This window comes from Gossypium hirsutum, chromosome D03 (genome assembly GCF_007990345.1).
Source record: "Gossypium hirsutum isolate 1008001.06 chromosome D03, Gossypium_hirsutum_v2.1, whole genome shotgun sequence".
Classification (NCBI taxonomy): Eukaryota; Viridiplantae; Streptophyta; class Magnoliopsida; order Malvales; family Malvaceae; genus Gossypium; species Gossypium hirsutum.
The window spans coordinates 12,868,750-12,940,838 of record NC_053439.1 but is presented as its reverse complement, the minus strand read 5'-3'; the positions used below and the strand labels follow the sequence as shown (position 1 = coordinate 12,940,838).

The following is a 72,089-nucleotide window of genomic DNA, read 5'->3' as shown; positions in this document are numbered from 1 at the left end:
TGAGAACAACTTATCAGAAGTGATGTGAACAATTGGATGGAGAAGGAAAGAAACTTAGCTAAAACTTGATTCCATTAACAATGATATGTTCAACTATCTATTTAGCACGTCTTGATTATTTGTATTACCAAATACATATTCTTGTAGGCTGTAGCCTAATTTTGTAGTTAAGTTGTTATTTAAATTTAGTCTTTCATTACTTAATTTTATTCTATTAATTCATTTAAATTATATTTGTATAAATATTGGATTAGATGAAGTTTATTTGGATTAGTTTAAATTATAGTTGGGCTATTTTTTTATTTTTGTTTAATTAAGATTAGAAATAAATTAAAATACTAGTAATTGGATCTTATACTGATGTTTGTTTTTCATTAGTATATTTATATTCATAAGACCCTTTATCCACAGTTCAAAATGTCGCTATAGGTTAAGGATATAATTGAAATTTTACTTAAATGGAAGTGTCGCTATAGCTTTAAGGATATATGGAATTATATTTTACCAATGCAATACCGATACAAATATAGAAAACTTGAGATGCACTATATGATAGTATACTTTAGCCACCTGACGTTGGTATGCTTTTGGACCTATTTCAGGTCTCATTCCGCGACAAAGTTATATCGATGTACATGTACTAATGTATTTTCCATCGAAATAACCTTTTGGCATTGTATAGGTTCAGCTTATCGACTAATTTTTTTTAGTAACAATTTGAATCGTCAAATGAAAATTTTGTAGTGGTTGCATCCAGTATTAAAAAATCAAATATAATCATTGAATGGAGTTACTCTGTAGTGAAATGCAAAAATTAGAGCTTTTGATGAGAAATCTAGTGGTTGATAAGCATTTGTGAAGAGAAGATAATGGAATATGGAAGGCAACTTTGAAATATTCAAAAATGAATTCCATATGCTTTAATAAAAAATGTTCATTGAAATAAAAAAAACAACAATCCAATCATTAGAAAAATATATACACTCAACCTTCTCTATAATTGTAACAACTCGATTTTCAATGATACCGAAAAATACGGTTTCAGAATTAAATTTTCATAAATTGAGTCCATAAATATAAAATATGGATATTTACAGAGTTAAAATAAAAGTATATTGAAGATTGGTCGAATAATTTTGTCAATTAAATAGTTAATTAAGGCTTAGGAATTAAATTATAAAGTCCAATCATTATAGAGTTTTAATTGACAAAATGTTTAAGGACCTAAATAACAATTAACCAACAGTCCAAAATGGTAATTAAGCCATTTCTAAATAGGAGTTGGTGGATGATGATGGTATATTCCATTAGACATGATTAAATGTTAAATTGAGTTAATAAAATCATGATCAAGTTAACTAATCTAGGTTAATTAATAATTAATCAAAGTATAAAAGGTAGAAATAAGTGGATTTGACCATCGTCTTCCTCATTCTTATTGTCACCATAGAAAGAACTGGATGAAAGCTTCCAAAACCTTTGTGACTTTCGGCCTTTGTCTAGGTATGAAATTCAAGTAATTTTCTTACAATTTTTATAGATTCATGACCATGTGAGCTTGATTTAGCTAACACATGTGTCAATTTGGCCAATTGTTGAAATTTTATCAAGTTTCTATTGTTTGATTAATTGATGAAATAGGCTTGGAATTGATAAATATTGAGTTTAGATTATGAAAAGGACTAACTTGTAAAGTTAGTTAAGCTTGTTTATTAGCTTTGTTACATTAGGAACCAAATTAAATAAATGTAAAAATAGTAATGGAATTATGTTATAAATAAAAAGTATAAGATCTTTAATGAGAATATGTGAAATCACATTTTAATCCGAAACTAGAAACCGAAAGTTATGCTTATCCCGACTAAATTTAATAAATGTAAAATATGAGAGAAATCAAAACAGGTTTACATAGGATCATGCATCTTATGACATTGTGTGAAATTTTTGGTATTGATTGATATATAAATATTTGTCTAGATCAAGAATTGGATCAAGTGGAGCTAATAGGAAAGCCAAAATTGTGGATTTGTCACACCCTATTTCATTAAGGACTAGAAGATAAGGAATTGGGATTGAATTAATTAGATATGATTGGCAGACCCTACTGAGAATTTAGAATTTAGTGCTGATGATCAATTAGTTAGATTTCATTTCTGTTTGGTTGAGATTGAATTGGTTGGTTCCATAAGTGGGGACACAATGATTACAATGATAGGCTATAGAGATTGGGAGACCGTTAAGGGAGTTATATTTGGAAGAGATGGATATTCTTGCAAAAGGAATTATTTTTAATTTTATTTATAATTTCTTCTCATCTGCATCATCTTCTTCGGTTGTTCAAAGAAAAGGAGAATTTAAGAGAGTTCTGCATGGAGTAGTAGTCGTAAGAATTGAAGTTTGAAAGAAGAGAAATTGAGAAACTGGTAAGCTTTCTTATCCATCTGTGCTCGTGAATTAGAGAAGAAGGAGGGTAAGGACTCCTAATAAGTTTCTATAAATTGGGTCCTAGATATTAAGTTTGAATACCTTCGATTTAACCGAAAATGTTATCATTCTTAGTTGCCAGGACGAAGGAGGCTCTGACATTTGAACAGCTAAGCTAACTAGGATAAGGGAAGTAAGGTGAGTTTCTATACTCAACTTTTGGGTGATCAATGATGTTTTGTTGCTTGCATGAACCATATTCATGTTTGCTCTAAGTTGTGTCAAGACAATGGTTGTTTATGAACATGGAGGATGAGTAAACTGTATACACATAATATTGTGAATGTATACTATTGCAAGTTTATTTGTTGAATGTTATATGGTTGTGAATTGATGAATAGATGAATGGCGTACTATATGTTATAGTAACTAGCACAATGAATTGTATGAAATACATGTTATATTGAATGCTGAGTACGGAGGAACTTACCTTGACGGGTAGATGAAGATAGGAATAATTGGCGGATGAAGGAATGGACGGATTGAAAGGGGATGCAAAGGGTTTAGCGACATCATGGAATGATATCTACTAGCTTTCTAGAGCGGCATCGTGACGATGATCTATTGATTTTATGGAGTGACACCGCGATGTTGGTTATCAGCGGGTCCTTTAAGATGACAATGTGTAAATGGTATACAAGTCTTTCGAGGTGACACTGTGTAAATGGTATATAGGTCCTTAGGGGAAACACCTCGAAAGGGTCTATAGAGTATCTGAAATCACAAGTCTATGGTTACGCCATGGCATGATCCAATGGTGAATAGGTATACATTATGGAAAACAAGAAAGTCTGCAGAGACATAAATAAGAAAGTTCACCAAGACATTCAGGGGGAAGTCCTTGAATGATTAGCGCGACAAATAGTGTGACAGATTGAACATGAAGTATTTGAGAACAAGGGTAAACAGGATAATAAGAAAAGGCTGGCAGAAGGGTCTAATAATGCAGGTAAACTGTTAATAAGGGACTCACTGGAACGATGGAAATGTGCAAGTGTACACAATTGCAACAAGTAATAAAGTGACAAGTAAATGTCGAGTTATCATACCCACAGGACTGTGTAAGAAAATATTTATAAATGCAATTAAAACACTTTGGTGAAGGAAATCGTTGTTTTGAAAAGGGTTTAATAAAACTAGATTTTAACTAAGAAATTAAAAGGTAAAAAATATTCCAATGCATGATTTCTGAAAAACAAATTAATCAACAGGACATATTTGTGTTAGATCAATTGCATTTCTTAACTTAATATTACTAAAACAATGTTCATGTTGTTATGAATAAATTCATGGCAACTTTTTTAATCTGTTAACTGTAGCACATACAAACCTACATAATTAACTAATCTCTTGAACATATTACTATGTCAATTCAAACACTTAATCAATTTTAATAAACAAGTAAAAGATTAAGTGAAGTAACAATATATTCCTACATTGAAACAGTTTAATCACAATAATCTTGCAAGTTATGCAAGACTAGTGTACCATTTAATATCATCGCTAATTTAACCCTCAACTACCTTAGAAGATTAAATATGCATTGATTAAGTATTGTGTCAATTAATTACAATTCAATACAATTAATAATTAATTCATTAGTTACCTTACAATTGTAATGCAAATATAACATTATCATAGTTTTACTTAATCAAAAAATTTACCAAGACCTATAACAACACACATATGATTTAATAACTTAAGTAGACAAATGCAAATAACCTAACACGAATTAAATTTAAGCCATTTTAATTAAATTTAGACAAAAAAATAAAAATATTCATATACATGTTCATAACAACAACAATAAACGTTAAAAGATAGGAAACTAGAATCAAATCTGGTGTTTCTCCAAAGCTTGACTAGTTTGCTCCGCTTCTCCTTCTCTACTCGTTCTGTTGAACCGAGGCTTCTATAAGCACTTGAATGCTACTACCCAAGGTGGTTGAAAGGCTCTTTTCCAAGAGATAAATCGGCAATGGAAAGTAGAAGGGAAAAATGGGAGACAAGGAGAGAAAGTGAGTGAAAGAGAAAGAGAGATGTATGGGATGAGAGGTGTGTTGAATGAATAGGTGAAATGGGGTATTTATAGGTGGGAGTGGCTACTAAAAATAGAAAATAATTAGCATCCACACTCCATTCATGATCGGGAAATTTTCACGACTCAAATCATCACTAAGGCGAGTTCGTATCACCACTAATGCAGAAGTTGAAGATTTCAACTTGCTATATTTAGCTAGGGGCAAATCTACAAAAGCATAATAAGTGAAGGGGTTTGAATGCGATTTCAAGGGGACTTCAAGGGCTGATTTGCAAGTAAATAAATAAACTAATTTAACCTGATTGGGTCAACATGTTGGACGGGTTTGGGCAGCCCAATTGCTCAGTTGGATTAGTCTTTCGTATTAACACAATTGGTCATCCTTTCCATAATATAATTAATAATAATTATGTAACCCAAATAAATTGGATACAAATTAAAATTAATTATATTATGTATTAATATTCATAATTTGGACCGTCTTAGGTTGAAAATTAATTTGCCTCGGTGCTTCAAAAATCGCTTCACGGTTTTGAGCTTCTAGTAGTGTTTGTCAAGCCAATTTTCACCCTTTATGCAAATCTGTCAAAATAAATAAAAATTTGTGAGAATTTATTATAAAATTAATTAAAATTAAATATGTTAATAATTTGAGTAAAATTTAATTATTCCATAATTATATTATATTTTCAACAAGAATTACTACAAAACTGCATGAATTTGAGTTAAAAAGGGCATAAAAAAGTCTATATATTTTTGTGTTTCCACTCGCCAAATTTTGTCAATGAAGGGACTTGGTATAAACAGTCTTAATGCGACAGTAGTAGTAGAAGGGATATTTCCTTTAAGGTATTTTAAATATCTGCTGGTATGAATCCACTAGTGTTTGGCGAGTAAACCAGTATTGAGGATGATAATAGGATGATCAAGCGAAACCTAAACCTAAGGATCTGCGGGTAAAAAGGCAGCTAGAGACGGGCAAGTCTGCTAAGGCTCACTTTGAAGCCATGATCGTCCAAGCAGTTTGACCGATAAAGTCCACTAGAGATCTACAGAGAAATAGGATTTACGATTAAGACTATGTGATGCGGGATAGTCCATAGGGGCTATTAGACGAGGAAGTTCACCAAGGGCTACCTTGGACGGACAATCCTTTGGGAAGTAGCGGGAGAGATAGTTCGTTGGGAGCTATCTATTAGTTTCAGTTTATTAAAAGGTTAGACTAAGGAGAACAAATATCTTAGGGCTACATTTCTAGGTATGAGTCAGCCAGGAAAAACGAGGGCGTTTATTCAATTAGCTTATTATCATGTTCAAAACCGTGAAATAGGACAAATAGAATCCTTCCTTGATGATGGACCACAATAGGGCTAAGCAAGAAGAAGGTATTCGTTAAGGTAATATGGAAAATCCTAAGTTTAGTCTAGTATTGGATTTACGAATCTAGATAAGGATCTGAAATTGAGGTGAGGATAATTAAAAGGTAACCAGTGGTAGTTAAAGAATTATATATCCAAGGGTATGATTAACTGTGAGAGTTAAGCTTGCTAAAGTTAAAAGGAATCTAGGATGAGACGGAACAAGGCTAAGACTATAGGGAATCATCGTTATTGAATGATGCATATATGTCTAAAATAGTGGATAAGTCCACCAACCGTGAGCATCAGAAAAAGGCAAGGCGTCGACTATATCGAAAAATTTGCGGAATGCCCAAGGACAGACAGATAGTTTGGAATTTATGTCTTTATTCTTATTTCCTGATTTGGTTTCTAAGTTTTCATGATTTTTCATTAGAGGCTATCAACTTATGGCTTTTTTCAATTTAAGCCCTCAATTATTTCTTAATTTTTGAACTTAAAGGGAATCAGATGTGACAATTCTCCCACCCTAAAAGTATTTCTTCCTCAAAATTTCGTTTCACATCAACCTTAGAGGCAGACTTAGAGAAATTCTTCTTTATTCTTACCAATTCTTTAACTTGGTTTCCTTTCCATACATTTATGTGATTCTTGTTCCGCTCAATCAGTGAATCCCTCTATACTTAACTAAATGTTGGTACCGGCTCGTTGGCGAGCATTTAGCCTTTACCTTGTTCGATACGCTCTAGTCCATAGATTCTTCTCACACTTTTAATTTGGCAAACGCTCTGAGGTGAACATCGCTTGACTGATAGCTTATCATTTTTTTAACCCTGGCATATAATTCCTTAAATTCTAGATTTATTCGTGTGCTACTCCGTCCCTTTTTGGAGGCCAATTTCCATCTCGTTCTATATTAGCTAAGTTAACCTATAAAATATTTTTACCACTATATAGGCAAAGTACCAGGGTTACTACTCTAATTCCGGAGTTTTTCTCCAATAGTATCAGCGGCTCATCAACCTTACTCGGAAATGGCTATCATTGAACAGACATATGACTAGTTTTACTTTCATGAGGGTGACACCCTAGTGGGTAACAGTTGACTGGCAATCCAACCTTGGAAATCTTAAAGGATTTTTAGTTCTCCCAATGTCAACAGTTATCCTACCTGTATTGATGGATTTGAACAGTTCCTTACCATCCATTAAATTTTTTCATAACTCCCCTCAATCTCCTATTGTTACAAATAAACCAAAATGTTAAGGGGAAGTTCACAAATTCACATACTGTTTGTTGGATTAATTTTCAAAATATTTCTCACTTCTCTTCTTCCTGTCTTTCTTTTCTCATCTAATTACATTACTAGAGTTCATTTCCCTTACTTCTCCATACGTTAAAGCCTCGAAATAAAATCCTTTATTATTTGCCTTTTCCCCTGTTCACTAGCTAATCCTCCCTAGTAGGCATAGGCAAAGTGAAGATTCCTAATTTTTAGGGGCATACCCACCATATACCATATGGTGGTTTACCTGCTACCCTGGGAAATCTGTTTTCCCTGCCTTACTTTTTTTCTCGGTGTGGGTCGAGGGAAAGGTCGTCTAGGCGATGCTAATGACTACCTCATCTTCCCCTAGAAGAGACTTTTTACTGCTGGAGATTATACATCTCCATTTTTGGTCAATCTAGAACAAGGAAAGGGCCTGCCTCAAGAACATGGGAAGTTCTTTTCCTTAACCTCCCCGTTCTTTCCCATGGCCTGGCTCATTGTGACTCATTCTGTAATATTACAGGGAGACCACATAAGTATCACTCATCTCCCTATCTTCTTCCTGTTAGGGCTTCATCTCTCTTCTTTAACATCCTTGTTGGCTTCCTTTCACTATCGACAGGGTAGAAAAACCCTTGTTTGCTCTTCAAAGTAGAAGTGAAGCTAGGTGGGGTGAACTTAAGAAGGCCATTTATTCTGGTGGACAAAAAAGCGTACAACTCCCTAAATTCATAGAAATCTATTTGCCAAGGTTGGGGGTTTACCTATGCTCTCCCCGCTTAGAGGTCTAAATTCGAACCCTTTGTGGGTTTGCAAAAAGAAAGGGTTGGTGGGAGTTGCACCCTAATGAAAAGGTGCACATGCAAGATGAGGAGCTTTTTTATCCTTGGGGAGTATACAGTGGAGACCAAGTCCAGTATCCAAACATGCATTTCTCCTAATCTTTCCTATCTAGTCCACACCCAAACGTGACATGAGGTCTTCCTTGAGTTCGATATTCTAAAGAATTAAACGGGGTTATTTCTACTCCTTTGGAAAGACTAACCAGAAGGAGGCGTAGACACTTTTAAGGCGGCCATCACACTAGGTAGATTAAAATGCTTAATTTCCTTTGTATATTTTCTTTAACACTTGTACTTTTAACCAAAGTATTTATTTATCCTCCCTTTATGTCTTTTTTCTCATTCGTCTACTTTTACTTTTGTTTCTACACGCTAATGTAGGCCAATATATCTACGCTCAACACATAATAACTTAATTAAAAACAAGGACTCGAGGGACTTAGGCAGATCATCATCATGCACATATAAGGTACTCCTTCTAGTTCTCATGTCCAAAGGATCGACTAAACCTATAGCTAGATACTATTAAATTTGTAACACCCTCACTCGACCTGTTTGTCGAATCTAGGTGTGTTGTGTCACAAATGGGTCGATTTGGACAAAACATCAAAATGTAAGCTTGATAATTCAGGACAGAGTTTATTAAATAGTAACTATTTACTTACAATAGAAAATTTTAAAACAAAATTTCACTATCTTCAAACTCAAACTTTAAAGGATCTATGTAATTATAACATGTTCCACTTCGAGGTGAAACCTCTAAGGGTACCCCTTCCCTATGTGCATGACTCTACTGACAGTGATCCTTGATACAATAAAGTTTGGCTTTGATCTCTCCTCCTCGAGTTCCTTATTCTGCAAATCCTGCAACCATAGGTCAAAATTTTGTGAGTTCTAATGAATTTAATGAGATTATTCACTACCAAACTACATATCTCTCCCATAATTTACCAGGGAAAATTTGAATAGAAAATAAAATACTTTAACTCCTGTTTTACTCAAACTTTGGTGCCTTATCTAGATTGTTGGAATCTTGTACCCCTTCTACCTTTCTTTCATGCCAGTTTGACTGCTAATACCATAAGTTCATGGTCAAGCTTATGTCTCAACCCTAGGGTTTTAATGGTTTCTAGAGGTTTTGTCATCTTGGCAGATTCTTACTTCACCTATATATTATTAGGAATGGACATTATTTCCCATTACCCTGAGGTTGAGTTTTGAAATCTTGAAGCTTATTGAGATGTACCCCTATCGTCCTCATTGGAACGGGGTTCAATTGTACACTATAACATCAATAGAACTCCCAATATGTCGTTCTCCTCTTTACTGAGTCTCTACTCTCATAATAGTTTGGCATACTTATCACTGTTGCTTCAATTAGGCTATTAGTAAGCCCCATTCCATGCTGATTAAGTTATTCTTATCTTACCTTTCTTTATCTTGCCCTACATTCGGGTTGCAATGTTGTTTGTAATACAACTTGGTAATTGTCTCTGCTCACTATACCTTTCTTTGAAGATAAATACATCCATCTACAGAGAGCCGCTCTGGCCGATAACTTCCATCGGATGATCAACTCAATGACCATTCGAGTTTAAAGTGTCTCTTGTGTGGTGGTCTCATTACAGAACTAACTCTATGGCAGTTACCCACTATAGATCATCCTCTAGTAAGATTAGTCTTGATAGACATACCTTTCACTTAATACCCTCTTAATGGTACCTTTCTCGCGCCTTCCAATTTTGATTGAACACCTTCTGGCAGTCCTTGTTGGCAAATTCCCCATCTATGATCCATGGATACTTCTTCTCTCATTTGTCTTGACCTCAGTCATTATTGGCACTTCACTTCCTCTATTTGAGTATTGTTGGGTTACCACCCATATGCCATTTTGGCTTTCATGACTACTATCTTAGTGGTCTATTCCCATTTCTGTTACGTTTTTCCTTCATCAGTCTACTCCGACCTGCTAGTTAACTAAGGCTTGTCCATACTTTCATCTCCTTCTAATACTTTTTCCTAGTTTGTGAGATTTCCCATGATTATTGTCCTGATTATTCACCCGTGTTTATTGTCACGACAGACTCTCTTATGCTGCCATAGTCGTGCCATGGTCTTACGCATTATGATCCCATGTTTAACATCCTATCGGACTATCCCTTGTTTAAAGTCCCTACGGACTACCCCGTGTTTATTGTCTTGGTAAACTATCCCGTGTTTACTCTCCCAGTGGACTAGCCCATGTTTACTGTCCCAACAGACTACCCTGTGTTTACTATTTTGGCAAACTGTACTGGTTGCCATAGCCGAGCTATGATCTTACACATTAGACTTATTTTAAGGTGTCGTCTCGTGGGACCTTACCACTGTCGCGATGTCGCCCTATAGAGCTTGTTGACCGCTGTTGCGGTGTTGCTCTATGGAACCTTATAACTATCGATATCAATCCATCTCATATCTACATTGGTGCTCGAACACCGAAGTGCCCTTGTAAGGCTCGAAGCTTCGCACATCATAGTTTGCACTTAGCAACATCGTTCGGTGGTATCTAACAGGAATTCCTTTTTCTCCTATGCCTCTGCCCATTCCTCCATTCGTTGTCCTAACCTTGATGCTCAAACACCATAGTGTCCCCTCCGTAAGTCCTAGGAGCTTTGCACATCACAATTTACACACAACAACACCATATGACGGTATCTAACAAAAATTCCCATTTCCTAAATCCTAACTTTATCTAACCCGTTTGATATTTCTCGCTGTATTTCACAATTTATAACACACAAGCATAGTCATATGAACACGAAATCATAATGACATGGAATACGCCCAACTTCACTTAATGTTACCTTAACCATCTTATGCATACATGGTATGCTCATTTGACAGAGATCATAGAACTTATTTGAAACTTGAACTAGATTCAAACCAATCATATAACATTTCAGAATTGAAGTTTAGAAACTCACTTGATACTTCTTCTACCTCACAAGCTTAGCTTTTCCTAAATGTCAGAGCTTCCATTCTTTTGGTAGCTAATCATCACAGTCAAGCCATAAATTAAACTCATTATTTTCTAGCTTAAAATTTAATTTTCCAAAAATATGCAGAACCCTTAAAATGGTTTCTGGAAATCCTTATCTTTATTTTTTTAACCTTGCATATACAAAAGGGCTAAGAACCTTACTAGCTTACTGGATTCTCCACTTTTCCAACCCAGACCTCATGATCATTGCTAAATGAAGAGCTTTACAAAACTATCTCTTCTTTAAAATAACCAAGGAAAAAGATGAAGAAGAGAGGAAAATGAATCCGAATAGAGATGAATCGTCCCCGAGAAGTCATTCCCCAACTATTTATAGCCTTACATGTACAGTCTTCCATAGTATAACAACCATCCATTGATAATAATTTTGTCTCCCACTAAGGAACCAATTAATTCCAATCCAACCGAACTAGAACTGGTTCTTAACCCTGTCCAATTTGGTTACTAAGTTTTCCTGATTTTTCAGTAGAGGCTACCAGCTTATGGCTTCTTTCAATTTAACCTTTCAATTATTTCTTAATTTCTGGACTCAAAGGGAACCAGGTGTGACACACCCTTAGAGCCACGCCTTGGGGTTTAAGTCGAGTATATCTATATTTTAGTTTAAAACTAAAATTGTAAATAACTACTAGGTTTAAAAAGATACCAAATGTGTAAGGATTTATTTCTCATATGATAGGAGTTGTAGTAGAAGTTACATTGTGTAATTTTCCATTGTCTAAGTGCTTAAATAAATCGGGTTAAAAATACTGTTAAATTATTTAGGTTTTCACGACACTTGACACCCGAACCCAATGATTGAGTTAGGTAGAGGGTGTTACAAGATTAATCCCTAAAGAATCCACTTGTTTGGTGTTTTGAATAGATAAGTTTATATGAAACTTACTATCTTATCTTATTCTATATGTATGTTTGTGTTTATTTTGATACATATATGTTTGAATATAATTTGAAATACTAATGAATTTTGTATATAAGGCTAGTAAATTGATTGAATTGAAATAAAATGTGATAACGGATTTGTTATGTGATAAGTACAAGGTATAAATGTGAAAACATGAATGGCTATGAGGCATGTAAATGAAATTGTGACTGATATAGGTATGATCTGTAAAAGTGGATTTTACAAAGTATAAACATGCGAAAGTGATCGATTACAGGGAATGGAAATGAATGTGTATAGTTTATGCTTGTGTGAACTTAGTAAAATGTTAGGATACGATTGACATGCCAATAGGGTCTTATGCGTACTTGTACAAGATATGCAATTGTACATAGATTATTATAGGTTATATCGAGATTTAGCACTTGTTGTGGATCATCGAGTATTATACATCTCCACAGAAACTTTAGTGTGGTGGAGGGATGTATTTGAAAATGTGTATACATTTGATGCCTATGGGCTTTGCACTTTGGTTTCTTGGTGTGGTTTAGTTTAAGCTTTTATGAGCTATCTGTTGTGGTATAGTTCATCCATATATCCGATTTCGTTTTACTAGGGTTCCATTGGGCGAAACATCATAATTGAATCTGGAAACTTGAAAATGAATTGAATTGAATTTGGTAAACCAACTTAATATGTGATTCACTTGATATGGTATAAATTATGGATGAAAGATAAAGTATGACATTGAGATGAGTTATGAGTAATTGATATAAAGTTATGGATTGATGATAAAATGTAACATTAAGATGAGGTATGTGAAGTTGGTTCAATTGGTGATACTGTGAATTATGTTTACAATGTTTGATATGTATGAATAAACATGCTTATCTTATTTTTATTTTGAGTTCCATGTTCTAGCCAAAAGTATGCCCAAACTAAGATAGTTAGTATGCTCACATTTTGAGCAAGGTAAGTATGAAATTTTCATTTGAACTTACTAAGCATTGATATGCTTAACCTAGTTATTTTTCATACTTGTAGATCGTCAACTTGTGGAACTTGTCAAGCTGGATCAACGCGAAGCACACACAATCATCAAGATGGTAGAATTATGTTTATTTTGAGTCCAAATATTGTGACATGTATATAACATCTTGTAGTGCTTATGACAATTCAACCAATTCTGGTGACTTCTCACTTGCCCTTGCACATGTCGCCTACTGTCCACCCTCGCTCTGGCGAATAAACTAACATTCTACTCATAAGGCCTACTAGAGAAGGCATACGCTGTTCTGGCAGTCTTAACCTTATTTTATCCTTTCTACTTCTACCTATCATTCGAGTTGAATATTGTTTGGGATTACTTCTTCGTAATCCGCCCTATTTGTAATACCTTGCTTTTAAGACGTAATATGTTCGTCAGCATTGGACCGTTTGGATTTATAGTTTCCAACAAACTACTATCCGTGTTAGAGTATTGTAAACGGAAAAATATATAGGATTTTTCCTATGTAATTTATCACCTTTTTACATAAATACGTTATTAAAACTAAGTAAATGTTTAATAAATTAATGAAATATGTGAAAATATTAAAATAGGACATAGGAATTATTAAAATGTGATTTTATGCTTTATTATATAATTTTCATGCAATAAATGGCTTATTTTATATTAATTTGAATATATTATATTTTTTAAGACATAAAGTGGGTCATGAATGATTAAATTAAATAATAAAATATAAAATTATATTTAATAATTAATTTTAAAATATTTCATTAATAATTTGGGTTTTTAATTATTTAACTAAATTGGATAAATTTTATTCTTTGGTCCTCTAACTTGTTGATTTATTCTGGACAGGTCTGATAGCTTTATTGGATTACAAAACTGTCCAAATTGGAGACCAAGTTGATACGCCCCGGCCTCGGTGATGAGAGTCGAGTCGTTGATGTACCCGATCGTGAATTGGAGTAATATCAAGGTTTGTCGAAGATAGGTTAAGAAAGAAGGGATAAAGGCTCAAATTTAGTTCAAAAGGGGTTATGAAGTGTATTGAGGATGATAGGTGAATGAAAACCAAGTATTCAAGTTGAACCAACACAATATAAGTGTGTTAACCCGGGACTTATACGAATACTTAGGAAAGGTTAAATGTTGTATGGATGGAAAACGAATAAAATGGAACCTTGACCCACTATCAAAGATGATAGGAACCTCGGTATAACTTGAACGCCACACTTTGGATGCAAAGTGATAAGTTCGGATAAGAAGAATGGGTTGACGCCACAAGGGTTACTTGATAAGTCAAACGAGTCTTTGGAGAACAATGAGAGTTGTAAACAATCTCACAAAATGTAAAAACATTAATTCAAGGTTCTTCTCCTTACAATGAAATTTAACACATATTTATAGGCAAAACAAAAGGGTAGCCGAATGGGTAAAATTGGAAGCCAAATTCGACCATGGTGCTTCCTCAATTTGTTCATTAAATTATGCATGATGTTGGCCAAATGCTTCCTTAAATTCTTCCATGAATTATGCATGATGTTGGTCAAATGCTTCCTCAAATTCTTCCATGAATTATGCATGATGTTGGCCAAATGCTTCCTCAAATTCTTCCATGAATTATGCATGATGTTGGTCAAATGCTTCCTCAAATTCTTCCATGAATTATGCATGATGTTGGTCAAATGCTTCCTTAATTTGTTCCACAAATTATGCATGATGTTGTCCACCTCTTCTTTGCCGTCCATGTACATTGTCCTAGCAAATTCAACAAATTTACTTAGCTTAAATCTCACACATTAATTCGGCTGAACCAAGAAATATTTAACTAAGACTCAAATTAAACTTAACAGCAACTAAGACAATTTAATTAATTATTTCAAAAAAAAAAATAAAAAATGAATAAGCTAAAAACGAGCTTGTTAAAAATTAAGCTGGAAGAGCTTGAAGTAAAGTGCACGGTTTGCTCATCTTGCTGGTCCATGAGTTTTCAAGTAGACTGGCCACAGATTCACCCCAAACCCGATCAACCAAAGCTGAAATTGTGTCTTTAAACTTCTTAGCCCTAGCTCTGGTAATAGGTCCTTTAGGCAGCTCGAGGGAAATATCATTCGCATTTGATAACTCATGGGGCCCGATTGCATCACAAGTCAACCCCAAAATTCAGCTACACATGGCTATCCATAAACCACTCTTTGGTTTAATTGCACAAGGTCCTTGAAGAGTTGAAGAAATTAGAGATTTACCTGAAGATTTGCACTTGACCGAGTCTCAATCCTGAGTTGTTGTGGCACTCAAATTAACCAAAAATCAAGGAAAAATTAGCTCAACTTGCTCAATTTATGGCCGGCCACCCATGGAAGATGCTTCAAAAGATGAAAACTCCTATTTTTAGCAAACTATCCCCCTCTCCTCACCTATAAATAAGACCCTCTCATTCCTTCACTCATCATCCCTCAAGTATCATTCTCTCTTTTCTCCAAATTCTCTTAGCCTTTTCCATTCCCACGCCTAGCATCATCTCTTCATAGAGATTTTAGCAATTAAGTCTCTTAAAGAACCCTTGGTCGGCCACTTTGAAGAGCCATCAGAAAAGCAGCAAAGCAAAGGAACGAAAGAGCCTCGTCAATCAGAGTCTTGGGTGACAGCCACTCTGAATTGGGTTTAATCTTCCTTTTCTTTAATTTAATATAAAGATGTTTGTTATGTGTTCTTTGTTCTTTTTTACAACAATGTTAGCTTAATTTTATTTAAGCTAGGATGATTGCTTGGATTTAATAATATTTATTTGATTCATGTTTATAATGTTTGTGCCTCAATCGATCATGTTTTCAATTAAAATCAAGTCTGTATTTTGTTCATACGTGATTGAAATGCACCTAAATTAGCTGAGCAATCCTGAAAAGATGACGACTAATGGAGACAAAATTGAAATGTGCATGCTCAATTCAGATCTAGACCCGATTAAATTGGAGGTTGCATAACTACTCTGACCAAGCTCTGTTATCTGCATAGTTTTTAGATTTGTGTGATTAAATTGTTTCAAACCTGGCACGTCCCTGTTACCTTACACAAATGCTAAGAAACCCTTAGTAAATAAGGATCAGTAAAATGCGTATTTAATAAGTAAAGGATTCTGAAATGACCTAATGTGGTTTCCAAACCCATGAAAGATCGAGTTGCCATAGAATGTTTTTCCGAATGTTATTAAGCATGTTGATAATAAATTGAGTTTAATTAAAGTACTTGTCCTAGTTTATTTATGTTATAATTGTTACAAATTGTGTTTAATTTTACTAAAATCTATTTCATTCATATAGTTGTATACTTAGGATAATTTGCATTAGGGGTCATTGCATTTAGTTTAATATATTTTAATCACCACTTCTCAACTATATTGTGTTTTTATTTACCAAATTGTTAATATAATTTTACAAATTAAGTGACTTAGCACAAATACAATCCCTATGGAGACGATAACTCAATACTTACTTATTACTTGACAACGACTGTGTACACTTGCACAAACCTACGCGTTACAAGTTTTTGGCGCCGTTGCCGGGGATTGTCAACTATTGCCATAGTCATTTTTTTTTGTGAAATTATTTATTTTCAATTTGATTTATTTCTGTAACACCCCAAACCCGGCCTAAACATTAGGGCCGAATCTGGTGATGTCACATTGTAACACCCCTTACCCGTATTCTACGCTGGAATAGGGTACGAGGCATTACCAGAATAAATACATTTATAAACATATTAAACCGAGTTATAAAATTTCATTCAAATTAAAAACTTTCAAATTATTATCTTCGAGTCGTTAATTAGGGTTTACGAGGCCCAATACATACCTATTCATATGCTCAATATATCCGTTAAATCAATCCAATATTGAAGAATCCACTTTAAGTCAGAATTGATATTAATCACAATCATAAATCTCTTCATGTTATTTTCATATATCACTAACTGAACTTTGAATGTCAATTTACGAATATGTAATTCACTAACACATTCTGGTATACACAATGTTTAATTGATGAAATCATTTAATTGAGCTAAATTTCATATTCGCTCCAAATTTTCTTCTATGTCCATAAATGCTTTCACTTACCATTTACCTAACCAATTTCTCGAACCAAGCTATCACACAACAATAATACATCACCCGTGCTTCATGAATTCAATGTTCGAATCTTATCACCATCAAATCCATGTCATTCGAATACTTAAAGTTTATTCAAGCATATATTATTACGTTTCATATACTAAGCATATGTCAAAATTACGAATACGTAATCAATTCATTTGTCATTTATTTGACTAGAAAATTAATCTCAAAATTCATAACATTCCATTACTTAAGATATGCCATAAAACACTCCTTTAACATAAACTAGCACCATGGCCGAATTTTTAGTATGCTATTTATTCCCCTTTTTTCGAATCACATAGCAAAATATTACAAATATGTATATATTTGAATACTATAATTATGCATCAACTTACCAACATGAGTTAATTCATGACCCACTCATGACATCATTTCATGCCAAATATACCACACGCATATGCTATGAAACTTTATTTTCTCTCATGAGCTTACCATGACCAATAATGCACGAATATACGCATCACTCCTCTTTCAACATTTATCAATTATAATCAGACATTTAACCAATTATACACAATTCATTCATATACTTTATTGTCCTCCTCCTCCTCTCCATCCCACATCCTTTATGTATATAACATGCTTAAATAGCATTATACATAATTTCACTATTCACTTATATTTAAATTCAAAGCTGTCTAGTCGAGTTATAGTCACTAAATTATTTTTATCTGGAGCTACAAAGCTCCACATTAAGTTCCATTAATTTTACCCAAAACTAGACTCACATATATTATCACCATAAAATTTTCATAATTTTTTTCTTAGCCAATTACTATAGTTTATTATTTAAAGTCACCCCTGTTTCACTGCTCAACATCTCTGACCTCTCTTCACTAAAAATGAATTATCTCATTGTACATAATTCAGATGATATTTTTGTTTATTTCCTTTGAAAAATAGACTCATTAAGGATTCTAATCATATAAATTATAACTTGTAATTATTTTTTTACAATTTTTAAATATTTTCCAAAGTCAGAACAGGGGATTCCGAAATCAATCCGACCCTACCTCACTAAAATTCAAATATCTCAAAATATATAACTCTTTTTCTCACTCTATTTATTTTATGTAAAAATAGACTCATTAATATTTAATTTCATATCTTATTCACTCTCTAATTCAATATTCACCATTTTTTGTGATATTTCAAAGTCATCCATTTTTATTATTAAAAACCGGTTCATGTACGTTAGTAGGAGGTACACATGGCATGCCATGTGTCACTGTCCAATTATTCTATCAATCACGTCAATTTTTAACAATATAAAAAGATGAAATTTTTAAAAGAAATTACCAATTTACTCCCTAATCTAATGTATAGAAACTAATTTCCTTATTTTTTTAGTAGAGGGGTTACCAATTTAACTCTCATAGAGACTTTCATAATACTTTTACTTTTACTGTCATTAAATGGTAAGAGTAATTTCAACTTTAATCCTTTTTCATTGGTTTATTTCATGGCGTTGCTGTTTTGAACCTTCATTAAACATTTAAGATAACTGGAGAGCAAAATAACAAAAAACATTGAGATATCTGCCATGTCAATACCGTCAATATAAGCTTCCCCCATCGTCCAATTTTTTGTTTTTTTCTTAATTTGTCTGAAATCTTGACCACCCATTTGTTGTGGAAGGCAGTTTGAAGATGACTGTAAGATAATGACAGTGCAACGAAGCAAAGGAAAATTGATTTTTAATGTCTAGTACATATAAAACAAAAAAGATATGCATATATCAACGAGATAAAACAAAAGGTTTCAAATCATGATCCTTAACCTTTTAAAAATGATGAATTAATCGTTGTTAAATCATGTTCATTTCAATTGTTTCATTCGACTGTTCAATGGTTGCCATAAATTGGGACCAACATGTATTTACCTTTACCTCATAACCTTGACCATAAGATCTCAGTTGGGCCGACCAGGTTTGCGCAACTGCTGGTTTCTGGTTGAGGTTTGGGGTCAATAGGCTTGCTTTGTGGTCTGCAGGCATGGAGCCCATCCGCTGCTTCAACTATTAATTCTACCCATTCTTGTTTGTGTTCATCTCGATCCCAAAGGTCCTTCACGATGGACCGAACCATTAAAACTTTGGGGGAAGGGGTGGGGGGAGGGTTAACATGTTATTGTCGGGCTTTGAGCCGATAATTGTTTGAATAAGCCGAAAAGGATTTGAATTTCCTTTACAGGCAGTAACTTGATGATGAACTTCAGATTGTAGCTTAGCCTCAGAATTATTGGATCAATCATCTATTTTGAATCTCAATAAGCAAAAAGAAAGGGTAGAATCCAAAAGAGAAAAAACCAAGCTTTTTATTTGCTTCAAGATTTCCTTGGGAGAAGATGAGCATCAAACTAGGACCCCTGATTTTTGGTTGGATTTCAGGGTTAGTCCAAAGAAAACCCTTAAATCATGCCTTGCATTGTTATGCTTTGAAAAGCGGGACAAGATCGACAACTGTATGAGTTTGTGTGTTAAACAAAAAATGCGGCTGATTTGGAGTTTCAAAGAAACCTCAAATCATCAGAAAATTCATCATTCCATCACTATTTCAGGTCGACTTGCATCCTACATATAATCCAGCTATCCAAGCAAACAACATGGAATCCACTGATTTGGAAGTGATGTATCCACAGAAATTTTCACATAATACTAAACTTTAAGATGGTTCAAGTATCTTCGTACAATATCAACTACTACTACTAATAATAAAGTATCTTCCTACATGCACCCTTACCTCCACCTGAATTAACTGTTTTCAAAAATAACAACAATTATTTCTTATTAAATAAAACATTTATATTATCAAACAACTAGTACAGATCTAACTGATCTAAATTTGTAAAAACCTGAGTCGGATAATTAATCCAACTGGTCTGTTCTTTTTTTAAAAAAAAAAAAAAAGAGGAGACATGTACTATGCTGCATATAGTATAATCCAAGTGGCAAGCTATTAGAAAGTGAAGGGGAAATATTCAATGATGAGCTTAGTTAAGACCTACACACGCATGCCTGGTAATGGGCTTCCATGGACCCTTACCTGCTATGGTTTTAGGTGAGCAGACCCAAGAACTATAACGCTCTAACTCCTTTTGAGGTCCTCAATAGTCTAATTGCCTTAAAATATATACTCATGCACTTTTTTGTGAGAACCAATTCCTTAGTATTACTAGTACATACATATTATATGTACGAGTGTGTACTTTTTGTGAGAGTCAGTTTCCTCGCTAGTTGGGAATATCAATGAGGATCACAACCAAAATTTTATTTTAAACATTAGAATAGGCTAAAAGAGTGGCGACCCCTATGTTTGATACACAAATCCATGGGAAAAATTTAAAATTTTGAAATGCGTGTATCGAGCACATTTGTATTAGAAAATGACACTCAACTCAAGTCCAACGTAGAAAATGAATTGGGGAAAGGTTCACTCGTGAGCAAGTACATGAATGGAAGCAGTCAAGTAAACTAGTAAGGCTTATTATAGCTGAAATTAACTCACTGTCAATCATCTTTATTCTTACAAAATGGAAATAAGATAGTATTCCACACAAGGTAATTCAGATACTACGAGCCTGCAGAGTACAAACGATCTAATGGAAAAAGTAATGCCTCCCGAAGAATACATACCAGTTCAATCATTTGACTCATCAAAGCTTGGTTTCATACCACTCCTCAAGTGTTGGTGTTGCAACTCCAATATTTCTCATGTCATAGATATTGGCTGGTTCAAATAAAGTTGAGCCTTTGTATCAGTAAACTATGATGCCATTTTTGCAAAAAGAAATAATGTCTATTTGGTTCTCTCAAAGTTGCAAGTACAAATAATCAAGGTAAGAAAATTCTTTTCATATGTCAATCATGGTAGACAAATAAGAAACAGAAATGTCTGTTAACAGCAAACCTCCTTCCACATACCACTGTCATAAAAACCAATCCCCGAATTTGATTATGCCTTCGACTCTGAACACACAAAGCATGGAAAGAACTTGTCTTTTTATCACCAGCTTGAAGCCACTGAACCCGAGATTGACATCTCCAGAATTCCTCTTCTCTCTTAAGGTCCTGCTTCAATGATTTCGCCTTTACATGGTCATACACGGGCTGTCTAGCTAGCTTCTCCATTTCAGCAGCTCAACCCGGCAATTTGTCATTTTTTGCTGCACTTTAAACAAGTCTGAACCACGCACATTAAGCTGCCAAGCTCGTTTGACAACCTCAGCACACTCTTCATCTTTATTCCATCGTGAATCATAAGGGAAAAATGGACCTTTCATACTATCCAAAACTTCAGTGTTCAACAAGATGGGGCTATGGTCACTGCCTATAGCAGGAAGGTTAAAGCTCGCTCATAGCAATGACTCCAACTAACATTAACTAAGACTCGATCTAACCTCTCCTTCACATTGAAAGAACCCTGTCGTTTCTGAAACCAAGTGAAAGGATGAACAACAAAACCTACATCCAGCAGTCCACATTTATCTAAAAAATTTCTGAAGTCTGAAAAAGAAGCAGCTGACCGGTGACATCCCCCCTCCTTATCATCTGGTAAAAGATCCTTCAGATCCCCAAGAACTACCCACCCATCTGCTCGACGACCTGCCACTCGCTGTGAGAGACTCCACTGCTCACAACGTCGCTGGTCATCAAAATCTGCATGGATACAGTCAAGCATCCAACGCTTGTTTTTATCATCATCCTTGACCTCAACTTCCATAATGAAACTGTAAACAGTCCGAACTTGAAAATCAACGATCTCCTTCCATAGCAAACAAAGACCACCTGCTAATCCCCGAGGAGGAACACGACATATATAATAAAAATGCAACTCCCTCTTCAATTTCTCCAACCTGTCTGTTCTATTCTTAGTATCCATTAATAAGACTGCATCCGGGTAGTGGAGGTGGAGACTAACTCCTCCACCTTTCAATGAGGAACTTTATTTAAGGGCTCCTCCCAAGCCCTTAAAGTTACAGAGGATTCTCATATCTCCTCAGGAAAGAAGGCCTCTACTATGGCACACCCACCAGAAAACCCAACCCCGACATTCACCGAAGAAGGGAAGTGGGTGACTAGCTGCATTCTTGAGTTCACACCCAATCTGACACCTATATTTGATGTGCCAATGAGAGGTCTCAGCAGGAATGAAAAAGGAAGTCTTGAAGGAGCTCTATCTTATAAAGAAAATTTCTTGATTTGTAGAGAAAAAAAATGAAAAAAGAATGAGAAGGGGCTTAGACAAGACTTAAAAAAAAGCACTAAAGGCCTAGTGAAGCTCCACCTTTCTCTCCAATTCCCCCTTCCCCACAATTCTATAAGCTGGAATTTTTTATCGACAGGATTTGACCTGAACTCTCCTCTCTGTACTGTATCTATCTCTTCTAGCAAGCTAGAAAGAGAGTGAAAAGCTTTTCCTTCTCCCACGTTAAGTGTTGTTCCTGGATCACTAACAAGAACTAGAAAAGTCTTGTATAAAGGAGTGTATCCTAGCTAAAAAGAAAGATGTAAAATTAAGCTACTAACGCTTTCATTAAGATTGGCTAGCTTCCATAAATGGGACTAGAGATGGGGGCGATAGATATGGCTAGCTTCCATAAATGGGACTAGAGATGGGGGCGATAGATATGGAGGAATTTTAGACCTTTCCAATGGTCGAGGGAATCGAAAATAAGCATTTCACGAGCGAACTACATGGTTCATTCGCCCGCTTGGAAAAACACAGCTTCTTTTGGGAACAGCTATTGTATTTTCTTCTTTTGACTTCAATCCCTTTGCTTATATTGGGTGGAGGTAACGAGCCACCACACCATTCTGATTAGCCTTGCATTAGTTATTGGTCTCATTTGGTTCTGCAATCTCACTCAACCCTCTCCTCACACTCACCGCCCTGACCGAAAGTCGAGTATAGTTTGAGATAGGAATCGATGACCAATCGAAAGATTAATTAGCTCGAGTGAGAAGTCCGAATAAAAAGGCATTCCTCCTTTCTTGATTCAATTCCTTAGCGCATCACCCTTAGTGGTCGCAGTAGAAAGGACGGTATTTGTATACTGATTGCACCTACCAGGCAGGAGGGATTCGCTTAAGACAGGAATGTTTGACTTAACCATTCCTTGACTTTCTTTGTCCGATGAGAAATGCGGAACGAAAGAAGGCTGGGAAGTTAGATCCAACTCTTTCTCTCCCGGGAGAAATGAATTGATATATCTTTCTCGGATCATAGGTCGGGACTGACTAGACTTGAACCCGCAACTTCCGCCTTGACAGGGCGGTTCTCTGACAAATTGAACAACAATTCCTAGTCTACAACCTTCAAATTCTTTTCTCCTCACCTACTCCATTTGAAGCCGTTAGAAAAGAATAAAGATGAGCTAGAACAAGGAGCAGCATAGAAAGGAAAGAATTACTAGTTTCGAAAGGAGGTAAGCGCCTTCTCCTAATTGAAACTGCTTAGGACGATACTGACATCCTTTATCGTTCGAGCTTGCTTGTGCGCCTAACACTCCTAGTTAAAGAGCCTTTTTCTGATGAACTTTTAATAGAAGTAGGGATTTATAGCTAATTCTTAAGCTATCCCTTCGAGTATGTAGCATAGTTCCCCTAGTCCGAAATCGAATCTATACTCTATCTTTAACCTTCGTTCGAGCGATGGAAAGAGTCTTTACGCAGAATTGGTATTATAAGTTTTCTTCCTTCTCTGATATCTTACTATAGAAGGCTCGAAGAGCTATGGTTGATAAGAAGAGTTAGCAGGCGAGACATCATCTCGTGTTACCAATAACTCGTAAAGACTACTTTCATAAGGTAGCTTTGAATAAGAGAAACCGTAGCGTAGAAATTATTGCCAACGGAAAGAGTTCCACAAGAACAGCGGACTCAATATCTTCTCTAGACACCCTAAAGGGAAGTTGGTGCTAGCTTCCTAAAGAGGATTTATGTTTTATGAGGTACAGGCCCGGCCACACAAAGCAAGAGGAAATAGGTATAGGCTGGATCAGTAAAAGAAAGATAACGAAAGTGTACAAGATTCCAATCAGGCTGGCTCAAAAGGAAGGTGGCAGCAAGAAAGGGTATTTCGAATCTCAATCAAATAGCATAGCACGGGACCGTGCCAAGCTGTAAGCATAGCGAGTTAGGTATGGGCTTTCTTTTCACTACCAGAATTAGCAGTTGGCCTATTGTTGATCAAAGTCTGGGTTGGCGGTCCCTAGTTATAGATAGGCTTTCACCTTCCTTTTTTCGTCCAACGAGGATTTTAGTGTTTGGAGAATTCTTCCTATTTGATCCGATGTTGAACCCTTCATGTTTTCATGATACATGGTCGGGGTACATATTCCACAAAAACAAGGTTCGACTACGAGGATTGATAAGTTGTTCATTTTGTAACCTTCACCTCTATCTACACAGTTTCAGTCCTACGTCTTCGACAAGCAAGACTTCATTGCTGACATAGGGTGAGGTTTCAACAGGGCAAGCGAATATTATCCAATCTGCGGCCAACTATGATATACTCAACTTCTTCTTTTCACCTCCCTCTTCGATCGATCCGGAAGACGTTCCTTTAGCATTTGACATCTCAACAGAGTCCTCCGGTCAAGTTGGAAAACAACCCTTGAGACCTACGAGCTCCTAAAGCAAAGAAAGAAATAGACAGACTTAGACAAGAGCATCTTGACCCCCTCTCCCTATGGTCGAGTTAGCCCATGACCTCAAGATCAAGAAGAGCCAGCCATATACATAGAAGACAAGGGAAGACCTTGCTTGACCAAATGAATGTAGTAGTAGCATTATGAGATAGAACCCGGTCCTGTCCCGGCTATCCATCTGTGGAACATGGGGCTAAAGACCTCTAGAGTACCTACTAGAAGAACTAGAAGAAAGACAGAACCACTTGGCTAGGGCTAGGGACCAAACCATGAATAGGAAGAAGCAGATGGAAGATAGGGTCACTTGTGAAAGAACTAGCCGAAGGGGACCATCACAGTTGGGGTGGTGGATGACAAGCTAGCTCACCAAGAACATCAGGAGAGGTTGGGCAAGACTTGGCAGTAGCAAGTCAAGGAGAGGTTAGGTCAAGGGATTTCAAACAGAAGTCCCATCAATCAGAATCAAAGGATGTTCCAGGAAAGAAGGAAACAAGGATATCCAAAAGAATAGGCCTTGAAGGAAGGCATGAATGAGGAGAGACCGGTCTAAGGGCTGCAAGATATGCTACAAGCTTGAATCAGTCCACTAAGGGATGACCTCTTATACATGATTTCAGTGAAGTGTTCAAGTCGAGGACTTGGCGATCAAAGAAAAAAAGACTTGAAAGAAAATCCTTCTACCCCACAGCTAAGGCATCCATCCAATATAGATAGAGCGTCATATATAAAATAACTCTCCTTTGGAATCCACCTATTCCTCTCATCGTCTACCTTCACTAGGGTCAAGATTCATGGTTTTATAAGGGCGTTCCATTAGCTTCCTTTGATGGAACAAGGGTTTGCTTTCGTCTCTTTCCTTCTGGGCCAGGAATGGAAGTTGCCGTTAAGCTTCTTTAGATCAACCGATAGTGTGCTTATCGCTCTACTTCGCTTGATTCTCATGCCAGTGGACTCGTCGCTCAGCTTTAGGCCTTATTAGCTTCATTTCTGAAGTGAGCATGAAGTCCGAATTGAATAGATACTGAGAAAGCGTCTTTCGTGATGAAAGTTGCAAGTGAGGATTCTGGATTGAGAAAGAAATCAGCAAAGCGCAGCTGGAGCTGAATCTATTATAGGAGGCGTAGGGTAGGCTCTTTGGATAGATTGACTGGCTTAAGCCGATGAACCAGCTTCTACCACTGACGAGCTAATTCGAAATATGCCTAACTAGAGGAATAAAATCACCTGATCTTGGCTCGGCATCTTTTGAAAGGTAATCCAATATCTGGTAAGAAAGGTTGAGTCGGCTACTTGAAGCGGAGAAGCAAGAGCTCACTTGACCCATAGGAATAGGGAGGAAGTTTCATTCCAAACTGCTCTTAGTTTGAGCTAGGAGATTGGACAGTTAGAGTGCTCGCAGCATCTCTTCTCCTTGCCGCAGCAAGTCCCGTCTCACATCCGCGGTTGGTGAGAGTAATGTAGAGGAAAACTTTTGATCGAAATCGGGATAGTGCTCAATAAACCACTGTTGATGCAATAGAAGTAGAAGCTCTCAATGCAATATCTGGTAGTGAAGACATTCCCGCTGCTATGATTAAAGAATTGGATGTCGAAGTATAATTTAGCCCAACCTCCACTTCCCCTGGCCCTCCTGTTCTTCACTGCCCTGCCTTCTCTTAGAAGGAAACTGCTATGTGTTCCCTCACTAGGAAATCTTTTGATTCATTATGTTGATTCACTGAGATGGTTATACATCTTTACCATTTGACATGACAAAGAACTGTCATTTCTTCTGAAACTTTTATCTGGTCCATACATTACCCCCTCTTTATATGTTTCAAATTGCATTCTGCTTTCAACAACTCATGGATGGACCTTGGCTAACAGCCTCTAACAAGGCCTACAAGTCAAATCACTGACTCTTACACTGTTGATCCACTAACTACACATATAAGTACATCCATGTCCTCATTTAGTTATATTCTGGCTTTTTTCATGCGTGCATTTAAATAGTCACCTAGATAGTTTACCATGGTACGGTCTGCTCGTCTCTACTCTTTTACAGTACTAACATCATAGCCATTTGTAAGTCTAAGATAGCATTTTCATTGGCCTATAATTCCCCCATTTGACCTAGCATAATCTCCACATAAATTGTTTTATAAAGTCTTTTAACGACTAAAAACTTAATAAAACGTTTTCCAAAAGTTTCTATTCGTGCTATATAAATGATTAGTTCATACAGCATTAACATGCTTACTTTCTCATGCATATGGTCTGGAATGCTAATGTTGTTCTGCTGGCAATTCGCAGGGGCCAGCATGACAATTTCTTTTTTTTCTCGCATAATTTCAACTCATTATCATCATCCTAGTTGTAGATATACAGATTAAGACTGCAAAAATTCATACCATCATGTATGTCGGCTGTTGCAGCAGCTGTGGCATCGACAATAACGGTAACTGGTTGGTAATTATGTGCTACGGCATCAAAGACGGTCTGCCGGATGCAATTTGGAGTTTGAACACCTACAATAGAGATACAAGAATACACCGAAATGTTAATGCCGCATAGCATAAAGCGAGAAAAGCCTCTCAACAAATCGCTTACAATTTAAGTGTTCACAAGTTCTGAATTATCCCTACCAACGACAACTAAATTATTGACCCCATTACTTCGAAGGAAAGAATGAAGATGGGTGGCGAAGAATGCACTAAAACGAGTCTTCACCAACTTGTAATCTCCTTCTTTTATCACAAGGCCATCCACCAATTGTGCACCTAAATATCCCTTGGTGGTTGGACCCTCTTTCCCTGGAGTGTACAGATGCCGGCGAAAGAGTTCAACATCTCTTCCTAAATAGTCATGCTCGCGAACAACCTAAACCCGAAATTAAGCTTCTCACAATCATCTCCCATTTACAAACAACTCAAGAAGCACTTTGTAACAAAATTGTTGAAATTATTTCCAAAATTCTCTCCATTTCTCAGAAATGGTTCCAGGACTGGAAAAAAGCAAAGTTAATCTGACTTGGGTGGAAATGTCAATTAGAGTATAATGGAAAACAATTTTACATCGAAGACCCTCTTTTGTTTTTTCATTTTCTTGATAAACTGAACATCCTAGGAGATATTTTCCGACCAAACAAACAAGAGAATTAACACAACTCTGAAAGATGAACTGAATTAGATGTTAATAAGCACACAGAGGCTACAAATTTACCCAAACGATGAGAATCCCACGCTGCCTGGCGATTTCAACAGCCTTTATCACATTAGGAACGATGGCTTTGCCTCCATTTACCCTCATCAATCCGTCATCTAATATAAAATCATTCTGCAAAAAGAATCCCAATAACCCAAAGTCCCCGTTTTCCAATAACTAAAACAAAATCCAACCCAATGTTCATAATTCATATGCCATGGTATATATACTTTGCATTAAAAGAATTTAAAAAAATAAAATAAAAGAAGATGAAACCTGCATGTCAATTACAAGGAGAGCCGTATGCTTCCATTTTTCTGCCATGCTTTCACTCTGGACTGCCAAAAAGCTTAGATTGTTGGACTAAGGGCAAAGGCCGAAGTCGAAGACATTGGGTCAACAAATGTCCAATTATCCGTTTCATTAAATAGAAACCAATCAGAGTCTGAGTTTGAACAAAGTATTTCTTAGGCTTTGTATTTGATTATTGGACAAAAAAAGAAGAAGTTAAAATTAACTATAAATGCCAAGATTTTTCGGGGAATAGGCGATTTTTGCTGACTAAATTGCTAAATGTGGACTATTTTTTTTGTGCTAGTCGGATCAAATCTTCCCTCAAACGCTTCTATTTTTAATTAATAGTGTAATAGGCCTAATTTGCCCGGGCCTAAAAGTACAAATATATAAACCAAATCAAAATTAACAACAGTCCAATAGCAATCCAGATTACAAAACCCAACCTGAATTACCCAATACACCCCAGCCCAATAGCCAAAAATTACAAACCCAAATTACAGACCCAATTACACCTAGTCCAACTATCATACAGCCCAAAACAAGAAAATCAGAAGCAGGGAACCCTAGGATATCCCAGCGCCGCAGCAACCAGGACCCAGCCTCAGCCTTCGTACGCACCGAGCCACGCCACATGCCTCCATGCACCCCAGCTGGCCCCGTACGACCGTACCTGCGCGCAAACAAACAAACGCAGTAGAGACAAAGAGAAAAACATTGTATTTCCGTTATTTCAGTTTGCATTTTTTATTATTCGGCTATAAAAAAGAGCCAACGAAATCTGTAAAGGGATCTTTTTTTGGACAGAGATATTGAATAGAAAAAATAAAAAATATTCAGAGAGAATTGAAAAGGGGATTTCGAGTTTTTCCTTTCACTTTCGTTTTTGTTTTTTTCAGTTCTCTGTTCTTCGTTTTGTTCATGATTCGAAAAATAACAAAATAAAGTTAAAAGGCGAAGGAATTACCTCGCGATCGAGTCCTCTTCGTCACAGTCGGGGCTGGAGCAAAGGTTTAGAGATCCCATTTTGATAGATTTTTCAGGGAGCGGCGCAGAGAGTTTATTTTTATATTTTTTTTCCTTTAGGTTTTCTTTTTGATTGGGAGCATATTTGATGGCTTAGGGTTCTGTGTTTTAAACCGTGAAGGAAACGGCGTCGTTTGGAGCCAAGGCCATGGCTTCAAAACGGTGTCGTTTACAGGCATAGATCCACGCGGTGACCCGACCCGGGAAGGATCCGTGCAATTTTGTTCAAAGGTCTATTTATGCAACAGGTCCTCCTTTGTTTTGCATTTTCAATCCGATTTCTTTCAATTTTTTTAATTTATACCATATCTTTTATTCTATTTTCATTTTAGTCCAAAATCAAACGGTGGCGTTTTTGTTATTTGAATTTGAATTCTGGAACTTATGCGTTTAATTGTTGTGTTGGTCCTCATGATTTCGATTGATTGTAAATTTAGTCTTCTAAGTACTGGATCTTCGATTTAATTATTGTTTTTTTAATTTTATTTTTTTATTATTTATTAATCATAATGTTTTGTTTAATTTTATAAATATTAATGTTTTGTTGATTTATAATAAATTTTAAATATTAGGATTAACATTGTTTTCAAACATTTTTTTATATTATTATAATTTTAAGATACAACATATTGTTATTTAAAATTATTATTAACATATTTTTAGTTTATCAACATTGTTTTAAAACTTATTTTTATTTTTATTTTTTCAAATTCTATATTACTATATGTTTCATCATCTTTTAATATATATAGATATTTTATAATGATTTGATATACTTTGTACATATGTTAATGATTTATTTTGTGTTATAATTTAAATTCTTTAATATAATATTTTTAAATGCCATTAAATATATTATTAAATTGTTCTTTCTTTAAAAAATATATATTATTGTTCTGATGTTTGATATTATTATGATTATAAATTTCAAGTATTTTTATATCTATATATGTATTTTAAGTCAATTTTATTTATATATAATTTACTTCTTTCAAAACCTATTTAGGTGATTACTTTTTTTTTAAATCATATATGTATTAGGACTTTTACATGGTTATTTTATATGTGTTATTTAAGGTAAATTAATAAATGTATTACTTGTTTCAAATTTATTTTACATATTATTATTCCATATTGTTATTTTTTGTATCAAGTCCATTTTAAGTTTATGTGTAAATATTTTAGCTTAAAAATGTGGTTATTAATAAATGTTGTTGTATTTAATTCATTTGATATTTGACAATTAGGATTGATATTTGCATAATATGATAAAAAATTGTTGTAGCCATTTTTGTTTGAATTCATCATTTGTTTATTATTCCTCAATATGTATTTAGATTGTGAATTGTGTCTTTTACATTATGCATCACTATTTAATCATGTTACATTTGTAAAACTTGTGTTTTATTAAAGCACTACCATCATTCTATTTCATAATTTTCAAAAAAGTCTGGTTCTCATAGTTCTCGAGATAATTGTGCCCTAACTTACTGGGCTTCAATTCTTCTCGATGAATTTAAATAGCCAAATGCTTATTTTGTTAAAACCGTATAATTTCAAAATAAAACTTTGTAGATTTCAAGAAGTCGGATCCTAACTTACTGGATATGACATTTAGTTATCTCGATTTTAAAATAAAGGCAATGTTTGATGTTTTGGAATTTCGAGAAATTGAACCCTAACTTACTGGATTCTAATTTCTCGTTTGACTTAAATGACCAAATAACCTTCTCAAAATCCATGAATTTTAAAATTTAAAAATTAAAAAGACATACTTAATTTTGACGATTGAATTGTTGCACCCTAACTCACTGAGTGTGGCAATTTATTTCGTCGAAATAAGCGCGTCTTATTATTCAATTTGTATTATTCAAACTTAAACTTCAAAGGATCGTATTTTAAAATCTTTTCAAAATTTCGACCCTAAGACATTAAACAATCAATTTGGTACCAATTTTGGGCGTTACGAGGGTGTTAATCCTCCCTCGTGCGTAACCGACTCCCGAACTTGTTTTCTCAAATTTCGCAGACCAAAATCATTTTTAATGGTGAACCGATCACACCTCGATAAAAGATCGGTGGTGACTCCCACTCCATTTTCAAAGTCGAACCCCGTTTTTCAAATTTAAAAAAGGTTTCGACAAATAGTGTTTTTTTTCTTGTATAAGTATGTTTTTAACATTATGTTAAATATATTTTATTTTTTAAAAATTATATAAGAAAAATATATCAAAATAAATAGTTAATGCTTTAAAAAATAAAATATATTCAACGAAAAATATATTTTATCATATAATTATAAATTTAGAATTTACTCTATATAAAAAGTTAATAATTAAAAACATGAATTAAGGCTAATTATTTAGTACATAAGTGAGATTGAGATTTTGACACATGTCCTTAAGTTGTATTAAAAAAAATTAAAAATATAAAATTTGTTGTCGAAACCATTTTTTTGAAAAACAAAAAAAAACTTTAGTTGTCGACTTGAAAATGAAAATTGTAGTCGCCACCGATCTTTTATTGAGGTGTGATCGGATCACCTTGAAAATAATTTTAGGTCTGCGAATTTTGAGAAAACAGGTTCGGGAGTCGGTTACGCACGAGGAAGGGTTAGCACCCTCGTGACGCCCAAAATTGGTACCGAATTGATTGCTTAATGTCTTAATGTCGAAATTTTGAAAAGATTTTAAAATACAATCCTTTAAAAAGAAAATACGAATAAAATAAATTGGATGATAAGACTCACTTATTTCGAGGAGATAAATTGCCACACTCAGTAAGTTAGAGTGTGTCAGTTCAATCTTCGAAATTAGGTTTGTCCTTTTTTAAATTTTAAAAAAAATTCATGTATTTTGAGAAGGATATCTGATTATTTGGGTCAAATGAGAAAATCAAAACCCAGTAAGTTAGGGCTCAATTTCGCAAAATTCTCAAATATCGAATATTGCCTTTATTTTCATTTATTATAAAAATCCTCGTCTCGAGAAAACAACATGTCATATCCAATACGTTAGGACACAACGTGTCGAAATCCTGAGAATGAGCTTTTTATTTATGTGTTAATTAAAAGGGATATTCTCGATTATTTAGATTCGACGAGAAAAATTGGAACCCAATACGTTAGGGCTCAATTCTTTCGAAGACTCCAAATACTGAACTTTGCGTTATCTTGAAAGACTTTGAATAAATTGGTTTTGATACTTAAACGATATTTGATGTAACCTTTTAAACGAATAAAGTGAGATGAATTGATAATGGATGATGCGAAATAATAATTCGTAAGTTAAAATGTATGCTAATGAGCGATAAAGAATCAATAAATACAAATAAGCAACATAAAATATGTAACAATAAAAACATATATCACACACTATGTAAATTCTAGCACTAACAATTGAGAACTAATGAATTTAAAAACAATTTAAAAAGAACAAGCAAATTAACGCAAACAAATACACGAGTCCTAAAATAATTGAAAAGACGATTAGCACGAGAGAAAGGAAATTATAATCGAGAAGTTATAAAAATAATAATATACACATACATGAGCATTTGAAATAAATCAAAAATAGAGTTAAATAAAAAATATACTACATAAAATAATAGTGTCTAAATAAATTTTAAAGTAAATATTATATAAAAAGTAAATTAAAATACATCAATTTTAAGTAAATAATACATGTGAAATGAAGATTTTAATAACAATGTGAATGATAATATATACATAATAATATATATAAAAAGGGTTAAAATAAATGCAATACATAAAGTAGGTTTTTTAGAAAATAATTATATATATATATAGGAATAAGTAAAATATATAATAATATTAAATCGGCAAGATATTATATGTACATGTATGTGTGAAAATAGTTTAATATAACCTGAATATATATGTATATATATATAGATAAAACATTGTATAAGAATATTATTGTATAGTGAATTTTAAAAATGTGTTATAACATAAAACCATTAGAAAATGTATAAAATATACTGGACTAATATATAAGAAAAAAAAGTTTAAACATTCAAATAATATTAGATTTTAAATTAAAATATCATAATAATAAATAATTAAGTAAATAAATAAACAGGCGAATTTGAATTAACTAATAAAGATCGAATTGAATTCGAAAAAAAATTAAAGAAAAAAACAGAAATAAAACAAAGTCGAGGGCCAAAATACGACGCACGGATAACATGAGGGCCAAATGGGAAATATTCCCTTCCCTCAAAACGCGGCGCCTTGTCACGGACCAAATTAGAACACATTTCCAATACGGGAGGACCAGACGGATAAATAACCCATTTGACCAATAAAGCGCGGATCCCCCATGAAGCGGGTCGGGTCGCGCGCGGGCTGCTAGGCAATGGTCAATACGGCACCGTTTTGGAACCACTGGTCAGACTCGAAACGGTGCCGTTTCAGCTTGGATCTAAATGAATACGATATCAAACATGCAGTACAAATTACAAACAATTAAAGAAATTAAAACGCGGTTTTAGTAACACACAATGACCTATTTAGCAAATAGACCAATTAGCCTAGTATGCGCGGATCCTACCCCGAATCGGGTCACCGCCTGGATTTGGTCATCAAACGACGCCATTTTGAAGCTATTATGTTAGCATCAAACAGCGACGTTTTAGTCCCATGTTTAAAACCAAAATAAACCTAAAAATCTAACACTTCCACTTAAAAAAAACTAAACCTAAACTCCTCCCCTGCGCCGCTCGACAGATCGTCGTCTTCAAGGGCCCTCAAACCTCGCCCAAACCTGATGGATACGGAGAGAGCGAAGGTCCGGCCACAAGGTAAGTCTTTCTTTCTTTTACTACTTTTTTCTTAACAAACAATCAGCAGGTGCAAAACGAAAGAAAAAAAACAATCTGCAAATGAAAAGAAAAAAAACCCAGAAATCACCTTTTGGTGTTTTTTGATTTTTTTTGTATTCTGATTGCATGAGCAAGTTACAGTACACTCTTGGTCTTTTATAGTCTCTATTTACAAAAAAATGAAAAATAAAAATGAAAACAAATCGCCCCCGTTCTGTCATTTTTGTTTTTTTTTCTCTCTACTCCTTTTGTGTGCTGTTGGTGTCTGCTTTGTTGCTCGTTTGTTCGTCTCTTGCAGGTACGGCGTGCAGGGTCGGGGACTTGGCACGTACGGATGTGTGCGGGTGTGCGCGTACGGAGGTTCGCGTGAGTGGTGCTACGTGCGTGCGTGAGGCTGAGGGAAAGCAGCGACTGAAGACCCCAGAAACCCTAGGGTTTCTGTTTGTTTCAGTTTTGGGCTAAGGGTATTTGGGCCAGGGTAATGTATTTTGGGTTTGGTTAAAAACAATTTGGGCTATTTTGGGCCTGCTATTGTAATAAAAAACTGAACATTTTATTTATTTTATATATATTTTATATTTTGTTTTTAATACTTGGGCTCGGGCCGGGCAAAATTTGGGTATTACATTTGTAACAGATGATTTGAACCCCACTTGAGAAGTTAAAAGTTCATTTCACACCTGGATTTGTAGGGTCTTATGTAGCAAAAGGTTTTGACGTACTAAATTGAAATGTTCTATAATTCGGTGGGTTCCTTTTGAAAATAATAACAAGTAACGGGTTGGTTGAGGAAAAGTTGGATTTCAATCATAGTTCAGTTGGTTATAAACTAGAAATAAGTTAGTGGGAGACAAAATGATTAGGAAGTGATACACTTGGTTGTTGAAATGGAGATCAGTGAAGGAAGCAAGTGTAACAGCCCGTTTTTCAGTGGTTTTGGGACCACGAATCTGATGAGTAAGTCCGTAAATATTATTATTTAATATTTATGAATCAAATATAGAATTGTGTTGAAATTTGATTTAATGTTTTTTGTTAATTGAATGAAGAAATAGGTTCAAGTGGAATATCCCTAAATTCAAGTGGTTTAAAGAAAATGAGGTTTTAGGACCTCATTTCTATAAATCGAGCCTTACATATTTACGGAGTGTTATTAAGGTCATATTAAATTTTAGTTAAGAAATTTTATTGTTTAGATAGTTAATTAATTAAAAAGAATTAAATCGCAAAAGCTGCAAAAGTTAGCTTCTAGTAAATATATACATTAAATGATTATGGAAAAGTAAATAGGTGGATTCAAATGATAAATACACCATTTTGAATTTAAGTGAACGATTTTGATGATAGGAAGCATGAAATTTAATTAAGTTTATAAAGGGTAAAAATGTAAATTGATTAATTAATAAGAAATTAAACAAAACAAAGGTTAAAATAATCATCATCTTTCTCATTTGCACAACACAAAAACCGAAACACCATGGTAGGCATTAGGAAGCTTTAGGACATTGTAAAATTCACATGCATGGTATGTTTCTTTCACTGTTTTTTTTTGTTGATTTTTATATTTTTAGGCTCATATTAGCTTAATCTAGTTAATCTAGGGGTAAATTTGTTAAATTGTTAAATGTTTAGAATTTTTCCATAGATGAAATTGTGATGTTCTTGAAATTTAAGATAGATTATTAAGCTTGGCTATTAAATATAAGTATTTTGTTAAGTGATTTTTGATAATTTTAATGTTTAAGGAATTATTTGTTGAAAGTAAAATTCAATGTAAATATTGTGAAATTATGATAAAAATGGCCTAATTATGAACCCTATGAAAATTGGCTAGCATGAATTTTAATCAAAAGTGGCTAAATTGCAAGTTTCAGGTTTAGGGATTAAATTGCATAAAAGGTAAAATATTGGGGATAATTTTTTAAATTTACCATTGATAAGGGTTATAATTTGAATTAGTTATTTTAAGCTATTTGAATGGTTTAATTGAATGAAAGTTATTATTTAGATAAATAAATAAACCAAATAGATCTAAACCGAGGAAAGTTAAAGTGTCGGATTAGTCAATGGTTTCGTTTTTACAACTGAATTTGTCGAGGTAAATTTGTATAAGGATTAAATTATTATGAAATATTTTTTTATGTAAGATTAATAAATACTTATGTTACAAAGAGATTAGATTAGTAATTGTATAATAATTTGATAATATGGATCAAAATAGGATGTTAATCAATTTGGATGATATAATGTTTTGGATAAGATATTTAAAAAGGTATTATGATGAAGGAAATGTAAGTTTGAAAAGGGTATAATGGAATGCAAATTAAGGCTTTGGATATATAAAAATGCCTCATTTGAATTTCAAGAATTCTTAGAATACAAATGGCATGTCGTTAGGGATTATATGGTTTCGGGTGTTAGTCTTAGATGACCTACCGATGGCTGAGGTCCTACATTTGTTGTGGATTCTCCATTGCTCGTGTGAGCAGCATCATGTAGCTATCATCCTGACCCATAGCTCGTGTGAACAGACCCACTTCACAGCTCGTGTGAGCATTATTGAAAATGTTACAGTTACATGAAAAGGCACATTGTGTGAGCGTTCCCGAGTATCTGATGCTATTCTATTGGTTCAATGGGCAATTAAAGTTTAAAACGAAAAGGTATGTATATGGAATGAGTTATGTCATTGAGCTTATGAAATGGAAATTTTTATATGTATAAATGGATTGAAAAGGTAACTATTTGATTATGTGTTGGATGGTTTACATAATGAAATCCATTTCATGTTATGTTCCATTATCATGTATAGATGTGTTCTTAATTATATCTACTAATCTTGTGAGCTGTTGTGGATAGGAAGGAAAAGTATTCTTATGATCTCATGAGCTATGAATGCATGACTTATTCATTTTATGTTCAGTAAGTTTAAGTTTCCTTTATACGAGCTTATTGAGCACTAGTTGCTTATGTAATTACTTTGTATGTTTTGCAAATCATCAGAAGCTCGACCTGTTGGAATCACGTTGGAGCATGATCACACTATCAAATCATCATTTCGGTAGACTTTGGTTATTATATTTATGGTTATAAATGGCATGTAATAGGTGTATTGTGTTATTTTGCCAATGTGATATGATTTGAGAGTTCTTGTTCATATGTTTTGATTTTGACTTGTTAATGTATATGGAACTGTGTGATTTGGTCATTTGTGAATGTCTTTTGAAGTAGGTGTGTAACACCCCAAACCCGTATCTGTCAACGGAGTAGGGTTACGAAATATTACCAACCAATAAAAGCATTTAATAACCAATTCATAAGTAATCATAAGCATATTCTAATTCAATCATTAAAATGCGAATTGTCCCTAAATTCTAAATTTAAAGTTCCCTTGAAAACATTTTGAGACTAATAGAGATCATTTGAAAAGTTATAGAAGAATTTGCAATTTTTTTTACTACAGGGTTCACACGGGCGTGTGGGCATTTGAAGTAAGGACACATGACCATGTCCCAACCCGTGTCCATGCCCGTGTAACTCACTAGCTTGGATCACATGGCCAAGCCATACGTCTATGTGCCAGGCCGTGTGCCCTTCGAAATGGCCTCATAGGCCTGTGTGCTAGTCATGTGTCTCACATGGCCAAGTCACACGCCCGTGTGTCTGGCCGTGTGAACTAAAATGTGCTCTAATCCACAAGTTTACAATTTCCTATTTGCTTGGGCATTAAGCAACTTAAAAACCAATCGTTTAACCTATTCAAATAATAATCAAACACACTTAAAACACGCCAAAACAATTGTCCTAGGTGCCTAACCAATGTACCCTCATTGGTACCACATTTATATATCATTAAAACATATCAACAATGCATCATCCAAATCAAATTTTAAAGTATGCCAAAATCACTCAATTTAGCCTAACATAAAGCTACTTAAGACACCAAGCTTTATCAAGCCTTTGGTCAAAACGCATACTAACATTTAGCTTCAACCATAAACATATACTTATAACTCAATTTACACCACATTCACAAAGCAACTAACAACCAAAGACATCCTAGGTGCATGCCATTACAAAATTAAACATCACCACACTTGAGATCGGGATTTTTGTTGTTGGATGCTGAGTCGGCAATCAAAAGAGAGTACCTAACCTGCGCATGGAAAACAAAATCGCATGTTGAGTAAAACTTAGTGATATTTCTATAATCCAAACATTTTAATACATAATACGATACATGAATGCTCAAATTGAATTATATCATCATACTACTATTTAAAAATACAATTACAAGATATCACCATTTCAATTTCAAGCATTTCATCATCTTATTTCATGCTATACTCAATTTTCACAAGTATTCACCTTTAGTTGGTTTGAACATATATCTCAATTCACATCACTTGCTATATAAATAGCTTTGCATAGATCAACCAACATTTACTTATACTATGGCACAAACCAATTCATATTAAGTAACTTCACTTATTCGAATAACCACAAGTATATCTAAAGCATTTGAATTTATTTCACAACTTTAATAATCTAACTCAAGAATATATCAGATCTTCTAATGAATAAATGTATATACATAAGTACACATAACCTTCTTTAGCAATATCTATACCCATCCTCTTTAGATAATTTATAAAACCTTATTGTATAACCCAGTTGATACACGACACTCGGTGCCTAGCTGATAATCCGCGAAAGAATTTGCACCCAGAACTAGTTGGATAAACCGACAAATAATTAGTGAGCCCATATCTAGTCGGATAAACCAACAGTATTTGCGCCCAGTGCTAGTCAGATAAACCGACGAACGTGTGCCCAGCACTAGTCAAATAAACTGACGACAGTTGCGCCCAGCGCTAGTCAGATAAACCGACGAATAATTAGTGAGCCCAACTCTAGTTGGATAAACTAACGATATTTGCACCCAGCGCTAGTCGAACAAATCTATGATGTCAATTATTCATTTGCAAGTCCATAATAATTTTTTTTTTACTTTTCATAACTCAATATCAAATTTCATAATTTAATAACACTTCCACTCCAATTACCTACTAATCATACATTAATTTATTCCATAATATCACATTCCATAAACCTCCATTCAATTGAATTAACTTATACCTCCATAAACTTCCATTCAATTTAATTAACAATTACATTAGGGATATATATTAAGGCGTAAAGTAGTAACTAGATTAATTAAAACAATTTAAAAAGTTCGAGTTTGGGGACTGCGAAATTACCTAAAACCGCAGATGATTATTCTGCAACCTTCTTTTTTCCCCGATTTACAATCGATCTACTCATTTCACGATCAAAGCATAATAAATCAATTTATTAACTAATTCAAATACCTTATCAAGTTCAAATTCAAACCATTCTACTATTTAATTACATTTTTTTACTTATTTGCACTCAACATTTACTCTCGATACAATTAAATCCCCAATTAGAAATCATATTATTTAATTAAAAGCAAGAAAGCCCCATTTCAACCAATTATTCCACAAGGTTCAAAACAACTCATACTTTCAATTAATTCACAATTTAATCTTTGAATTTACCATTTCCATAATTAACCAAATATACATATAATTTATTAACAAACCCTAAATTCTTGAATTTTATAACTTAACACCATGCTAATTTAATTTATAGCATTAAACTCCTTGCAAGCTAATACTAAAAAAACTCATGGTACAAAATATTTTAATTACTCACTAAACTTAGTAATTCAACTCAAATTTCCAGCACAAAGAACAATCCACCAAAATAGTCCCTAGACTTCACAAAATTAACAATTTAACCTCTAATTCTATCAAAACAACTTCAAAATTAATGTTTTTCAAAAATGGCAACTTCCACAAAAATCATAATTTCCCTAAATTTCCGCATAGGTAATCTACTACATAATTTTAAGGTTCCAAAAAATTAAAATTTAATTGAAAATAATCAAATCATCCCAACAAAATTAAGCTTCAAAAATGGCACATAAAGGCCGAATGGTGCTAACCTTTCTTCTCCCCAAATCGACATGCAAGAGGTGAAGCTTTAATTTTTGTTTCTTTTTTTCTTCTTCTTTCCCCCACTACTCTATTTGTTTCTTTTATTTTATTCCTATTTTCATATCATTTTCATTTTTATTATAACTTAGCATATATTACATATATATATAATTCTCTCATAATTATCCACTAACTAAAACTCATCAAATTAATGGACTATTTATTTAAATAGTCCCTTATTCTAATCCCACTTTGAAATTTAATACTAATTTATCACCCACTTAAGTTAATCGTTGTACTTAATTAAACACTAATAATTAAAATTATCAAACTATCATTCTACTCGTTCCTAAAATGACTCTGTAAATATTAATCTCAATTTCATATACCATTCAATTCAATACATTTAGCTACTTATTTACACTTTTACTCATTTGCCCCAAAACATTTACATCCTATACAATTTAATCCATCATATCAACCAAGTTAATTCCACAATTAACATATAACCCACTATTGTCGAATACTTAACCCTTAATATACAACCTATATATATCTTTAATTTATAATAAAATCATTCTCATTTATAATTTATCAATTAAATCCCTAATTTTTAAATGTAGTAAAATTTTACTCTATAAAATAACACAAATTCAACATCAAGCACCCAAACAAAACTCTTTCAAATAAAAAACTTAAAAATATCTCAATGACATATTTTTTATACATTGATAATTTCACATAAATAAACAATTTAACCCCCATATTTTCAAAATTTTCCATAATAATCCTCAATGTACAAATTCATGAATTGACTTTACAAATCATCTCACTCCACTTCCAACTTTAAAAATCTACTCCAATAACATTAAGAACTTATATTTTTCTACCATAACAACTTGTTCCAACATCAACAATTGTAAAAATTTCAACATGGGTTATCTAACGCATGATCTCAAGATTCCAAAAACACAAAATTCATGAAATAAGAACAAAAAATTACTAACCAATTGTCCTCAATGCATGTACATATGTGAATCATGAATGTAAGAACATATAGATGTACATAATAAGATGCAATAAAAGGAGAAAAATTTCCCGAGCTTGGAACTGAATGGTGGTACTTTAATTGCGGTGGGTTGTCTTTCGTGCACTCATCTTATAACGCATCGGCCTTTTAAATAAATTGAGTCATACATCCACCTCTTCATTATCAAATCTGGTGAGTTCATCAATAACCCGATCAATCTCGCGATCCTATTCAGTTATCGGTTCAGTAGAAGGAGGGGGAACATCCGCAGTTCTGTCCACTGGTGGTACAACTGAGGGATTTGCTTCCTTTTCGTCCTCACGTTCAATCTCAATGCTGACAGGCCTTATTTTCTCTGGTTCTTGCTCCGGTGCTTTGGGTGAATTCTCTTTATTGGCAGGATTCGTCTCAACTGGCTCTCCATCATCAACCCCTTCCCCTCCTGCATTTTATTAAATAAATGAAATGAAATAACTAAGAGAAATTTAAATCGAGAAAATGAAATAAAAATAGAAATAATTTTCAAGATGTTGAAGTTAAAGATCTCGAAGATCAATGGTTTGTTTGTCTCACTCTACATTAGCACCCTAGCAGTGATTCAAGCGTTTTCCATTAACTTTAAATGGGTCCCCCATTTTCATGTCTTTAACATCAACAACTCTATACGGATATACATGAGCTACCAAGCATTGTTCATCAAAATCAAAAGTCTATTTTTCTCCAGCAAAGTGCACAAGGGTCTCTACTCAAATGAATTTTTATCGCTATCAGAATTGTTGTGGTAAAATCTCGTGAGCTCTTCCACTTCTGTTTCTATCAATCCAGTGCCACAACATTCTTCATTCTCATTAGCACATTTCAAGGCATTAAATACATTGAACGTGATCTAGTGATCATTCATCCTCATGGCTATTTCACCTTTCTGCATATCAATTAAAGTTCTGCCTGTAGCAAGAAAATGTCTTCCAAGAATAATTGGCACATCCCTATCAGCTTCAAATTCTAAAATAAGAAAATCCATAGGAAAAATAAATTTATGTAATCTTACCAGTATGTATTCAATTTTACCTTTCGGATGGGCGTAGGATCAATTAACTAGTTGCAACGTAACGTACTAGTTGCAACGTAACGTAGTAGGTCTTGCTTTCCCAATTCCTAGGTTCTTGAAAATAGACATAGGCATTAGATTGATACTTGCTTCTAAATCACATAATGCCTTATCATTATAACAATTTCCAATTGAACATGGGATAGTGAAACTCTCTGGATCCTTCAACATTGGAGGTAGTTTATTTACCAACATTGATATGCACCCTTCAGTGATAGCAATAGTTTCAAATTCTCACCATTTATACTTCTTTGATAGTATATCCTTCATAAATTTCACGTAATTGGGCATTTGCTCTAAAGCTTCTACTAGCAGTATATTGATATGGATTTTTTTCAAAACCTCCAAAATTTTTTTGAACTGAACATCCTGCTTAGAATTATGAAATTGCTGAGGAAAAGGTAGAGGTGGTCGTCCTTCAGGTTACTGGTATTGTTTTGTTGTGGCATTTTTTATGACAACATGATCTGGGTCTGCCACAGCATTTTGTTGTTTACCCTTTTCAGGTACAGTGTGCTTTTTAGATGGCTCTGGAATATTTACATGGTTGGGTCTTACATCTTCCTCTCCCGCAGTATCTTGAACAACATCATTCAGCTGAGTTTCACTTCTAAGAGTGATAGTCTTGCACTGCTCCTTCCCTTAGTTTCTTGAATTTTCAATATCACTTGGCAATACTCCTTGTGGCCTTGAATTCAAAGCATTTGCTATCTACCCCACTTGATTCTCAAGTGGTCATAGGAACGTAGCTTGACTCTCTATTACGACATCATTCTTGGCCATAAATTCTTTCAACAAGTCTTCAATAGATGGTGATGATGATGATGACTGACCTTGTTGGACATTTGCCTCAGCATAGGGTGATTATAACTAGGTGGTGTACTGATGGCATTTTGTCTTGCACAATTGTTAAAATTCCCCATACCATGATTATTCCAACCAATGTTTGGATGTTGCTTCCACCCTAGATTATAAGTGTTGGAATAGGGAATATTATTCCAATTGAAATTACCCATGTAACACACGGATGTTAGATTTGATGGGCATTCATCAAACACATAGTCTTCACTGCAATAAACACACGATTCCTGAACTGTAGTTGGTCTCTTCATTGTTTTGATCATATTAGTTAAAGATGATAGCTGGATAGTTAATAAAGTGATTGCATCAAGTCCCATGGTACCAGCAGCTTTCTTACTCGTCCAAACTCTCATGGTAGAATATTGATAATCATTGTTGGAAATCTTTTCCAAAATCTCATATGCTTCATTATAAGATTTTTCCAACAAATTACCATTTGCGGAGGCATCAACTACCATCCACGTATACACATTCATTCCATTATAAAATATCTCCATTTGAGTCTAGTGTTGGAATCCATGCATCGGGCACTTTTGAATTAAATCCTTAAATCGATCCCAAGCTTCATATATCGTTTCATCCTCTGATTGTTGAAAAGATGTGATGTCATTTCTAAGCTTGACATTCACGTTCAGTGAATTATAACATAGCAAAAAACCTCTAGCAAAGATCATTTCATGATGTCACTGTCCCCAACGGCAAGCATTCTGTCATGCTCTTGCACGATCTCTTAAAGAATATGGAAATAGTTTAAGTTGTAGAGCGTCTTTAGGAATACCCTGTTGTTTAAACAAGTCACAAACCTCTAGAAAAGGTCTTAAATGCAGTATTGGATCTTCAGTAGGTATTCCACTAAACTGCTTTACTGTTTGCACCATCTAAAACATTACTGGTTTCAACTCAAATTACTGAGCTTGTATTTGTGGCTTGACTATCCCTGAATTCAAATCATCCAAAATTGGAAGAACATGCTCTCGGATTGGTGTGTCTTGATCATCTATCACCTGAAGAATAGGAGGATTCACATCCTAACCATTTGGATTATCATTGAGACTAGGATCATTCCCGTTCCTAGCTATTTTTCCAAGTTTTTTCCACCTTCTTCATAAAGTTCTTTAGATCTCTAGGTCAAAAGGATACTCTTTGTTAGAAGGAATGCCTCTTCTCATACACTGCTAGCAAACTTGTAAAAATTAAATTAAACTAAGTTAAATAAAACTAACAAAATTAAGTAAAATAACCAAACCAAATTACATCAAATTGCCGATCTCCAGCAACGGCGCTAAAAACTTGTCGCATGTGAATGTGATATGCGAATTGTGCAAGTATACACGTCAAATCAAGTAATAAATTGGTGAGTGAGTATCGTTTCCACGAGGATTGGATTCAGGAACAAAAGTGGTCAAGTTATTATAATAAAATGCAATTAATGTTATGGTAAAGCTATGGTAAGTATGTAGTGGTAATTAAAGGAACAATGATGTGTGTAATATGTGTAACTAATAAATAATTAGAAAAGTTATGGAAATGAAAGAGTAAAAATGCAATGGCAATCATGAGAATAACTAGGCGAATAACAAATAAATGAAAAAATAAACAACTAAGAATGCTATGGAAAATATTCTACAGCAAAGGATAAGGGATAAACGATGTTGATATGGAAGGTTAGAATTACTAAGAATCTACCCTTACTATCAAAAGTGCCTCGACAAAATCGTAATCAATCTACTACTTGGAATAGTTCTAAAGTGGTCTGTTTCTTTTGAGAGCCAAAACCTCAAGTTACCTTGCTCGTGTCTATAGGCCTTAATATGGTACCCTGCATTATTTTCTTCTGTATGATCGTTGCTCTATGTCTAGAGTATACTGCAAGTATGTATCGAGTACTTGCTTATATCATTCAATTTCGGTTCAACTAATCCAACCTTTTCAGAATTAGATTTAGTTTATGGGCATGATGAGTAGTCTTCTATGTCTAGAGATTACACGCATACAATTTAGAAATAAAAGACAATTGAATGAAACAGTAAATTGAATCAGATATAATCACGTGTCCAGTTCACACTCTAGTGGCGCGGTGTCTTGTGGTAGCTGAGAGGATTAGCCTTTGTCTTCTACTTCCCTTCATTGCTCAGCTGCTACCTTATGTTCTTGCCTAAGGATCTCTCCCTCTAGTCCATCCTTTAGGGTTTCCTCATTTTATAGCTTTTTCCCTAGGGTAAATCCAACAACCCATTTTATATTTTCCTCTTTTTCAATTATTTTTTCAACAACCCAAGATTATCTTCTCCTCTTTTTAAATTATTTTTTTAGGATAAAAACCAACATCCCAGGATTATCTTTTCCTCTTTTTAGGTGCATTTTTCCGGTACAAGTACAATTGGGCTAAAACTGGTATGCATTGAGTGTTGACTCAGTCTTTCTGGAATTGCCATGACATTCGTGCTGACAAAATGTCCAAACTTTTGTCCTGACAAGTGTTCACTCCTTTATTTCTCATTCCTCAACCTGCACTGCCAAACCACCAAACAAAACCCCACTACAAGCAATTAAAAGTAATCAATAATAATATTTAAGCACCGTCCAAGCTTCTTATGCAATGTTCTAAACATTCTAAAATAATATCCTAAAATGCAACTAAGTTCACTTAAGCACAGACAATTGACCCAGTCTAAAGGCATGAATTATAACTATTTTCAGGAGTTATCGGGCCACTACTACTAGTTTGTATCCGTAGGATAACAACTTTTTCCTTCACTCGCACACTTTTCGTTAACTCTTCCACATCCATAGTGTGATGATGAAGAGATCGAGATGAACTTTAGGAACTTAAAGAGCCTACATCAGCAAGAACAATATTAACACCTCGAGGAAATAGGGCCCTATTAGACAACCCACCTTGACCAAATATGGGCATGAGAAACTAGCATCGAGGGTGCATCTTGCATATTGAGTAGAGATAATTAATAGGCTCTTCCTTCTTACCCCAAAACACTAAAGTCAAATCATTACTAAATCTTTAGGGCCACGCATCATCAGCGAATCATGTATTCCTAGGGCTCACACCTAATTACAGATTGGTTGCCTTATAACCGTTAGGATTTTTCCCTCTAAACAAAATTGGAAGACATTTGTAATAGTTAGATGCTCTTTAACAATAATAAAGTGGCCCTTCTTCAATCTATCATATTGCGTTGCAGCGACTTGAGTGTTAATTTCCTGCTTCTAAAGGCAGGTGGATTCCTGCGGAATGGTCCACTGGGTTAGGAAGTCAAAATCGCCTTCTAGTTTCCTCCTCACCTGAATGTGCTTTTGGCATTTCAAGTGAAGATTAGATGCCCGATTTTTTATAATGGGCTCGTGGCCTATGTGAGTACTAAAGTGAACCATCCCAACCAAGGTTCCTTGAGTAATTACCTTCAACTGGTATATGTGTTGGCAAATTCCAAAGAGAGCTGGTTCACCTTACAGACAATGTAACACTCGGATTTTTAATAACCTAGAAAATTGAAATAATTGGCGAAAAAATTTGAAATAGACTGCAAGTTGGCGGCCTCTATTGGAAGAAATGGAAAAGTTGGAATTCGAATTGGACATGGTTAAGAACCAAACCTAGTTCGATTAGGATTAAACCAACTGGTTCCTTAGTAGGAGACATAATAATTAGCTATGGATGGTTCTTCTAAGGTTGGTAATAGCATAAACAGGGCTATAAATAGTTGGGAAATGGCTTCTCAGGGATATTTTCCTTCTTGAATCTGTTTCTTCTGTTCTTTATCATCTTCGATAGCTCAAAGAAGGAATAACCATGGAAGGTTCTACATGGAGCAGACTTCATGAGGATAAAGATGGAAGAGTAAAGAAATCAACAATATGGTAAGATTCTTAGCCTCTCTCTGTTCGTAAGAATAGGTAAATAAGTTATGGACCTTCAGAACCATTTTAGCAGTACTGCATGCTTATGAAAGTTTAAATTCTTAAGATGAAGTGCAAGTTTAACCAGTAGGTTTTTGGTTGTAATGCTTAGCTAACAGTAGAATGAAAGTTGTGGCGTTCAAGAAAGCTAAGTTGTAGAGCTTCAGGTGAATTCTAAACTCCAAACCTGCTGTTATGATTTAAGTTGTCTAAGTTTGCCATGTTTGGATAAACATGAAATATTATGAGATGTGCACGCATTGCATGATTGTGGGAAAACCTCAATAGGATATATGAATTTAGAATGGTAAATGGGGAGTGACCCTATTAGATACCGCCTTGGGTGAAGTTCCGGACCTTGCAAAGGGAACATTGCAGTGTTCAAGCATTAATGTTAGGTGGTGTAAAGGAGGTAATGGGAATAGGATTCGAGAAATTTGTATTATGAAAAGGTATTTCCCGCGATGGCGATATCGACTGGTTCTTTGGGGCAACATCGTGATGACAGTATAAGGTGTAAGACTATAAATGAAAGACACTATGTCAGTCTAGTATGAGGTACGTAGCGTAACAACATGGATAAAAGACGTCATAAAGGCATGGTACAAGGTATAAGGTGTAAGACCATAGATGAATGATGTTGTATGATGAGTAATAAAATGGATGATAGACTCTATGGCATCATAAGATAGTTCATTAGGATGGTGAATCGGTGTAAGACCATGGATGAAAGACTTCATGGCATCCACAGAGATAGTTTGCTAGGACAGTAACCACAGAACAGAGATAGTCCATAGAGACAATAAATATAGAACAAAGATGGTCTGTTGGGACAGTAAACACATAATAGAGACAGTCCATTGGGACAGTAAGCACAGGGTAAGCCCGATGGATCATAGAAAGTAAGGTAAAAAGGGTGTAAGGCCACAGCTCGATTATGACAACCAACAGGGAGTCTGCCAAATATTAAGTGTGGAGTAGTCTGCTATGCTGTTCCAATGATGGAAACCTTCAAGATGGTAAGTGTGAGGTATGATACTCTGAGTTGCAAATGAAACTCGAGAAGTCCGCCAAAAGAGACAAGCGAAGCAAGAAAGGAAAATCCTATGAGAGAATAGACTTGAATGCTAATAAGGCAAGCGGGCAATGACCCAATAAGAATTAGAGAAAGAAATGATCTGCAATCAAGAACCGAGCATATGCGAACGACCTGTACGTGGAAAGTGTGGATGAAAATCCTTCAAGGATCGCAAGAAATGATTCACAATCAAGAGCCACTAGGAAGAGCTCAATGAAGTGGTACGCAAAAAGCAAACCTCATGGGAAGGATGGGGATTTCACTCCCAGGATAAGGATTCTATCTAGGGAACAGTATGCCTGTCATGACTATTCCTCTTTGAGAATAGTCTATTACAGAAACATGCTATGAAGTTAGCTCTGTAGGAAGAATTTACGTAAAAAGGAAAGCATACTCGAGTAGTCACACGGGCAAGCCCGCTAGAATGGTAGGTCAAATGTTCTTCCTATGGGACAAGTGAGGTCTTTGGTTAGTCTTGTGCATAAGGTAGATTACAGAAAGGTAATTCAACCATATGTAACCCAAGATAGGGTGGCAAGGTCCCAAGTTTGCCAGGATGGAGAGTTCCAATGTGAGTAAACCCAATTGATGGTATGTTAACAAGTCTTAAGTGTCAGAGCATGCCCAAAGACCAATCATGATATGATTGTAATTACATACTCGTTTTACCTTTTTCGTTAATATTAGGCAATGTCGTTGTTATTTCAGTTTCTTTTTCTGTGTGTATAGATAAACTGATTAATAATAAAGTCCTGAGAATAATATGATTATTCTTAAAAAGTCCTTATTCAAGTATTATTGTGGGCTTAGACAATGATAATGCATTGAGACTAATGTGTGGTTGATTGATGACAAAGTGTTAATATTGTCATAGGGATGTCAAAATCAATAAATGAGTATGTGTTAGAGAACAACACATTAGACTGACCCACCATGAGTATGTTTCTTGGATTATTATGTAATAGTCACAAACATTAGTCATAGTGAGAACTATGTATATGATCCTCAGACTTGAGATCATAGTTGTTCCAACATCGTGAGTTGTATATTTTGATATAGTTAAACATCTACCGTAATAGGTTGTACTATAAAGACTGATGTTGGGTATGCCATAATATATGTAGTGGGATATGATTGATCAAGATAGGATTTATCCCTCTTATATAATGGGTGTAGTATCTAGGCCATTTGATGGAGTGAGATTAGAAATGCATGGTCAAGCTCAAATAAGTTAATATGAGATATCACACTTATTTTTTTATTATAGTCTACTTAGAATATCAAGAAATATGATATTGGACTATACAACTGTGACTATATCATGACTTGTGTTCGATCTAGATATAAAAGGATAAAAGGATATAATATATGAAAATTTTTTATCACAGAAAGGTTATGTCGAATCATGACTTCTTGTAACTTGGGTAGCAATGATGCATTTTTAGATGCCACATACTGCTTGTAACATTAGAAATGTTCTAGTATTACTACTAGCGTTACAAGAACCTACAAGGTCATAACCTATGGTTAAAGTGAACAAACTTCACCCGAAATGTTGGGCATATAAAGTCTTACATATATCTTTGGCGGGCAGTATCATTGGTGAATAGTATCACCTGGTGAATAGTATTGTCAGGCGAACAGTATCGCTTGGCGGAAAATATCATCTGGCAGACAACATTGCTTGGTGAACAGTATTGCATGGTGAACATGGTTCCCAATTACTTTCCAGAGTTAACATTTATTGAAGGTAAAATTCTTTTGGAAATAATATAATCTTTAATAACTTCCATGATTTTCTCTGAAGAGTAAAAATGGAATTATTCTATTTTTAATATATGATATTAATAAAAGGAACGAAATCCCTAATTGACTAAGAGAGTGAGTTAGAAAATCAAACTAGGTCTAGCAGCCAAAAAGTTTGTATTCTCTTTGAAAAGTTCAAAGAGTTTTGTTTTTCGTGCTTAACTGGGTGGACTACGTAGAGGCTGAGACACTTTTGTTGCAGCTTGGTTTGACATCATTCAAAGGAAACTAACTAACAGCGTTATTTTCCATTCTTCAGTATTTGAAAGGTATATTTTCAACCCTTTTTCAACCCGACTAGTTCCTCATACATGGATTTGTGGTTGATGTTCACCGGAATAACTTTTCTGTCATGCCATTGGGCATACCAGCGATCAAACACTAAGAACCTTTGGTTAGAGAGACGAGAAAGAAAATACAGAGGTACAATGTAGGAAACAAGCGTGCAACCAAGTAAGTTAGAGTCATCAAACACCCTGTATGCAATGTGTATGAAAGGAGGAAAAGACGAGAAGTAAGGATAGGTCTAAAGGATATGGTGAGATATCTAAAATACAATCAAATGGAGAGTCCAATAAGAGAAAGGTCTTATAGAGATCGGAGTAACTCAAAGGATCAATGGAGTCCGCCACCCTAATAAAGGACACTCGCCTTGACTGAGTAGAGAGTTAATTTGTGTTTATTTTATTTTAGATTTGTTACCCTCATACGATAGATTTAATTTATGGTGTAGCGAAAGAGTTCACTAAGTTCATTTGAACTTACAGGAGTTTGTCTAGTGTCCACAAAACTTACGAGGTTGATTGAGGACTTAGAAGAGGGACATAACCAGACAGTGTTAAGATCAAGGATGGCAGGCAAATATAGTCATGCACTTAGGATACGGGTACCATTGGAGGATTCACCTTGGGATCAATAACATCGAAGCTAGATAGAATCTCTAGAATCTGGAATTTTAGGACAAATGGTCCTTAGCTAAATGTTAAGAGTTCTTTTGTAAACAAATAGTCTGTATAGAAATAGAAACCTTATGAGACTGAACTTTTAGATAAGTTTGAGGTTTTCGTTATAAGAAATAATATTATTTTAATATAGTTTGTCTTATAATAGTTAATTGATAAAATTCATTATAAGTTAATCCAGTCGATTTGTAATGCTCTATACCCAGATTTGACGGACGAGACGGGTGTGGGATGTTACAGACAGTAATCTAAGAACTACGCGACCAATGTCCACCATGATAAACCAACAAGCTACCCAGGTACAACCCCATACTCCTTTAGAACAACACAGAAGAATGGATGTAAGGTGAAATGGAAACTCGCTTCAAGCAGATACAGGAGGAGGATCAAACCATCTATAGTGTGACTTAGACGACACTCTCCCTCGACTACATCAAAATCGTTTGCGAAATTCGACAACCGAACTCCCGTAGCAACCAAGTGCAGCACTATTTCATCTTTGGTACTACAACACTGGTAATGTAACACCCTTACCCGAGATCGTTGTCGGAGTCGAGCACGAGGCGTTAACTAGCTTAACTTACTAGATCGGAGCACAAAAAATTTCTTTTAAAATTAATTTGCTCACGCTCAATCAATATGTCCTTAAAAAGGACCCTCGAAACCTTAAAACATGCAATAAAAATGGTTCGGGTCCAAATCGAGAACATTAAAAATTTTCCGAATACTTAAACAGATTAAAATAATTTATTTCACTATTCACAATAAAATTGTCCACCTGTGTAACAGTCACTAATTTAATTATAAATTCAGTTATGAAACTTGAAATTTAGATCTCTAAATTTTCCCTAAAACTAGACTCATATATCCTCCTACCATAAAATTTCCAGAATTTTTGGTTTAGCCAAATAGTACAGTTTATTCGTTAAAATATCCCCTATTTCACTGCTCGATAGTTCTAACCCATCTTCATTAAAAATCAATTATCTCATTGTACAAAATTCGGATATATTCTTGTTTATTTCTTTTAAAAATAGACTAACTAAGGAATTTAAACATATAAATTATGACTCATAATTATTTCTGTAAAATTTTTAATGATTTTCTAAAGTCAGAATAGGGGACTTCAAAAACCATTTTGACTCTATCTCACTAAAATTCAAATATCTCATAATATATAAAATTCCTTTGCCTACATCATTTCTTTTATGAAACTAGACTCGATCAGCTTTAATTCTATATCTCATTCACTCTCTAATTCCAATTCTACTATCCTTGGTGATTTTTCAAAATCACATTAATGCTGCTGTCCAAAAACTATTCCATTGCAAATTTTTATTCTTTTTTAATTTCTTTGTATTAACTATCATTTAGGCAGACATAACACCAAAACATGTTCTTAAATAACCATTTCAATAGCTAATCATTATCGAATATTTACACGCTATTCATTAGCCATAACATAAGGACACACACACAAAATGACTAAGTCTTTATACATGCCATAACTTAACTCGAACCACAAAATACTGAGATAGTCTGTTGATAGTGTGAAACGATCTCCGACGGCCTTATGATCCCTGAATTAGCTTGGTGATACTATAAAAAGAAGAAAAATAAAGGGAGTAAGCGTAAAGCTTAGTAAGTTTAGAAGCAAATAAATAACACCATTTATCATAAATAATTATACTCATAAATTATCATCAAGTATAATGATCTTTACTTCTTCTTTATTTACTTTCTTACTTGTTTACTTACTTGCTTACTTAAATAACTCATGATTATAACTTCTCCTCCCTTGCTGAAATTTCTTTCTCAACTGATAACTGAGATATTCTTAACCCTTATAACTCACCTGAATATATTTATTATGCTTTTACCTGAACTTTCATGTAACATAGTCCATTTACTAGCCCGTTGAACCACTTGGAATACTAAGGATACTCGGGTCTCCTGTCTGATAATAACATGTCAAAGCCATGTCCTAGACATGGTCTTACATGGGATGTTTCTTGTACCGCCAATGCCATATCCCAGATATGGTCTTACATGGGAGTTCTCGTATCGGTGCCCATGCCATGTCCGAGACATGGTCTTACGGGGGACCTCTCATCTCGGTGCCAACGCCATGTCCCAGACATGGTCTTACATGGGACTTCTCATAACATCAATAATGCCAATGCCATGTCCCAGACATGGTATTACATGGGATCTCATTCCCTTAATGTCATGACATTTGTATCCAATACATTCTTAATGTTTCAACGGGACTTTTTATCACTGATTCTCTGTCATCTCATACTTGAGTCAACATTAAATAATTTCATGAAATAAATACATAATTTTTGAAAAATAACAACATTAATAATAATTATTGAAATATTGCATTTATTTACCGTAAACTTACCTCGGTACAAAATACGATCAAATTTATCAACTTAGTCCTCAACCTTTTTCTTTCCCCGATCTAACTCTGGATTTCATTCCTCTTGATCTATAATAGCAAATTTAGCTTATTTAATACTCACATTCATCAAAACAGTCCTTGACTCGAACTTTAGAAAAATCATGATTTTGCCCTTAAACTTATGCATATTTACACTTTTGCCCCAAAGCTCGGAAATTAAACTTCATCCCTTATTCTTATGTTTTATGACATGCTGAACATTTTTCCCTTCTATGACAACATCAAATTCCCAGTCTAACATTTACTTATGAATATTAGGTATTTTTACCGATTATGTCGTTTTACTCATTTTCACTTAAAATCTCCTAGCAAAAGTTGTTTAACATAATTTAAAGCTTTATATTCTACCGTTAAAAATCAAAATAAACACATTTAACCTATGGGTATTTTTCCAAATATGAAGCCTAACATGAATTAATGGTAGAATAAGCTAAATCGAGCTACGAGTACTCCAAAAACATAAAAAAAATTAAAACGAGGCTTGGATGCACTTAATATAAGCTTGAGAAAGTGAAGAAACCCTAGCTATGGAGTCTTTGAAGTTTCGACCCTTATGGAGAAGATGAGCACATTTTGCCATCTTTTCCCCTTTTAATTCTTTTTATTACCAAATGACTAAAATGCCCTTCATTAAAACTTTAGTTATTTTTATCTATGCATGCCCATTTTTGTCCATGATAATCTAATGGTCTAATTACCACTTAAGGACCTCTACTTCAATTATGCACTTCAATTAAATCCTTTATCATCTAAAGCTCATATTTCCCACTTTTGCAATTAAACCCTAATATGCAATTCAGACATGCAATCGTTGAAATTTCTTATCGGTATTTTAATACATGAATCCAATCAATCGATAAATCATAAAAATTAATCACACTAAACTTTTCTATCTTAGATTCATGGTTTCGCAACCACTATTCCATTTAGGCCCTATTTCGGGATGTTACAAGTAAGAAGGCAATTCCACTAGCATACTGATTTCTCGATTCCAAGGGCCCTTGCCACCCCCAACAGTCAACCCACTCCCGTAACCCTTAGGATTCCTATTGATGTGGTCTTTTCTACTATGTGGTGGCTTTTTCTTACCATTTTGGAATTTGAGACTATAAAAAAAATAAAGAAATATAGATTGAAGAACTACCTTGGGAACATGTTGGAATTCTAAATTAGTAGGGAAGCTACGCTTCGGTGATGAGAAAGGAAGAGGAAGGAATAGAGTTGAGTCAGAGGAAAAAAAATTAGAGATTTTAAAGGAACTCAAGTGGAAATAAATTTGGGGAAAAATAAATTAAAAAAGTAATGATTTTCTTTCCTTGAGGTTAGTTATATAAGGAAATCATCCATAGGAGGTTTCAAATTTAAAGCTGGAATAAATTATTCACATCCTCCAATCTACACTTGACAACTGTTGGTGACTCACGAGGATTTTTCTTAAACTCTTGGTATTCTAAAAAGCGGGAGTATTCATCCATTAAATTCCCGTAAATAAGAATCCACAAGGTGGGCTTCGCCTATTAGGCATCTGCCAAGAATGGATGTTGAAGGGCCATTATTCACTACAGATATATGTTCCTACACTCCGCAAGGTTCTACCTCATGTCTCTTTAGTGAGACTATCTGCCAAAGTGACTATTTACATAAATATAATTGTAATGAAATTGCTCACGTGATTATTTAAAGGAGCATTTTGAGCAAGGAATATAGACATATAGTTCCATTGTAATACGATAAATCCACCAAGTATTGGGGTACAAAGATTTTTACAAGTACCTTGTGTGACGTTAATACATATCGCCCTACTTCAAATTTTCTTTTCTAAATTATAAGAAATTTTGGGGATGACATTTTCTTTTAGGGTAGGACAGTTATCACACCCGAATTTGCAGTCTTATGTAGCAAAAGGGTTTGGCATACTAAATTGAAAGGTTATCTGATTTGGAGAGTTCTTTTTGCAAAAAAGAAGTAACAGGCTGACTGAGGAAAAGTTAGATTTCATCCATAGTTCAGTTGTTTATGAATTAGAAATAAGTTAGAGGGAGACATGATTATTAGAAAGTGGTACACTTGGCTGTTGAAACAGAGATCGGTGAAGGACGAAAGGGGTACTACATAAAAGAGAGATGTTACACTTTAGGATTTTCCTTTTCTTTCTTTGTTCTTTCTTCACAATCTTCACTGGTTAGGGTTGCAAAGAAGAAATATGAAACAACAGTCTAATGGTGCAAATAAGCTAAAGATTGTGCACAAATAACTGATGATTTATCAAGCTGGTAAATTTCTTAATCTTTCCGTATGCACGAATTTAAGGAAAGGGAAGAAAGTTAAAAATGTCAGTTAGCAATCAAATCTATTTTGTTCTAGGTTCAAGTTATGAATAGTTTCTTAAATGGTTTCTACATGCAAGTAAAGTATGATTCTTTTGATGACTGGAGAGTCCGAATTGGTTGTTGTGTAGTATTGATCAAGCTTCTAGAGGCGCAGGTAGCGGAGGAAAAAGCTAGTGGATGGATATGGCATCAACTTCCAAGTGAGTTCTAGAACTCAGCTAGTAAATGGATGTTTTGTCTAGTTTCTTGAGTAAAATAGGCTTATTTCAGTGTTGTGTGAATAATGAATTACTCTATAATTGAACTATGAAAATGTTATAGCGAAGTAATGATGTATAGATTTTACAAACAGTATGGTATGTAAATATATAGATGGTTGTAAGCTAATTATGTTGAGTAAATGAAGTGTTTAGCATATTGCATTATTGCTAATCAAAGTGATACGATTGGCTGGTAATAAGTATTATCATGATATATCAATGAAATGTTTGGCAAGATATATGTCGTATGATTCATAGTTTTTATTTGCGAAATGTGTGTGGCTTTGTGGAAGTTTAGATGGTCATGCATGGGTTGCATATGCAATTTATGTATTTGGCTTTGAGAGAGGTTCAGTTAGATTGAGCCGGGAAAGGAGATTTGAAATGATAAGGAGAATGGTTCGTAGTAGTGTATGAGAGCCCATTGTATGGGACGTATGACAGCCTTTAGTGGAATGTATGGAAGACCATGATCATGGCAATACTGTATGTGGAAAATCCGTCAGGACTATCTTTGGTGGAAATTTTATCAAGACTATTTTTAGTGGAAGTTTGTGAAGACTATCTAATATTTAGGACTATCATTTATGAGGAAAGTTTGCTAGAACTATCTTGTAAATATGATTCCACCCTATGTCCATTTAAATGAGCCCGTAGAAAGGCGATAAATTATTTTGATAAGGCCATTGTGCCTATGCTAGCAAATAAAGTGATGTGGATACAAGTTATGACGATTCACCAACTTATTTTTATTTTCGTATATTTATCGTGGTTATAAAATTCACCTTGGTGACAGTTGCAAGTTCATTTGGAGATTCGAACCTAAATTTATAATTTCGTCAAGAACGAGTCCTCATGCTAGTAGAACATCCTATGATCGATCCCACCATATTGGCAAATTGTATGAAAGTCATATTATATATGAAAATCCGCCTGGTCATTTTTAGGGACGATACAATAGTATTCTCCTATACTTTCAAAATGAAGAAACTATTTATCTAAGTAAGTATCGTGTCCAAAATACTGTGTAAGCTATCTATTTATATGAAACAGTATATGAAAGATATGGTAGTCCACCATGACTGTTTCATAAGTAAGGTTCCTCAAATAGAGGATTCACTGTTAAGAATCTGCCTATAAGTCATTTGTTTCAAAGAGACAACCATGACAAGGATTGTAATATGAATCTGAGTTCGCAAAGACAAACCGCTATTAACAGTCTGTAATAGGGACTATTCGCCAAGAATAGTCTTATATGGATATTTGTAGTCATTGGTTTAAGGCATATCGCGGGAATTCTTCATGGAGTATCTCTTACAGTTCGCAAGTAAGAATCCACGAGGATTTCCTTCTTGAAGAAGCAAATGCATGAAGAGTCATGAAGCCAATTAATAAAAAGGGAACTAGAAGGGAAACTGCCAAGGAATCATGGGATCCCAACCACGAAGTACAATCGTTGTCTTAGTAAGGTATGAAGACTCATTAAGTTCATTAGATCTTACTTGTGTTGTTATGCATTCCAAGTAAATAAGGGATTTTGGGAGTTCGAGAAGGGACCAAGCTAGAGATCACCATACATCGGCAAATTTTGTTTCGTATTCGTAATGTGCGTATAGCTGGGCGACCCAAAGGTGAAGTCTCAAGGTCTTTGTTGTAAATGTAATTAAATGGTCACAATACAAGTTTCTTTAATTCTAAGTAGGTCCGCAATGGAAAGATTTCGTAAATCCCCTTCACCTTTTTGATTGGCTTCTTTCGCAAGAACAGGGTTGGTCACCTTAAGCTTTTGGGGAAAGAAATTTTTTTTTCATCTTTTCTATTTCTCCTAAAATTCCTCTCTCTTAGCTTAAGGGACAAAAAGCGTTGAAACCCAGATCGGCATTGGTGAACATACGTAGATAGTTGAAGTTCACTCACTTCACGTCAAAGGGTCTTATGGCTACTTAGGTGTGCAGCAGGAGATTTGATCTCAGCTTGGGCAGATAGCTCTTAAATTTAGTTTTTCTTTCTACTTTAAAATGATTTGCTATTCTATTTCTCTATATGCTTCAATTCAACCAAGCGTTGCTCCTCCAAAGTTTTATTCTTGTTTTCCAACTGAAGGACCCTATCCTCAAACTCCTTTTCCCTGGCCTCCAACAAATAATATTTAATCTCTTAGGTGGAGAAAGAATTAGTAAGCTCTTAATTTTTTTGAACATTTGCCTCATAGGATCGGCGAAGTTGTACAACTACCTTTTCATTAGAGTGCCTGGCGTTCTCGAGCTTAGCCTATTTGCCCCCATCTATGCTCTTGAATTTTTAAAAGGCCCAACTAAGGAGTCTGCACTCCTTCACCATCGCTTGAAAGGAGTTTTTCAAATCAACCAACAAAGGTTGGTGAGCACTTGAAGTTGAAGAGGAGGGGAAGACACATTCCTTCAGCTCCGAAGACAAGTCTATCTCCCACTTTTCTCAGAATGCATCTAGCAAGAAAGGATATTGACTGGTGCAGGCAAGATCTCTCCATGGGAAGAGGGTGGACACCTCACCGGAAGGGGTAGTGAAATGTTTTAAACTAATGAGTGTAGAGTATGGAATTAGGCAAATAGTGCCAAAACTGGGCTTTGTCAAATGAGTGGGCAAGTCCACCGGAGTGGCCGATTCCATTTGAACATCAGAAATATAGGGCCAGTAGAAGGAGTAGTTTCCTTTCCCCAAGTGGTTGGACATTTGACTAATCCACGACGGACCAGCCTTCCACCACTATTGTCTTTTATACTCTATAACCTTTCCTCCACCCTTGACCATTTACAACCACTTTTACTAGCTTGTATCCGTGAGACAATAACTTTTTCCTCCACTTGCACACTTTCCATTAACTCTTCCACATTTATGGCATAATGACGAGGAGATTGAGATGAACTTGAGCAACTTAAATAACCTACATTAGTAAGAATCGTATTAACACCTCAAGGAAATAGGGCCTACTAGACGACTTACCTTGACCAACTGTGGACATGTAAGACCAACGTCGAGGGTACATCTTGCTTATTGAGTAGGAGTATTTAATAGGCTCTTCCTTCTTACCTAAAAACACCAAGTTCAAATCATTACTAATTCCACAGGGCCACACATCATTGACAAATCGTGTATTCCTGAGGCTCACACCTAATTGCAAATCAACTACCTTATAACCGTTATGAATTTTTTCCTCTAACCAAAATTAGAAGACATTCCTAAGAGTTAGAAGCTCTTCAAGAATCAAAGAATGACTCTTCTTCAATTTTTCATATTGCGCCTCAACGACTTAAGTTTCAATTTCTTGTTTCTGAAGGTAAGTGAATTCCCGCAGAATGGTCCACGAGGTTGGGAAGTCAAAACCACCTTCTAGTTTCCTCCTACCAAAATGTAGTTTTGGTAGTTCAAGTAAAGATTAGACGCCTGTTTTCTGATAATGGGCTCACAGCCCATGCGAGTACTGAAGTGAACCATCCCTGCTGAGGTTCCTTGAGTAATTACCTTCAACTGGTATATGCTTTGGAAACATATAGGAGAGGGAGTGGAGGGAATCTGGAGAACTCTTTTATGGTGAGAGCTTCTGAACCTAACTATCTAGGAGAGTCTATTCTATGGGAGAATTGAAATATTTGTTGGTCTTGTAACAATTCTATAAAGTTTTAATAAAAATTACTTTTGCTTTTTTTTCCTTGTCTTTCATGCTTTTCCTCACATACCTTTCCTTTGGCTCTAGTATGCCTACTACCGGATTCCATAATTCACACAATTGCATTCACTTCTTTAATATTCATTAGTCTTATACAATAACCTAAGAGACTCAACCAGACCCATCATAACATACCTATAGGGGTCCTTTCTAGGCTTCTCATGTCTAGAGGATCGACTAAACTAAAGCTCTGATACCACTAAATTTGTAACACTCTAGGCCTGACCTGATCAACGGGTTTGGGTACCGGATGGTACAAAGACCTGAATAACTGGCTAACAAATCTGAATCAAAACTTATTTCATCCTTCTGTTTAATATACACATTAAAATATACTACCATGTACATCTTCTAAAGTTATTTCCTTACAAACCTATTTAAAATTTTGAAGTTAAAACCTTAAAAATTTATGACTACTAAACACCCTAGGCATATCCTCTTAGAATTCCCCTCTATACGCATGTTCCAACTATAGCTCCCCCTTTTTTCCTCAAGTTAGTCATAACTCTTGGAAAGAGTTATATTTCATGCCTTTAGACCTATCTAATTACTTGTACTTCGGTACATTTAGTTGCATTTTAGGAAATTTCATTCATATTTTCATCATTTCATTAGAAGCTTGGATCGTGTTTAAATATTAGGTACTTTTAATTGCTTGTGGTAGGGTTGTGTTTGGTAGTTTAACAGGTGCAAGTTAAGGAACGAGAAATAAAGGAGTGAAGGTTTGTCGGGGCAAAAGGTTGGACATTTTGTCAACATGAATGTCGTGGTAATTCCAAGAAGACTGAGTCAACACTCAATGCATACGAGTTTCAACCCAATTTTACTTGTACCAGAAAAATATACCTAAAAAAGAGGAGAAGATAATCATGGGATGTTGGTTTTTATCTTAGAAAAAAAGAATTTAAAAAGAGAAGAAGATAAACATGGGTTGTTGGATTTACCCTAGGGAAAAAGCCTATAAAAAGCCAAAGGAGGAAACCGAAAAAGACAAAAAAAAAGTAAGAGAGATCCTTAGGTGTGAATTGGGATGTTGTGATGTCGAAGTGTGGACTAGCAAGAAAAAGTTGTTTCTTGAAGTTCTTCCGTTATTTCCATTACTGTTCCTTCAAATGATTGAATTGAAGTAGTTGAACACAATATCGAATAATATTTTGGTTTGGAATTTTATTTCCTAGCCCATGAGCTAAATCGCATAGGGTTGGGATTACTTTCGATGAAACCTTAAATTGTGTTTATGGATGCAATATATTTCTAATTTACTTTACTATTTCATTTGGTTGTTCTTATTTCTTAATTAAAATGCAAACGATCTCTAGACATAAAAGACTATTTGCATACTTATAAATTGATTCTAATTCCGAAAGGGTTAGATTGGTTGGATTAAAATTAAATGAAATGAGCAAGTATTTGATAGACACTTATAGTTGACTCTAGACATAGAGTCATGATCATATAGAAGGAACCCATGCAAGATATCCTAAAAGCCTATAGACATAGGCTAAGTAACTTGAGGTTTTGCTCTCATAAGAGGCTGGTCATTTTAGAACTCTTCTGTGCAGTAAAGTAGATATGATTTTACCAAGGCATTATTTACAGTAAGGGTCGATTCTGGGTAATCCTGACCTTCCGAATCAACATCACTCTATCCTTATTCTTTGTCGTAGTAACTTTTCCATAGTATATTTAGTTGTTTATTTCTTTGTTTACATTCTATTCAGATAATCACTCTCGTTATTTTCATTACAATTCTGCTCTCACCTTTTCCGTAGCATTTCCAATTATTCATCAATTCCATCTATCGCATACATCATCATTCCTTTGAATTATCATTGCATACTTACCTTAGTTTACCACAGTATCTTATACATCAGTCTTGCCATAACACTAACCATATTACAATAACTTGACAAGTTTTGTGCCTCAATTCGATCTTCATGGGAACGATACTCACTCATCACTTTATTACTTGGTTCAACGTGTATACTTGCACAATTTGCATATCATTTCACATGCGACAGTTGGAAAAGTCTGGCTCCGCTCTCCACTTACTTCTCGGGTGAAAACTTTATCCTGCAATTAAGTGAACCATTTGTAAGTTCCATAGAACTTAATGAATTTCTGAAAAATGACTATATAAAAAATTTAGATCTTTAAGCAATGAAAATTTTAAAGTAAAATTTCAACTCTCTGGTCACCCTTGGCCCTTAGTAGATTTTACCGATAAGATCTATGTTTTTCCCTTTTTCTCGTAGTTCACCATTGTCTGATCTATTCTCTATCTGAAGTATCCACATTTTTTTACGGTAAGGGCATTCTCTAGGTATCGATCTAATTATGCCTCAACCCAACTTTTCTTCCTCCTGCAACCTTAGATGTGAAGCTTGATGTTTGTTATCGGTTATCTCTCATTTACTTCTATAGGTTTCAATTTCTTATCCTCTATTATCCGTAGTGGTCTACCCGTCCCATGTTAGTCTCTAGCAGACTCCTTTTGTTAGCCTGAATGTCTTAGCCTCTGTATAGGCTTTAACGAACTAAACCGCCCCTAGTTGTCCCTTATCCATGAGCCCTTAGGTTCTGCTCAATCATCTAGTATAACCTCCGTTACTAGGTTATTCTCCAAATATCTACAACCTCGTGCCTATGAGTTCTTCATAACTTAACATGGTAAATCCCTGTAGAAAGGTTCACCTAATTTTTCAACCTTTGGTTTCATCCTATTTGGCGATCTTTATCTATCACTGTCGTCGAGCTATGATCTTGCTTGGTATGGTCCCCCGTTGAATGTCCTAGTGGACTCTAACAGTTGCCAGAGTCGACATAGGGACTTATACCTTATAATTCTCATGTTCACCGTACCGGTCGTATTTATTGTCTGTTGGACTACCCCGTGTTTACTGTCCCGGTGATCGCCTCCTGACGTACCAACGTCGAAAGTGAGAATACTACTACTAAATATATGAATTAAGGCGGTGTCTGCAAGTATATGGGCCAGGTTGTAATATAGTTTTACAACGAAGTATTAGAGTTCATCGAGGATCGTACCCAAGGGAGGCGAGACTAAACTAAGATTAACTTCTATACTAATGGGTCTAGTTAATAATTTAATTAAATTATATTACGATTAATCCTAAGGTGATGAGAAAAGATATTTTATAAAAATTTAAATTATATTACGATTAATCCTAAGGTGATGAGAAAAGCTATTTTATAAAAATAAGAAAAACAATAGTAGATACAAATTGCAAATTTTATTAGACTTAATGGTAGAAGACTAACTCGCTTCAGTGTTCATAATTAACTACTATTTCGAGTTCTACTCAATCAACTAGTCATTAACCTAGTAGGGCCTCTCGGCCTTCCACTAACCTAATGAGTTAGTAAGAACTACTTATCTCTCAATATCACAGTCCAGATCGGATTAGGGTAATGTTTCCACGGATAGGCAATACCGATTTTAGGTTCATTCTCACCTATATGAATTCCTAAGATCGTCAAGCCTAAGGTTTTCAGTTCTTCCTATCACAACCAACTGATCCGTTAAAGAACCTTATATAGGGGTTAACTACTCTCACATCCACTCATTAATCTTCCTTACCAGATTATTTCCCCATGGATTTAACAAACACAATGCAATTGATGGAAAATATAAACATTAAGAATAGATCAAAAATAGAGATATGAAAAATCATGATATGATTGTAAATGCATGAACAATAATTCGTTGAAGAGTTGATGGATCTACAATCTAATCTCTATGAGGAACGAAATAGAAAACTGAAAAAAAAAACTACAACTAAAAGAAAATCTAAATTACAACTGAATGTGAAATTAAACTAAGTAAAAAGATGTCCCTAAAGGGTTCAAAACAATTATATTTATAGGCCTAGGGTTGGCTATTGATCCTTGACCTAATTCGACTAACGATTTTACGTTAAAGTTCATTGGGTTGACAGAAACACCTTTAGCTCATTAATTGACCAAGTCATGTCGGTGTCGCAACACCCTCTGGCCTGTGTCTCGTCACTAAAGGAAGCCTAATTTCTATGACTTTTTGAATGGTATTTAGGCATTTTTAAGTTTTGGTATCTTCATAGCATTCAAATATCTATCTCTTACATTTGAAACACACTTTAAATCACTCAATTTTGAGTTCGGAAGCTCAAGTTATGACTATTTTAGTGAATATTGCGCAAACAGAATTTATGGATAGGATTATCATAGGAAATTGAGAGCTTTAGGCTTTAATTTGAGTTTAAATCATATTGGGTTCAATTTTTAGGCTTATTTATTATTCTACATGAGCTTAATATTTTATTTATTAGGTTTCATATTTTTATTATTTATTTATTCTAAATTTTAGGATATTTTTAAGTATTTTCAGTTGTTTAGGAGTTTTATGTTTCTTAGTCAAAAAGAAAGTTTAGTTTCATTAAAATTGCTTCTTGTTTAGATTAATTAGAGTTTCATTATACTTAAGAGTTTCACTTCGATGTAATTAGCTCTCTTATATATAGGCCTCTTCATTATTTATTATTGACATACCTTGATTAATAAATTCCAACTCTTTGAGTTATTTCTCTTTGTGAGATTTCTCTTTTGTTTATTTTAGAAGTTTTCTACTTGGTTTTCTCTTTGAAGCTGTGGGAGAGGTCTTCACCCTCCAATTTTCTAGGGTTTAGCCTTAGAGGGTTACTTAGAGCCATTTTTTAAACATGTTAAACATTATTCTTCAAAGGGTTTCATAGGACATTAACTTTTCATCACCATTGGTTATTTTTATTGAAGTTTTGTTCATCAAGGGGGACAACCTTTTCATCATCCATCTTATTTTTGTTTTCTTCCATTCAAATTTTTTTACCATCTCACCCTAATATTTATTTTTTTTCTTGATTTTATGTTTTTTCCCTTTATTTCCATTATTTCTAATTTGTTTTGTTTCATCTTTTAGGTTTGATCCAAATCTTTCTCAAGTCAAACAACTTGAATACGATCTTGGTCCGCTGCCCCATATCATTTTATAATTTTTAGAAGTGGTTTTTCTTCTTAATCTTCTTTAAGGAGTCGTGGGAATTCATTCTTCGTCCTTCAATTTTCCAATGATTATTTCTTAAAGGGTTGATTAGAGTCGTTAATTGAATTTTTTGGGGTTTATATCTCAAAAGGTTCAATTGAACAACTATTTACTACCCATCTTCTAGTCAATTCAATCTTTACATTCATCCATTTAATTTCCGTTCTTGATTGTTTAATATTCTAAGTTTGTTTTCTTGAATTGTTCTAACATTCAAACACAATTTTCAGGTCTCCTTACTGCCAAGGAATGAGTTTTCCTACCTCTGATTTGTTTTTCCTTACATCGAACAACTTAAATTTGATATTGATTTGTCTCTTATCATTTGGTATATATTTGGGCATTTTAAAGTTGTTTCCTTGTGCTAAACAAACTATTTTCACTGATTTCATTAAAAGAACCTCTAAAACTTGTTCTTACCTAGAAATTTTTTTGAAAAACCATTCCTTTCTATCGGTAAAGAAGTTCGAGATAATCTAAAATTTTGTAATTCTTTCTTGGCACATTGGTACATTGAAAAAAAAAACTATTTCCCACAAAAAACTAAAAGAATAAAAAATGACAAAGAGAAAAAATATTTTTTTGTTGAATTTTGTGCCAAAATTTCTAGATATGTTCTTTTATTATATAAAGAGGTTATAGTTTAAATCTTTTGATTTTAGCATATTGAGAACATATTGGACCAAAAATTCAAGTTGTTTTTCCATTTTTTTTCAGTTTCTACTAGGTAGTTTATTTTTCTTTGATTTTAGCCTTAGGTTTTTCATTTGTTTCTAGTTTTTCTTGTTCAATTACGCATTTTAAGACATTTTTGCTTCTTGTGTTAGGTACGAAAAGAGTTCTTTCTCCTTCCTCCGCTCAACTCAAATTCTATTTGGAGTTGAGCTTTTCTTTAGCTTCTTAGAGCCAGAGGACAACTTTTCTAGAGAGTAATCTCCATAATTTCATTTCGAATACTAAGTATGATTACCTCTTTAAATTTTACAAATTAGAGATTCTTAATTTATTTTATTTGCCTTTGAGAGTTGTTTTTGTTGTGAGTGCATAACAGTGAGGCTTAATTTTACTTGATCAATTTTCTTATTTGAGTGTTTGTGTTTTCGTATTCTCATATTGGTTCAATGGTGCAACATAAATGTCATATGTGTTCCAAACCTTCACAAACATGTTTCCAATGCCCAAAAATATTTATATTGTTCATGGATTTGTCAGGAATGACATTTGAACAAGGGTTATATCAAGATACACACACTTTAATGACTTATGACAAAGAGAATAAGCTAGCAAGTGCATGTGGTGTGATCCGAAGGATCACAAGGATTCTAAATGTCCAACATATTCATTTAAGAAAACATCCTTGAAATTCACATCCATGCTCTCTCAACTTGATTTGATGATCATAGCCATACAATCCGTGTAAGTCGAGGAATGTATGTAAGATAAAAAAAAACCTATTGAGGAGTCTTCTTTTACTACTACCATTGAATATGATGATATGCCTATTGATCCTTGAAATTCTCGTCCATGTCTAACAAGAAAGTTCTGTCAACACCGTTTGTGAAGAAATTCTATGTAATTCTATGCCTATTATTGAGATTTCCTCTAGTGACAAAGAAAGTTGTGATGATGAATTCAATGTTCAAAATTTTTGTATGGGGTTAAAGGGAAGTGAGAATGATTCAAGTAAAAACACTGAGAGAAAAGAAACTTTGAGTGATAAAAGCCCATTTGATGGTACAACATCGGTGAGTGAAAATTAGTGTGAGGTAAAATTAGAGAATTCAATTCATATTGACAAAAAAAGAATGCAATGGAAGAAAGAAAATATACAAATGAGAGGAATGGTTATGTTTTCACTAACCTTAACTTGAATTTGTCTAGTGGACTTGTTTCTTTCTTTCAGGAATTTGTTGATCTTTTAAGAGGAGCTCTATTAAACCATTCCATCTATGATAAACATTCTTTCTTGTTCATCCAAAAAAAATTTGAGAACAAAGCTTTTCGAGGAAAGGGGGAATGATACATGCACGGATGGGGTGAAATTTATTAAATTTCATTTATTGAAGCTACCAATTTTCAAGTTCGAAAAATCAGTCAACTTGTAACGACTTTTCAGATGAGATTTAGACATTTTTGGGTTGAGATATCTTCATAGCGTTCAAAAAACTATCTCTTATCTTCGAAACGCAATTTGAATCACTCGATTTCAAGTCTAGGAGCTCATGTTATGACTTATTTAGTGAAGACTGCACGAGCAAAATTTATGGACGGGATTATTACGAGAAATTACAAGTTTTGAGCTTTAATTTTAGTTTAAATCATATTGGGTTCGATTTTTAAACTTAATTTTGATTATATATGAGCTCAATATTGTATCTATTAGTTTTATATTTTTATTATTTATTTATTTTGAATTTTAGGATATTTTTAAGTATTTTAAGTTGTTTAGGAGTTCAGTGTTTCTTAGTCAACAAGAAAGTTTAGTTCCACTAGAACTACTTGTTTAGATTAATTAGAGCTTCGTTATACTTAAGAGTTTTATTTTGATGTAATTAACTAGCCTACAGAAAGAGCTCTTCATTATTCATTACTGAGATACCTTGATTAATAACTTTTAACTCTTTGAGTTATTTCTCTTTGTGAGATATTTCTTTTGTTTTTTTCAGAAGTAGGTCTCTTCTTAATTTTCTCTTTGAAGTAGTGGGAGAAGTCTTCTATTGGAAAAAAATCAGGTTTGAAAACTATTTTCTTACATAATGGAAAATTTAAAATTTTAAAAATCAAGTCAGTTTGTGATATTTATACCAATAAAATTTTCTTGAAATCGTACCAATGTTTTGGGCTAGACAAATCCTTGTCATTCTCGACTTTCAACCGAATGACCTTCTCCACTATTCTCGTACCACAAACTTCTTCGAGTGTGAGCTCGAATAAATTCAAATCTTACACAGAACTAAAAATTATTTACTTTACTTTCAGTGCAAAAGTAAAACTCTCTCTAATAAAAACCAGTAGAACTGTTATTCCCGAAAAATGGAATTTATACTTAGAAATAAATTCTCACTATTTTCGGACAGAATAACAATATCTCAAAGTTGTGTGTAACTTATCATCTTTTTACTCCTACTACTTTCATCTATTTATACGAAGAAGAAGTGAAACCCTTGTTGAATTAGTATAAGCATTTAATGCATATTTAATAGAAAAACAATATCTCAGCTGAACTAGGAAAGAGAGGGTGACAACACTAGTTAAACATACTAGGCTTTGTTATCCCTTGTATCGGGTCCAAATTATAAGTCTTTCTTGATCCTACCCAATACGTGTTTTTCTATTTTCCAAAATAAACATCACAAATTAATTTCCAAGTTAAATAATTTTATCAACCTTATTCTTTTTTCTCAAACTGATTCTTATTCTATTAAAATCATGACAACTTTACCTAAAAAGAATCTACGAAAAAATATATTTAATTTTCTACATTCAACGGATTCACAATGACCAATTAATTTAATTTCACTTTCGAACTTTAATTAATTAATTAATTAATAATTCAAAAACTATAAATTATTTTTTGGGTCATTTCAATACTTAGTGAGAAAACCACATTCATTTCTAAATGTTTCCCATTTCTCTTACTTTATCATTTCTATCCATTTTTGTTCATTTGATTCAACATGCAATTCATTTTTGGTTTCAACAAGCTAGCAGAGGGACCTATTGGACATATGTGATTAGGGCTCAAATGATTTATAATTAACTTCTAGCTTTTCACCTATTAATTCTAAACTCATTTAGTCATGAAGTCATTCCACTATAGTATCGTGACCGAGCTTTCTCTGATGATATACCATTACGAAAGCTACTCGATCAATTCTTGTCCAATGATCTTGTCATAAGTGTGTTACCTTCATAGGATATCCTTAGTCTCTTTGTGATAAATCCGCTCTCCCAATATGATCCTATTTTATTTCATGGTAATCATTATATCTTCCTTCATGAAAAGTAATTACTATCAAATAGTAATTAAGTCATTCATCACAAAGACGAATGACCCGTGGCCACATTTATTTTTCATCTATCATGTAATGCCAATGAGAGGTTATCATTTACTCGTGTCTTGGGCTATGAATTCCACTATTGTTGTAACAGCCCGTTTTTCAGTGGTACCCAAAATTATGGTTTTGGAACCCCATTTTCCAATGATTGAGTCTATAAATATTATTAATTAATATTTACGAGTATATTATAGTGTTATATTGCATTACAGTTCGATAATTTTATTGAATGATTAGTAATTAAGGTACAAAGACAAAATCATAAAAACCGTAAAAGTTCATCACTATTGATTTTTATTAGCTAAAAGGCTTAAAAAGTATTAAATCAAGGATTGGTTTAGCAATTAGACCACTAATTAGTATAGAGGACAGTTGGTGGCCTTTAATTCTATAAAATTTGTTTAATTTATATTATTTTGTTAATTTAAAATAATTAAAACATAATGTATAACATAAAATTAAATAGAAAAAGGAAGTCATTCTCTCCCATCATCTTCTTCACACTGTTTCTAAGAAGAAAAGAAGATTGTTGGAACATCCTAGCTTAGATCTTCAATTGGTAAGTCATTTTTAGTCCGTTTTTTGTAATTTTTATATTTTTGAGACCTTGGAAGCTTGATTTAGTTAGCCTAAGGATTAATTTGTGAAATTTTCATATGCATAAAATAAACTGTTATAAGGTATTTGAAACTGATAAATTGAAATGGATTAATGTTTAGATCAATATTTGAATCAATCAAAAGTTAATCAAGGAAAAGGAAAAATTGTGGATTAGTCCTCAACATCTCGCTTAATACTGTTTTGTGAAATTTTTGAGACCTTGGGAGCTTGATTTAGTTAGCCTAAGGATTAATTTGTGAAATTTTCATAATCATAAAATAAACTGTTATAAGGTATTTAAAACGGATAAATTGAAATGGATTAACATTTAGATCAATATTTGAATCAATCAGAAGTTAATTGAGGAAAAGGAAAAATTATGGATTAGTCCTCGACATCTCACTTAATACTGTTTTGCCAGCTAAATTCATATGGTATGGTTATGTATATAATTGTCATATGTAAATTTGAATTGTGAAATTGTGTCTATGTGAATCTATATGGATTTGTTTATGTACAAAAGGTGATAAATGGATTGAATTATAGAGAAATGATTGTATGTGTTAAATGTGCCTAGATGAACTAATAATGATATGATACAATTGACATGCCAATAGGGCTATTTGCACGTTATACAGGATATGTAACAAAGATGATACAGAGTATACTGATATACGGAGAATTCACTAATTATATTGAAATCCTGCATTTGTTGCGGACTACTGAGATATGTCTCTACGAAGACCCTAGTATAGTGAAGGGATGATATGTTATATGATATTTGTGCCTACAGGCCTTGCATTCTGGTTCATTGGTGTGGTGTAGTTACCCGTGTATCCGTATTTGTTAATTTTAGTTTATCTGGCTAACGGTTAATAAAACGAAAAGAATAACAGAATAATTGTATGTTTAACGATTGGAAACAACTATATGTGATTCGAATGATATAAAAATGTGTTTGATGATTCTGATAAAATGACATAGAAATTGTATTGTACAGGTTGAAATGTTAAAAGACTCGTAATTGACAAAATCACCTTATTGTTGTGATATGTGAAAATGGGAAAGTTAGTAGTTATCTAATTTTTTATGTTAATTTTGAATCGAGGTGAGTTTGTTTTTTAAATCTATTAACTTACTAAGCATTCAAAATGCTTACTCTATCTGCTTTATGTTTCTGTAAGGGTCATTTTGTGGAACGCATCAATTGGATTACCTCAAAGCTCACACTATCTAGCTTCTAAATCAGTAGACTTTTAAACATTCTGGATTCAGTTATGTGTTATGTATATAGGTAATGTTACGTTTATGTGTGTCCTTTGACTTAGGTGGTATGGATCCTAAATGTGACTTGAATTTTTGAATGATATGTTATGAACATAAATATAAATGTTGGAAATGTCTTAGGCTATATTTGTAGCATTTGAATAACAATGTTGAGAATGGACTAGTTGAGTTAGATGATGGACATGAATGGTATTAAATGTTTGAGTAAATGGTGATTTCTTATACAGATATGGTTGGAAAAGTACCTATTTGATGCTCAATGGTTTGATTGAATTTGTGAATGGTCAATTGTATGTTTGGTGAATTTGTCATACATTGAATTAAGCATACTTAAGTTGATATGGATTGTGTAGGTAAAGTATATGTTGAATGCCAAGTAAAATATGATGGAATTATGGATTGAGGAATGGATGATTTGTAGTATATTATTATGGTTTGAGTTGATTTTATGCAGGTTGAAGTGTGCCTAAGGCATCATTTGTATTTGGTTTTTGGTTTGAACATGAAAATATACCAAAATGTGATTTTTTTACCTTCTGGAAAAAAGTATCGATACTTTACCAAATGAATAGGATTTTAAAATGACAGAATGCCAATTTGGTATTGATACCAATATAAAGTATTGATACTTTATCCAGGTATCGGTACAAGTTGGCTTGTCTATAAAATTTTGAAAATTGCAGAATGTCAAAATCATATCAATACCCAATTTAGTATCGATACTTCTAATAGGGATATTGGTACATTATTCGAAGTATCGATACTTGTATATTTTACTGGATTTTTTGAAATACCAAAGCTGAAAGCGGTATTGGTACCTAATATTGGTATTGATACCTATCTCAAACTCTGAAAAGTTTTCAATGTGGTCATTCTTCATGCTCAGGTCAACTTAAGAGCTTTCGTAAGCTGGATTGAGTTTTAGTTTTGTTTGTAAATCATATTGTTCATGGATTTATGAAATAAATTAGTGTTTAATGGAATCTTGAGTTATTAATTGAATGTGATTTGCTCCGGTAACTACGATGGCATTTCGTAGCTCAGATTTGGCAACCGGGCCGGGTATGGGGTGTTACAATTGTGAATGATGTTATATACTGTAGAAGTCGTATACCTAATGCACCAGCTTTCAGTTCCTTATCTATTCAAACTTAGGCTTTTACTTACATCAAAGTATATGAGTCACACATACATAGTCCACCATCCACTCAGGATTAAGGTATGTCACACTATGAACATCAAAAGTGATTAAATCCATAGACGGATTTAGAATCTATTCTACTTGGATCCTATTTGATGCACTTTCAGTCCAATCAATCACATTTATGTCCCTATCTTCTAGAGTCATTTGCTCCGATGTCCAAGACAAAGCATCTCCCTAATTGACTTGATAAACGACATATTAGTCTTTTAATCGAT

General features: G+C 34.2%; 1 protein-coding gene and 1 non-coding gene across 6 annotated transcripts; one reads left to right on the top strand and one right to left on the bottom strand.

Annotated features, from left to right (window-relative positions):
• Positions 1–20,570: 20,570 nt before the first annotated feature.
• On the bottom strand, positions 20,571–28,545 carry LOC107949546 (probable inactive nicotinamidase At3g16190). 5 transcript variants are annotated; one of them, XM_041089774.1, is made up of 5 exons: positions 28,217–28,545; positions 27,959–28,072; positions 27,382–27,616; positions 27,148–27,264; positions 20,571–20,835 (listed from the first exon to the last, which is right to left on the bottom strand). In XM_041089774.1, exons 1-5 carry the CDS (start codon positions 28,262–28,264, stop codon positions 20,762–20,764), a joined length of 588 nt encoding a protein of 195 aa, XP_040945708.1. In that variant the 5' UTR covers positions 28,265–28,545; the 3' UTR covers positions 20,571–20,761. The 5 variants fall into 5 exon arrangements, with proteins under 5 accessions (XP_040945708.1, XP_040945707.1, XP_040945706.1 ...); XM_041089773.1 differs by having other exon boundaries at positions 27,959–28,117; positions 28,217–28,405; XM_041089772.1 differs by lacking the exon at positions 20,571–20,835 and adding an exon at positions 21,030–22,219.
• Positions 28,546–43,637: 15,092 nt separating this feature from the next.
• On the top strand, positions 43,638–43,744 carry LOC121215830 (small nucleolar RNA R71). Its single transcript, XR_005911801.1, has one exon. It is a non-coding gene; the product is annotated as a small nucleolar RNA R71 (small nucleolar RNA).
• Positions 43,745–72,089: the final 28,345 nt, after the last annotated feature.

Excerpts from the sequence above, each read along its gene's own strand:
- LOC107949546 (XM_041089771.1), bottom strand. The coding sequence starts at position 28,264 with ATGGCAGAAAAATGGAAGCATACGGCTCTCCTTGTAATTGACATGCAG. Across the intron at positions 27,617-27,958 it reads GTGGGATTCTCATCGTTTGG|GTTGTTCGCGAGCATGACTA; the intron begins GTAAATTTGTAG and ends TTTCGGGTTTAG. Across the intron at positions 22,220-27,147 it reads AACAGCCGACATACATGATG|GTGTCAGATTGGGTGTGAAC; the intron begins GTATGAATTTTT and ends CATCAAATATAG.